We start from the raw sequence: 54,369 nt of genomic DNA, 5'->3' as shown, positions 1-54,369 counted from the left end.
TGTTCTTTGTTCCCACCAGTTCTCAAGACTTAAGAGTGGTGACAAGAACATTGGCTCCAAGGGAAGGTGTCAGGATTGGGTCACTTTTCTCCCTGGATGCTTCTTGGTCCCCATGCAGTTTTACCCACAGTGACCGTCTCTGTGTACAGTCTTCGAGGGACAGACTTTTTCAGACCACAAAAAGTCTTACCCCTTTTTCCAGAGCACCAAGTGCCTGCTCATCAAATATTTACATAACTAATAAAGGTCACTCACAGATTTTTCCTGAACTAAAAGCAGATCCACTCTCAAGTGACTTTCTCTGCTCAGTTAAACCAAGAGTTCTCAAATTTGTTTCATCTCAGGACACCTTTTTACTCTTAAAAGTTATTGAACTTTTATTTTGGAGGTCCTGTTTATCTATATTTACTATATTAGAAATTGAAATAGAGAAATTTAAAACATATATATTCATCAATTCATTTAAAAACAATAACAAACCCTATATATGTTAATGCAAATAAAATATGTTTTATAAAAATAGCTATACTTTCCAAAATAAAAATGATTTAATGAGAAGAGTGAGGTTGTTTTACATTTTTGTAAATGCCTTTACTATCTGGCCTAATAGAAAAAATGGATTCTCATGTTTGCTTCTGCGTTCAATCTGTTTCGGTATTTTGTTTTGGTTGAAGTAGCTGGAAAATGGGGGAGCATTTTAGTGGCTTTTTAAGATAATTATAGATATTATTCTTTGATACCACACCAAAAGTTGACAAGTGGTAGTTTGTTAAAATTTAGTTGCAATCATATCAAATTCGTTGACCTATTCTGCACTTTGACGGATCTTTTTTCCATACGTAACTCTGTTGCATCATGCATTGGTCAGGTGGAAAATACTGGCTCACCAAAATGTTGACACATCTCCTTAAACAATATTAAAAGAAACCATTTATTATTATCACTGTTGATCTCATCAGAAAACTCGTTTAAGTAATGGGAAGCTGTTAGGCTCACAGTGGCAAATACAAGTTTTCCAAAACTCTAATTTTCTCTTAAAAGCTCAAATTTCATCACTGGCAACCAACACTGTCAGTTGTTTTCCTTGAAGTGACAGGCTCGCTTAATTTATGTTTGAGAAAATGTGCCAAATACCCAAGTCAAAATAATCATAGTATGTCTGTCAGTTTTCTCAAGTAAAGATGGTGTTCCATGAAAAAGCTGCTAGTTCAGCACAAAACTCAAACAATCACACAAATGCTTTGCCCTGGGGCAACCATCCCACTTTGGTATGTAGCAGAAATGTTTGATTTCTATTTGTCACATGGAATAGGAAAAAGATATATAATTAGGATTGAGATTTAATACAATTAATGATTAAGTAAAAATGGTTTTATTTTTATCCGTCATTTATTTATCCATCCTTTTTTTGTGTTTGTTTTTTGTGTCTGTGAGTAAATGATAATAAAGAATACAATGACTACAATACAGTTTGGTGCCAATTCCTTGATTTGTGTGAAGTGGTCAGCATTTTTACTCACCTTTACTTTTATATCATCAGTGCAAATATAATTAGTGGAAAAAGACACATGACCTCTCAGTAATATTACAAAAAATTTTTACCTTCCAGATCTCCTGAAAGGATCTTGGGATCCCTCAAGATTTTCAGAGCACACTTTACTGACTGTTGAGTTAGACAGTAATCCTCCTCCTTCCTCCTAATTAAAAAGCTTTAGTAGGTACAATTGACATAAATAAGCTGCAGACATGCTGTTGGCTTCTTTACCTAGGAAGAATCTTGAATTCCACCTTATCAGACTCACAGCATATAGTAACACTTATCCCAGCTTTACCATGCATTTCTTGCCTCAGAGTTGGAATCGGCTATTTCTCCAAGAAGCCTTGCTTCCATTTAGTGAGGGATGGTATTTAGAATACAAAATCTGTGTACTAGGAATAAAGGAAGAACATGATGTGAAGATGAAGACAACCATTCACAAGCCAAGGAAAGAGGCCTGGAACAAACAGATTCCTCCTTCACAGCTCTCAGAGGAACCAACCCTCCTACCATCTTGATTTCAGACTTCCAGCCTCTAGAACCATGAAACAATAAATTTCTGTTGTTTAAGTAAAAAAAAAAAAAAAATCTGTGTACTAGGCATGCACATTGCCACTGGTGTAAGATTGCTTCTAGGTCTTTGAGTGGTTAGAGCTAGGAGATAGATCAATAGACAGTTAGATAGGCAATGTAAGGGAGGAAAAAATAATATTCCCTCTACCCTCTGAGTTCTTGGCTGAGACCCCTCTAATAAAAGGCAGAGTAATAAGAAAAACAAACAGAAGTATATTCACATGTATATGAGTTGTGATCAAAAGACATGGTGAATGGTGCTGCCAAGTGCCATCCAACGGAAAGGCAGGGATTTTCAAAATGGGAAGCGGCACACTGATCCTTAGTAACAGTTTCAATTTGTTCAGTGCAGTCAGTTGGTTGTGAGCTATAGATGAAAGAAGGTGTGTTTTACAGTGTGCTGTAAATCATCCTCTATTATGACGATGCTCCATGTCACATATCGCTTCTGGTATTCAGCAATTTCTGTCAAATAAAAACATTACGATGTGTCCTCATCCACCTTATTCAACAGATCTGCACCGTGCGACTTCTGGCTCTTCCCCAAAGTCAGAATGATTCAGGACATCCAGGCAGCCACGACAGCACAACTAAAGACACTCACAAAAGAAGACTTCCAGAACTGCTTCAGAAAATGGTAAGAATGATGCAGTTAGTGTGTTTGAAGCAAGGTGGAGTTTTTTGAGGGGGATTAATGGCAATGTGTCTTTTACTGTAATAATTAAAAAATATATATAAACATTCACCGTATTGTTTGATCACACCTTATATCTCATGCATACATGGGAAATACCCAGGAAAAAATGAGTAACTCTCAGAGATGGCTTAGAACTCCAGCTTAAATACCACTTCAGCTAAAGACAAAAGAAAGAAAGGAGTGGGGGATAGCAATTATGGGAAGTTACCAGGAAAAGCATGGTAAAGAAGGGTATAATTTGTTATGCAGCTTTTAGTTGGTGCCTTCTCCATTGATAAGGGTCTAAAGTTGTCTCCAGGATTAATCTTTGTTTTTGGTAGAGAGGAAATGAGATACAACTTTGTAAATTTACATCCTGCTTTTGGGCAAAAATAGAGAGATTTTATTGTGTTTACTTCTTCTCAATTGCTTTTAGCTCAATGTAATGCTTATACCAAAGTGGCATATTTTGGGGTAGCATATTCTACTACCCTTTGATAGACAGGTAGATTTAAAAATCAAGCTTTTCCCCCCAATATTTAAAAAAAGATTTTAATTAAAATACAGCTAACATACAATATTATATTAATTTTATGTGTACATCACAGTTATTCAATAGTACCCACCTGGCACTATACAGAGATATTACCATATTATTGATTATATTCCCTATACTAAAGAAGTGATCACCATGATAAGTCCAGCAACCACCTGACACTACCGTGCTATCACAATATTATTGATTATGTTTTCTATGTTGTATATTACATCCCCATGACTTATTTGTTTTATAAATAAAACTCAAGTTCATATTACTATTTCCAATTCAAATTTAACAAGTCCAGATGTTTATTTACTTCTTTTACTTTATGCTTTTGTCTCCTTTTTCTTATGCTGAAAATCTTGGTACTGAATAATGGTAACAAAATTATTTATTTTCTTGATCCTATAATATATATGAATTAGTTTGTGAATATTTTTATATGATTACAACTGTGAAGTAAAATTAATAGCTGAGAGGGAGGGGAGCAAGGGCATTGGAGGTGTGGGCATAGAAGAGAATGTCTGAAGTTCTTTTCAAGGATGTGTAAGAGAATTTGTATAGTAGGATTGTCTGGCAGTGTTAATTCCCTATTTGAGATTTGTGGTCAGAAATTTAATGTGACAATAATCAGCATGCTGGTGTGACTTTCTGCAATCATGGAAGCTGCTCACTGGCAGTTGTGATTATATATATATATATATATATATATATATATATATATATATACACATGTTGGGGTCTAGCCAAGTTGGGGTTTCCCAGGCAAATGCAAAGAAAGACAGGGTCAAGAGGGTTAAGGGTATTTTCAGGGGAATAGTGCTGGATCACAGACTTTAAGATGAATAAGGAGGGAAGTGAGAACATGATGTCAGTGATGGAAGTTAAAAATCAGTCAGGCCGGTGGATTAAAGCTCATCATGGAGTAAAAATAGCTCGAGTAGGGGATCTAAAGTTAGTAAGTTTGAAGGACAAGATTAAGAGGGAATGGTCAAAAGGTGGGATGACTTGAAAACATGATTTTGAGGTGGAAAAAGCTACATAAAATGACATGTGAGAGGGACTGAGAATTCAGCAGAAGTAGGACAATGAAACAAGAAATGAGCAGACATGTTTTTCCCAAGAATCCCCAGAGATATATGGGATGGCATTTGAGTCATCTGAATTGAAATACAATGGTGGGGAGTAAACCCTGCAGGCTGGGGGACTAGAAGACATTCAGGTGACTGACTTCAGGGTTATGTTTTAGGATCATGGCTAAGCAGTTCTGAACTCTGGTGCAGTACCACCTGCGTGTTGGACTCAGGCATGGCTCTAGAAGTAAGCCAGGAGTAATCTTCGGTTAGGACTACCACATTCAACCAACTGTTGCTAATAAACTAAAGTGCATGGAATATTTGGGTTCTTGAACAAGACTTCAAAGTCAGAAAACTTACTGAAATTACTTGAGATGGTCCTTGAAGCTGTAGTTCAAGAACGGAGCTTTTAGGCAGAAGGGAGCTTTGTGTATGCAACATTGTGTGAGCTTCCTAGAGTGATCAAGGCCAAGGAATCCCAGAAATAACAAGTGAGAGAGGATCCTGGAAATTAGTGTGTAAATCTATGGCCACAGAGTTTCCTGAAAGGGGAAAGGAGGTGCTGAGCAGGCGTTCTTTGATTAACCAAGTGTACTCATTGTGCTGCAGTGGCTGGGAGAGGATGCCCTACAGACTGGTCTTTCCTGTAGGGCAGGTAACTAGACCAGCAGTGGAGCCCCTGGAGGAAGCCATATGCTGCCAGAAACTGTGGGTATTGGATTAAGACAAGAGTTCAGGACTTTTATTTGTGATTCGGCTACACCTCACAGACGCTCAATAGTGGCAGATCTCTGGGGAAAGGGTAGTGAAGGACAGTGATAGGACACTGACACAAGTCGTATGTAGTTTCTTTCTTTTTTTTTATTAGTTTCAGGTGTACAAAACAATGTAATAGTTAGACATTTTACCCCTCACAAAGTGATAATCTCCCTCCTCCCATATGTAGTTTCAAAGCTTCAGATGCCCTGGTGGCTGTGACAGATCGCTGGGATAGCTGTTCTCTATTGTGGAGGTACTGGGACTCAGACATCAAAATTTCTGACTGTGCAATAATTGGGAGAGAAAAGTCCTCGGCATTTGTGTTACTATTAAGGAGGGGTTTGCAAAGAGCTCTAAGACCAGGACAGGAGAGCTTGAAGGAAAAAACGCTGAATTAGAGCCAGTGACTGCTGCTCCTGTTCACAGTGATCTATAGCATATAGAAGAGGCAAGACTTAGAGATGAGCCTAAGAATCCAGCGATGTCAAGATACCAGAATAGGAGGTGTTTTCTTGCTTTTAAAATATTCTTAGGTAATTGCTTATTTTTAAACTTCGCTTATTCTTATTTTATTTTTTTTAAATTGCGGAATATTGGGGAACAGTGTGTTTCTCCAGGGCCCATCAGCTCCAAGTCGTTGTCCTTCAGTCTAGTTGTGGAGGGCACAGCTCAGCTCCAAGTCCAGTCGTCGTTTTCAATCATTAGTTGCAGGAGGTGCAGCCCACCATCCCATGCGGGAATTGAACCAGCAACCTTGTGGTTGAGAGCTGGCACTCCAACCAACTGAGCCATCTGGCTGCCCAAAACTCACTTATTTTTGAACACGTATTACATACACATGGTGTAAAATTTCAGAAAGTTAAAAAAAAAGGTGAACAGAGAAAATTAGCATACTTCTCTCCTTAGTTTCCCACTCAGGCCTCCATTATTGTCAATTTCTTTAGTATCTTCAAGAGATATTTCAAACATTTTTATAAACATGTAAGTTTATATATTATTTTTTTCCACACAAATGGTAGCAGCATACTTTACATAATCTTCTGTGCATCTTTTTTTCACTTGATATATCTTGAATATATCATTTTATATCACCACATATAGTTTTTTTTAAAAAAATTTGCATAGTATTTCATGGTCAGAAGTACCATCATTTCTTTAACTAATCCTTTTTTAAAGGAAACTTAGATTTTCTAATATTTTGCTTATAAATAAAGCTATAATAAATATATTTATAGTTAAACAATTTTGCAAATGTATTAATATGCTTATAGGATAAATCCCTAAGAGTAGAATTGCTAAGTCAAATATTATCAAGTTGCCCTCTAGATCGGTTGCACCAATGTACACTTCCAAGGGCTAATTTTAATCTTGAAGAACAGATTGTCCCTGGATGATCAGAGTCAGCCAGGCAGCTGAATTTTGGGTTCCATACAAATAACCCGCTGTTCGGTATGGTGTTGGGACCTTTATACTAGTGGCTACCCTTGTAGGTGATATCAGGTGGGCACTGGATATCTCTGCATGCTCTTCATTAGTTTTTTCTTTTGCTGGTTTCATCTCCTCTGTACACCCTTTAAGCTTCTTTCCTTCTTGCTTTGTATGTTTCCCTGAGTGATTTGGTTCTTTCTATGGCTTCATGCTTCACAAATGCTTTCCAGATCTATACCTTCAGATACAAACCCGTATACTCTTTGTTCCCATTTGTATACTATTGCATACATTCTAGGAAAGTCCAGGATGGAGACAGGAGACAATTTTGATGTATTTGAGGGAAAGTGGAAGGAAGGTTCTATTCTCCGTGCGAATGGAGTAGTTGTATAAGCGTCAAGAGAAGCCAAGGACTGGTCAAGATTGAACAGCAACAGTAGTTGTCAGAGTTTGATGTCTCGGTTTTGTATTAGAGGGTAAAAAATCATAACCCCTAAGGCCATAGCTGAAAAAGGAAAATAAAAGTAGCAACTTGACCACTGCCATAGCTTTGTGATGGGCCTTCCAGGTTCCACTTTCTTCCTTTATAATACATCCATCAGCCCACTGAATGAGAATTATCTTTCTAAAATACAACTCATATCCTCAGCTTGAGTGTCTGGCCTTTGTGGCTTCCACAATAAAATCTAAGTGATTTAGCATTAGGTCATTAGACATCCGGAAGCCTGCCTTGCCTCCAAGCTGCATGTTTTTTCCATTCTTTCCTCTCACTCATTCCCAGCTGCCCTCCTTGAGTGCAGCACCTACCCTGAATTTCTTACTGTTTGACACCTCCTTTTCCTTCCTGGTTTACTTATGGAACAGAGTAACCTCTTTTATGAATTACTTTCTACTTTTTCTCAGAAAGAATCCTTGAGACAGAAACCACTCTCTGTACTGCCAGAAAGCGAGTGCACATTTGTATTTTGCACGCATCCCCTACACTATATTGCAGACAACGAACTAGGTCGTTTACCCCGCTTGACACGCACTCCCAGGAGTGCAGGGTCCAAGCGTCCTATCCATCCTTATAGTTCCAACAACTCAAAAATGTCTGGCATGTATTAGGCACTAGATACAAATTAGGTGACTCAATAATTGAGACTCACAGTCTATAGAAACATATATAATTTGGGACAAATCCTTTATTTTCACCTGGGATCAGTATTCTTTATTTGTACACATAGTCCCTTCCTTTCTTAAAATGTTATAATCCTAGGATGATAGATATGTCTCAACTCTTAAAATTAAAAATTAGGAAGTATTACTTTTATTCTTTAAGTGACTAGAATCATAGTTCATTGGTATGAAATCTGACGGTTGGCCTGATTTCTTTCCTTATACTGGCCGGCCTTTTCAGGTTTGCTGTATCACTGAACATGAGATATCTAAACCTGCCATTCCTTAATCAAAGAGCTTCATGCAACTGCATTATTTACTCAAGGCAGTACCAGAACTCGTCAATGTATGTGAACGTCTGCCTCATTTTTTTCTGGTATTTTCCCCCTTGATTTTTTTTATTAAAGTATGATAGACAAATGTATATAATTTAGGTTGCACAGTGTGATTTTGGGGGAAATTTTTTATTGTAGTAAACAAGAAATTTACCGTCTTAACCATTTTTTAAGTGTTCCCTTAAATTTTATTGGCAAATAATTCAAGGACCTCATTCCATTTCTCCCCCCAAACTTTCAATAATATATTGAACATCTATCTGTATCAATATATATTTCCTCTATAGCCAGTGGAAATCTGCATATTGTCTGAAAGGTTCATCACTTAGAATGAACAACTATACCATACTTCAGATCATTTTGTTCATGAGAATGCAGGGGCAACGCACTGCCAAACCTTTATAAAGCTTGAGCCCCATAGGAGGAGGTCTCTACTCAAAGCCAAGATAAATGCTTTGATGAGGAATGAAAGATTAATTTTAAAATGTGTAAGAATAGTTTAAACTTTCATTGGGTTTTAGAAATAGTCTTTTAGCTTCTTTCTTTAAATTTTACTCCTAGTTTCTGGATGTACACCGAGACTGGTAGGAAGAGTAAGTGTAGTAATTCAGTCATGAGTTTTGAGTTTCTGTTTTCTCTCTTACCTGGTATAACCCAAATTTCAGGAAACATACTTTTCTTTTATTTTTTTATAACTTTTTTAAAAATTTATTTAAGTGTGTTTTTCCAGGACCCATCAGCTCCAAGTCAAGTAGTTGTTTCAATCTAGTAGTGGAGGGCGCAGCTCACAGTGGTCTTTGTGGGGATTGAACTGGCAACTGTGTTGTTAAGAGCACCGTGCTCTAACTAACTGAGCTAACCGGCAGCCTCGAGGAAACGTTATTTTCTTAATCAGTTTTATTTCTCATGAGAAGCCACATTCTGCAGAGTGAAACCAGCTTTAAAAGATAAGAGTCAATGATCAAATTTGAGAATGCATTCCAACGTAAAAATGTTCTTGCTCTCTTTCTGAAGTATTGTCATGCTGTTCAAGTTTAAGCAAGGCAGGTTGCTTCATATTTCATAGCTGGGGGATATTAGAGTAAACCAGGTCAGCTGTTTTTGTATAAAATGATTTTTAAAAATCCTGGTGACCTTTTTTCTGCCCTCAAATAACTTTAAGAACAGTTGGACATAAAACCTTCAAACTTTACATATTCATAGCTCTCTGAGGAATATAATCATTGTTAGTTTGAGAAAAAGTTTTAGTATTTTTTTGAGTTGGAAAGCTCTAATATTACATGTTTGCACATGCTTGGTATGTAACTCTTAGTCGGTTGATGAAAATTGATATGAGACTTTTATAGCATATGTGTAGATGCTGTTTTTTTTTTTTACTTTATTTACCATGTCATAGAACTTACAACAGCATATGGAATTTATACTGTAATCTTTGTACTGAAATTAAAACTTTACATCTGCTCAACCATATAAAAATGGAGATCTCACTACATTGCAGAAATCATATAGAAAATCTTACGATGGTGACCCCAAAGAGAACTGATCTCAGCTATGTTCACGTCCCATCACAGGAGGCCTGAGTATTCTGGCATTCCATGGGAAAGGTTTTATTTTTTATTTTTTTTAGGCTCCATAAAAGATTTTCACACATACCCTGGATAGAGCCCTAAGCAAAGACTGTAGATTGCTAGTGTGGTCAGGCTTCAGACAACTGGGATTTTAAAATAACTTTCTTCAGAGTTCCATTTAGAACGCTGAAGGTAGTTCATTCCTCAGTGCCTCGTGCATAACCCCCGAATGTCTGGCTACCATCCAACATGCACGCTCTTTGTATCATCTTCTCCTCTGGTTTAAGTTGCATATTGTTTTTCATTCCCTTTCCCCCATTCATCTTCCAGTTGTTGTACTCTGATCTCTGGACTCTCTTCCATCATGAGCAAACTCCACTGTATCCTAAGCCTCTTTCCAGAATGTTCTTCCACTTACTCAAAGAGACGCGGCTCATTCTTACTACATCTCTTACAGTTGCCAGCAGCATTATTTTCCAGATAGTCTCTATCCCTGTAAAAAACTTCTTAATACCAAAGTAATAAAAGATAATAAAAATAAAAACTTTCCCTAACTCCCAACCAGATTAAGATTGTTATATTTTTGAATATATATTTTTGAATATATCCTTCAGAACATGGTGTGATTATACTATATGTATTTCCCCCCACATAACAATATACTGTAAGTGTCTTTTAAAAAAAATTGTACTGTGAATTATTTCAGATATATATAGAGAAAAATACAAGGAACTCTTGCATATCCATCACTGGTTTTATGAATTTTAATAGGCCATATACTGGATATCTTCTGCTTATGACTCCAGATTCATTCCTTCCCCTTCTGTAGTCTGCAGAATGGCCCAGAAGGCTGGCTAGTATGCACTGATCCACCGCCATGCTCTCTGGTTTGGCCCATCAGAGGAACCAGCAGGAGGAGATTGAAGGGTGGAGGTGAGGGAGGTCAAGGCATTTATTCCTTCCACTCTCTAGCTCCATTCCTGCCAGGTTACTGCTTGTTGGCTGAATCCTTTTACTGAAGACCCTGGTTCCTATATGATAGCTGTCTCCACACAGCTGCTCTCTCTCTGGATTCTGATAACCAATTCATGCCTAGGGTTGAAAAGCTTTCTGCTGTGATTAGCCACTGGATACTGTTCTATCCCTTGTCCCTTTCCTCAAATGCTATCTACAGCTGCTAGGGGCCCAATTATGTTCCCCACCCCAAATTCATATGTTGACATCCTAATCCCTAACACCTCAAAGTGTGACCTGATTTGGAAACAGGATCTTTACAGAGGGAATCAAGTTAAAATGAGGTCATTAAGGTGGGCCCCAATCCAATAACTACTGACCTTCTAAAAGGGACCCATTTGGACACAGAGACAGACACATAGGGGGAAGACGAAGAAAGGCACAGGGAGAAGACGCACATCGACAAGCTAAGGAGAGAGGCCTGGGACACATCCTACCCTCACACTCCTCAGAAGAAATTAACCCTGCCAACACCTTGATTTTGGGCTTCCAGCCCCCAGAACTGTATGACAATAAAATTCTGTTGTTTAAGCCACCCAGTCTGTGGTACTTTTTAATGGCAATCAAGGCAAACTAATACAGCTTTATAAGTAGTTCCTTCATTTAACAATATTTAATCATGCAGTTTGAGTGTGATATCTGTTTGTTGTTGGAACCAAAATTGATTTAGATCTATCAGACTTTCTATGCCTTGTCTCAGACTTTTTTTTCTGTTAAGAAATTGCACACTGCAGATTTACGAACCACTTTCTTGTCAATTCTTGTTTGCACAACACACTCTGAACATATTTGGAAGTGCGATCTACTGTATTCCTCTAACAGACCATGTTTAGGCTATTTCTCCCCACAGGGAAGTAGGACTCCTCTGGAGCTGTCTGTCCCTCCAGGATGTTATGGCTCATTGGTCCCTTTGACCAAATCATCCATGGAATCACCTGGTAACAGTGCTACTTCTGTATACATGAATGTTTTAATCACCTCCCAAATTAGACCAGTGAGCATTGTTGTCTTACTGACAACCAACACATCTGTTTTGTGAAAATCTCTTTTAGTGTAAAAAGGCAACATGTTTGTTTTAGCATCTCATCTCGTGCCTTTTTATTTCCAAATTGCTATTTCTTTATTTGTTCCCAGTAATTCATAAAATCCATTTTTTAAGTAAAGAATAGCATTAAGGAAGAGGAAACTTTTTGTGTTCCTGATTTTCCCCCCATACATTTTGTTTTATTTATAGACTAAACACTAATTATGTTCCTGACTTTTAAAAAGGGAACAAAGACATAAAAAACTTTTTACTGGAAATAGTTTATTAAAAAATAATAAAAGCCTTCTTTGCCAAGTTAAATCATAACAATGTGAAAAGTAGTGAAATCAAGTTTCATACTCATTTGCCTATCTTGGATAATTAGCAAAGCAGGTATTTCAAACAGAATTAAATGAAGAAGAATGAACAATTTAGGAAAAAAGAAATTTAACAGCCTGGTGGAAAATATAACTAGAAATTGAAAATTCAATCCATATTCCATTTTGAGCTACTGAATGTGATTTGACTCTATGGAAGAGCAGCCTGGTATATCCTGCCTACCACCCGTCATCTTAAAACATGGCACTCAAAGCAATGCTTACCATTTAGGCTAGTATTTCACTGTGGCTTTCAAGATAATATGCTGTCCATTTTTAAATAACATTTAACAAGTTCATCTCCCTTTGACTGAGCACTTACAGCAAAATTATTAGTGCTTATGGCTTACTGCAGACAGTATTTATGCTGCTTTCCAGAAGCCACTTTTATCTGTTGAGAAAAAAAGAAAAATCCCACTGTAGGATTTCCAACCTTTTAGGCTAACATCTGACTCTATTAGCTCCTAAAGAGAAGAACCATAAATAATCTTCCCATTTTACATTCTATGCTTTTAGTTAGAGCATTAATCATAGACGTTTTTTTTCTTTGCCTCGTGAGAAAAACCAGTCTTATAGCTTGAAATTTGGTTTCCAAAATATGGTTTTCAGGGTAGGCAGGAGTAGGGGTTGGATATAGAAAGAAGAGAATCTTTGTTGGGCTTTATGGATAAAAACTTGGGGAAGAAATGGGCTTTTTTTCTGTCCAGGGCCAGATAATACCTCAGTGATCTCCCTGGTAATAAATTTGGGGGGAGAGGAGTCATATTAACTCTTTCATGTCAGAAGGATGCTGTTTATCCATCAGAGTAGCAATGCACTTGAGCCATCCTGTGGACCTGAGCAGCTGATGTGACTTCCCAAGAGCTTAGTGTTTAAAGCCAGTGTGTGTGTGGGGTAACGTTAGAATAAGATTAAGGCTGATTAACCGCGTTTCATTTTACATGGGCTTTCTCTGAAATTCACATGCATATAATTGAATTATTATCATTACTTTTCTTGTCATTGAAGTGACAGGTATTCTTGGTATATTTAATTCAGTAAATAGACATTTTCTTTTTCTTACGAGGTGATCATGGCAGAGCAGTTTATAACACAGTTTTTGATCTCTCTCTCTCTCTCTCTCTCTCTCTCTCTCTCTCTCTCTCTCTCTCTCTCTCTCTCCCCAAAAGGCACTACATCATCTTTAGGAATTAGCATGGCAGGGCTTGATGGTGCCAGTTCTGGTTCAACCATTAATTCTCTATGTCATTTGCTTCTTGAACGAGGTTTATGTAGGTCAGTAACTCATTTCTGAGACTTAAAAACTGCTTGTTTGATTTCACTTTTGCCTACTGACAAAATTTGCCTTTTAATTTTGTTAATGCTTCCATACGATTTCTGATTTGACTTAGGTTAGCTTAGACTTTCGAGGAACAATTTCAATTGACTTAGGTTAATAGCAGTAATAGCTTACTAAATGGCAATGTTATTAATTCTTAAATATATAGCTGGTGTTAAAGTCTCCAATTTTTATAATAGCTGTAGGTGGGAATAAAATGACAAAACTACCACATACAAAGTTTCCTACACTTCTCAAAATTGTTTTGAAATAACCAAACAATATATCAGATTTTCTTTTTACTTTCGTGACTCTTGAAGAACTTTAACACGCTGTTTAAACTTCAGTATCTTTTTAAATCTCCATTTAACTGCTATTTTCACCATTTAGCTGCTCTTCTCTCATCATTTAAATATTATTGTCCCCAAGAAACTCAATTTAATTGATAAGTTCGAAAAAACATTCTTTTGCGTTGAGGAATAATTTATTTTTTTCTTTTCTGATAATGTAAACTAGTGATTCCCAATTTTTCTCCTTGCCTTGATTTCTTGGGTACTTAGAACAAAATGTTGTTCTCAATTCTTAGAAACATATTTTCTTCTTTCTTTTTCCTTGATCCTGATTTCCTTTCTTTATGGTTTAAAACTTTATTATAGATATCTTAGGTATTCAAATTATTTTGAGAACATATTGGGTTATGTATAAAACCTTTTCTATAAATAATTATGCATTTTTTCAAAATCAGTCAATCAACAAGTATTTATTGAGCAAATGCAATGTTGAAAAAACTGTATTTAATGATCTGGGGAATAACTCACTTCTCTAATGCTTTGGTAGAAAGTTCCCTGACATGTGGACATAACAGGGAAGAGACTGGGAAATATTGAAAAGTTAATGTTGCCTGTCAGATTAATGGGATAAGGACTCAAGATGAAAATTAAGTTAAGGTATAGGAAATAAAGGAAGTTATATTTCTTAATTGCCTGAGAACGTACGTTAAGATTTGTGCCTGCTATATATATAGAATCCAATAATGTCAGTGCCAGAAGAGGGGACTATAAAGGTCAAATTGTCCCATATCCTCATTCTGTACTGATTCCCCGTATTGGGGTTCAAGATACACTACCCCAAAATATTGAATATTTTAAGCTGAAGGAATTTGAGAAATGGCCGATGCAGGAAGAATTTTTTGACCTCCCTTGTCTTCCCTGAAGCAGGTTATGAGACCCATGTCTGAGAGTTGACCTCTCTACATCCAGAGAAAAGAAATATCCTTATCTCTGAAGACAGAAGGACCATGAGAAGAATTAAAAAAAAAATAGTTTCAGGTGTATAAAACAATGTAATCGTTAGACATTTACACCCCTCAGAAAGTAATAAGCTCCCTCCCCCAACCTATTACCCCTTTGACATCCTATATAGCTGTTACAATTCCATTGACTATACAATTATATAGTCATAAGAGGAATTTGAACAAACAGCCTTGCTAGGCTTTTCCCAGTTAACGACCCTTAGCTCACATCCTATTGTCCTATCATGTTTTCCCACAACTTTCCATTCTTCTTCAAACCTAATATAGAAATGCTCATGCTTAACCACTTCTCTGGATCTTCATTTACTTATGAAGGCTCCCATGTCACATAAAACTCACATTAAATAGATTTGTATGCTTTGCTCTTATTAATCTGTCTTTTGTTGGTCCAATTTACAGGGTCCCAGCCAGAGAACCTATTATGGGGAAAGGAGAGATTTTTCTTTCCCTACGCTACCTCTCAGACATTTTAAACTCTGTTTTAAGTCATTTTACTAAAACAAGTTCTTGGGGATAAATGATCACCCTTGTCCTATCTGCTGACTTGTCCTCCTGGTGGTTTATTTCCTGGAGTGGTTTCTGATTTTTTATTATAAAGTCATCTTTATCAGGGGTTGTTTTGTTTTCTATGAAGTCTCTTGGATGCTAGATTGTTTTTACTGGAATAAGCATATAGTTTGAAATCAATCAGGATTTGGTTCTGACTTCAGGATTTCCACTTCTGATTCTGTATATTTGGACTAACTCTTTGACCTTCTTAAACCTCAAGTATTTTATCTTAGGTGTCTCATCAGCAAAATGGGGATTACTCTGAATTGTTTCTGTGAGAATTAAATAAGGTACCTGGCATCAGTATACTCAACAAATGGTACTTATTACTTGGATAAATACTCATAAGTGGTGAGTGTCAATATTGAGCAAAATTTAAAATGTCATATTCTCAAAGGATCATCCTTGACCCATAATCTAAATTAGGTTCCCCTCTTAACGTTCTTTCATAAGGCTCTGTATTTTCCCTTTATAGTAGTTGCTGCTGTTGGTAACCATGCATTTATTGTTTCCTTGACTGTTTGACAAAGCAGTTGCAAACTCAGTGCTGAGTGAGGGAGATTGTGTGAGAAGGGAGAACACCATGTCTCTGACCAGGGCAGCTCCTGCTTGGATCTGCCAGTTGTTCTTTTGAAGAAGCAAGGGACTCAGTGCTATCGGATTTTCCAATTTTTCATATAACCCCGAACTCTGACTTTTTATGAGAAATGTCCTGGTTTTAAAATGGAAGGAAATAATTCAGTTTAAAAAGACAATGTGGGCCAAACAAAAATTCATTTGTAGGTCATAATAGATCTGAAAGCTGCCAGTTTAGATCTCTGGTTTATATCTGTCACCATAACTAGACTGTTATGTTCACTACTATGTGTGCAGTGTCTGGTACAGCAGAGGCACATAGTAGGCACTGAATATTTGTTGAAAGAAAGAGAAAGAAGGAAGGAAGAAAGAAGAAAAAAAGAAGGAAAGAATAAAGGACTGCAACTGGTTTTCTTTTTTCTCTCTGCAAAGAATAATATTGGAAAAATTGTTAATATTGACAATATTAGATGGTTTGAGTAAGTAGATGGATTTCATATTTAAGAGTTCTAAGTGAGTTAATATAAACTAAGAAAAAAAAGCGTTCACTGATTCTCTGTATAATTTTCAGGGAAAAAACAGAATTATAAATTTTGTTGCTTCTATAACCAAATGTTAATAAAATAAAAATGTTTTGATTACCTCGGAAGCAAAATTTGCAATGTGTAAGTATTGTATTGAACAGACTGTTGGTTGCCTATTGTCAAATCATTTTTTGTTTGCTGGGAAATAGAATTTAATCTCTGACCTCAAGTTTTATTGTGTAATGAGCTCACCAAATACATTTGAACTGTGGATTTCCATGGTAGTATGATTTGTGTACTGACTTGAACTCTGGAAGTCATTGCAGCTGTCATTTAGTGAAAAAGAGGAAAAAGAGGCTTTGGGGAGCTTAGATTTCTAGAGCCAATGGGAGGGGGAAAACTTCAAATGCTAGATTATTTAGAGACTGTTTAAATTGAAGTGACTATCTTTGACATATTTGTAAATTTAAGGATTCCTAGAGATTTGTCTTTGGGGACACAAAATATGCATCACTAACTACAGTGGTCTGGCTGGTCAGATTACTGAATTGCAAAGTTGAAGAGCAACAAATGTTCCTAATAGATACTTATTATGTATACTGTACTGCTTCAGGCACTATGGACCCAGAAAATAAGTATTGGAAGAGGGGGCCATCGCTGTACTCAAGGAGTTTACTGCCTGGTCGGGGAGACAAAACCAATAATTGGGGAAAGGTAAAAGACTCTACGATTAAGGGCTAAGACATGTGTTACACTATAAGTGTAACAAGAAATCAGCTGGAGAAAGTCACAGGAGGCTTCCTAGATCAGTTAAGACTTCAGCTTGAGCTTCAGGAAAGTATCATTATGTTGTAGAGAAGAAAAGAATATACATCACTAGCATGGTCCTCTCTGCTTTTGAGAGTATGTTAATTTCTGTCTTCTGCTTTTCTAAAACAGAAATTGTTTCTTTGTCTACTATCAATTTACATATATATATATATATATATATAAATATACATTTTAAAAATTTTATTGGGGAATATTGGGGAACAGTGTGTTTCTCCAGGGCCCATCGGCTCCAAATCATTGTCCTTCAATCTAGTTGTGGAGGGCGCAGCTCAGCTCTAAGTCCAGTTGCTGTTTTCAATCTTTAGTTGCAGGGGTGCAGTCCACCATCCCGTGTGGGAATTGAACCGGCAACCTTGTTGAGAGCTTGCGCTGTAACAAACTGAGCCATCCAGCCATCCCTCTGGCAGCTCAGCAGCAGCCTGTTGTCTTCAGTCTAGTTGTGGAGGGTGCAGCTCACTGGTTCATGGGGGAATTGAACCAGCAACCCTGTTGTTCAGAGCGCTCCTCAATTTACAAATTTAAACTATTTTTCTATAATTCCCTTATTTAACCAGTCAACAAGTCTTATGGTTTCTTCACTCAGATTGGGTTTCTTACTGATAATCCCCTAGCTGAGGACTTTTAAACTTCATGCGTAGGTTTTGCCTCAACCTCCCCAAATTTACCCTTTACCATTTTCCAACACTCAACTTGCACTCCAACCAGGTGAGTTTACTGTCTGTCTCCTTCAGCTGTGTGGCTAGGTCCACCTCTTCTTTCATGCCCCTGACTCTTCCTGGCATGCCCCGCTGCTCTCCCTTTGAGCCACCCAAATTTTAGCCATTCTCCGAGGCCCAGCTCATGTCTCACCACCTCCAGGAAGTCTTTCTTCTCCTCTCCTGTCCTCTCACTACTACATGGTCCTCTTTTCTAACATTCATTTATTTTTTTCAGTAAGTATTTATTTCATGCCTATTATTTGTGTAGTGCTGAGTGAAATACAAAAGAATTATGTCAGGGTCCTTTTACAGGGTTTTTATTTGTTTACATATGGGATTTAAAAAGGAAAAGAGGATGTTGAAGGAGATGAGATGAGGGCTGATATGATCTGAAGTTAGAAGGTGTGAGAAGGGTGGTTAGAAAAGCTGTCAGGCAGTGGGGTTGATAATCAGAATGTGGATCATTTGCTCCAGGAGAAACCACAGGAAGACAGGAAAGGAACAAGCCCTCCCATGTATCATGTCTTTTAAAGTGATACTTTTTCCTCCTATTTACAAAAGTAATGGACTCATTGTAGAAAATTTGGAAAATACAGAAAAATAAAAATCACTTACATTCCTACCACCTGAAGATAAACACTGTTGTTCGTTAAAGAACTTATCCTAGCTGGGTAGAACTCTTTAAATGGTAATTAATAAATGGGATGAGTAAAACAGACATTGATAGAGTCAAAACAAAGGTCCTATGCAGCACTCTTGGAACCTGGGTGGACCAATCAGAACCTCTACTGGTCCCCCAACCCTGAAGGATTCTAAACAAGCCTGCTCTATTTATCTTAGTTTTGAGAAATTTAAAAAGCCAAAAGACATAGACAACAAACAGAAATCTGATCTCTAATCACCTAGGCTGATGCGTAGTTCTGCAATCTAATCAAGATAAGGATTGACAAAAGGTCCTGGATTCCTTGGCCTGAGCCCTGTTTGAAGACTCAAGACCATACGCACAGGAGTGGGTGAAATGGTCAGAGGGTGGAGCAGAAACTTTTATGGGATTCTTTGACATGGGAGCCCAAGGCACTGTGATTCCAAAATCTGTTGGTAAGTGCTAAGGGGACTATGCTTCGATTGGGAGGATATGGGAATACAGTGGTTGATAGGATCAAGGTGAAAATTAGATGAAAATTGGATGAAAATTAGAATGATTAAACAGAGTTCATGTGAAGTATTTGTGTCTCCTTTACTTGAATGTATTAAGGGGATGGATATTGTGTCTGAGTGAAAAACAGCTCTCCTACCTAGTATTGTAAAATAGAAGGCATGTAAATCTGCCCTTCAGCCAATATTGATTTGACATGCTCAATGGAAATCAATAAGATTACTCAAGCCCACATAGGTTGTTAATTGGAAACAATATAGAATATCTGGTAGACAGAAGTTTATTCTTTAATGAATGCCCTGTTAGAAACTTGAGTACCGGTGTGGACAAATTCTCTACACAATAGCTCTGTGTGGGGTGCAGACTGAGGCTTATGGTTGAGGGGACGGAGCCCCAGAGAGCAGTTTCCAGGCTCGGCCTCACGTGCAAAGGTGCTGGCTCGGGTAGTAGATGGCCATCAGCTGCAACCAGTTAGCCATTAGCCACTAATGAAACTGCTGGGCTAAGCTAGCAAGGCAGTTAGCCGAGAAGCGGACGGCGGATTGCAGATCGTATGGCTCCTGTTTCGGTATCTCCAACCCAGCCGCCAGCGAGAATACAGTGGTATGAAACCCCTATCCATGGCTCCATTGGTGTTCCTTTTGGGCCTCAGCATATTCTGTGTCCACCTGCTGAGAGCGGGATCAGAGATCCTGCATTACAATGGTGTGGGGACAGAGCCCCAAAAAGCAGTTTCCAGGCTCTCGGCCTCACATAGAAAGGTGCTGGCTCAGGTAGTAAATGGCCGTCGACTGTGATCAAATGGCCAGCAGCTGTGGCTAGTTGGCCGTCAGCTGTACCCAGTGAGCCATTGGGCACTAATATAACTGCTGTGGCTACTCTAGCAGAAAAATGGGGGAGCTAGCAAGAAGATGGTGGCTGAGCCTGCAAACGGCACAGTGAGGGTTGAGAATTGTGTTGCTCCTGGTTCCTGTGTCTCCAACCCAGCCGCCAGTGAGCGTATAGTGGTATGACTCCCCTACCTATGGCTCCGTGGGTGTTCCTTTTTGGCCTCACCATGTCCTGCGTTCTTATGTGGGGAGTGGGACCAGAGACCCTGCCTGACACCCTGCATGACACATGGTGAAGTCTGCAGGATCCCCTGCACGACAAATGGTAAAAGCCAGTGAATACCTCTGAGCAGCGAGCAGCACCTATTGGAATTTGGGCCCATAAACTTCCCAGTTGAGAGGTTACTAGCTGCTATCAGCCATTAATTGAAACTGCCCCTACAACTGAAGGACATAAAATAATCTTGAAACCTGAAATACCCCAAATGTCTTGGGTGATGTGGAAGAGACAATGTAATGAGGAGAGGGCAGTGCTCAGAAGTATTTCCTAATAAAGTGGAAGGGTGTGTGCAAGAACATGTTACCATGGGAATGCTAGCTACTCATTGTTTTGCTGCAAGAAAACTTTGACCAGAAACCAAGGAGAGGTCAGTAGAGAAAAGAATTTAAACTTGCCCCAAAAGAGTTCTGGCCTTTGCCACACGCTTCTGGGAGGTATTCTCTAAACCCTTGTGTCTTGTGGGAGACCCTGCTCGCTCCGCCATTTGTTGTGTGGGGCGGCCTGCGGGGCCTCTAGTCCCGCTCCCCACAAAAGAGCGCAGGATGCGGCTAGGCCAAAAAGGAGCACCCACGGAGCCACAGGTAGGAGAGTCACACCACTATCGTCTCACTGGTGGCACTATAGTCTCATTGGAGGTTGGAGTCAAACAACCTGCAACCTGCTGTCCGCTTCTCTGCCTGCCAACCGACCCATTCTCTCGACTCCCAACTCACCAACCAGCGCAGCCACGGCAGTTATATCAGGGGCTAATTGGCTACCTGGTTACAGCTGACGGTCCATTAGCCACAGATGACGTCCACCTACTACCCGAGCCAGCACCTCTCCACGTGAGGCCGAGAGCCTGGAAACTGCTCTCTGGGACTCTGTCCCCACACCTTGGAATGTCATACCTGATAACAGTGTCTTTGTTTGCCTGGGGGCTTTGAACCTTACCAGCAAGATGATTTAGGGTGGGTACTTTGGGTTATGCTGAATCAAACTGACCTCTTGAGGGTCGTGAGACAGACCAGCTACAGATCGGCCATGTGCATAGTCAGCTATGCTCACAAATGAAGCCCAGTGAAAACTCTGGGTACCGGGTGAGCGTGGGGACAGAGCCAGGAGTGCAGTTTCCAGGCTCTCGGCCTCACGTGGAAAGGTGCTGGCTCAGGTAGTAAATGGCCATCAGCTGTGGCTAGTTGGCCGTCAGCTATAACCATTGGCCATTAATACAACTGCTGTGGCTGCGCTAGCAGCAAATGGGGCCTAGCAAGAAGATGGTGGCTGAGCCTGCAAGAGCGGATTGCAGTTAGCAAGGGAGGTTGGTTGGCAGAGTGAAGTGGACGGCAGCTTGCGGATAGTGTGGCTCCTGTTTCCTGTGTCTCCAACGCAGCCGCCAGCGAGAATATAGTGGTATGACTCCCCTATCTACGGCTCCGGGCGTGTTCCTTTTTGGCCTCACGATATCCTCCGGCGTTCCTATGTTGGGAGCGGGACCAGAGACCCCGCATGACAGCCCGCATGACAGTGAGCTTCCTGGTTGGCAATACGTCATTACTAGGAGGAGTTAATGCTGTCTGAGATGCCACAGAATGAGGACATCTGGACTCTGCCCTAAGCATTTCCTTGGCTGGTTTTAATCTGTGTCCTTTAGCTGTAGCAAACCACAACTGTGAGTAAAACAGCTTTCAGTAAGTTCTTTGAGTCCTTGTGGGGACAGAGTCCCAGAGAGCAGTTTCCAGGCTCTCGGCCTCATGTGGAAAGGTGCTGGCTCGGTTATTAGATGGCATCAGCTATAATCAGATGGCCATCCTCTGTGGCTGGGTGGCCATCAGCTGTTACCGGTTAACCATTAGCCACTAATATAGCTGCCGTGGCTGTGCTAGGGGGTTGGTTGGTGGGTTGATTGGCAGAGAAGTGGACTGCGGATTGTGGCTAGCAAGTGCAGTTAGCAAGCGGATGGTGGATTGCGGATCGTGTGGATCCTACTTGCTGTGTCTCACCTGGCCACCAGCGAGACGGGTGCAGGAAGACCCCTTGTTGGGGTATTGGCGGATGTTTGCTTTTGTGTCTCAACCAGCCGCCATTGAGAATATAGGGGTATGAACCCTCTATCCATGGCTCTGTTGGTGTTCCTTTTTGGCCTCACCATATTCTGTGTAAATGACAGTCCCTCTAGTAAATGATCAAACTTAAGTGTGGTCTTGGGGACACTCAAATTTGCAACTGATGTCCGAAGTGAGGGCATTCTTGAGGACTATTCCTTCTAACTTGGCACTGTCTATCTTTCATGTTAGAGCAGGAGTGTCCAAACTTTTTTCAACGTTTTTCACCAAGGGCCATATGCGGTAAAATACACAAACAGCCGGGCCACTCACTCGAGGTGAAGTACGTATTGCCTCACCTGGTTTATTTAAGTAAACTAAATATATTTTTGGAATTTGCTGTGGGGCAATTAACAATGGATCATGGGCCGCTGTTGGCCCGCGGGCCACAGTTGGGACACCCCTGTGTTAGAGGCTTTCCTTGGAGAGCTGTTGATACTTGGGTGTCAGCTCCCATTTAAGCATGGGGGGCTAAAAAGCTATGTGTGGTACCTTTTCACTGCACTTCATAGTAGGCTGGCTGTTTAGTGAGGAACAGCCATGTAGGTCTTTGCTCTTGGGCAGGTCAAATTCTGTAGAAAGGCTGTCAGATCCCTCTTGAGGGAGGTGCCTGGTTGTCAGTGTTCTGCAAGGTGAGGAGAGAAAGGAAAGGTGACAGTCTCAGTATTTAGCTTGCATATAGTAATTAATCTCTCTGTTTGCTCTTGCTTTCAATCATTCCTTGGTGTCCCCAGTCCCAAACCCGCTTCATTACCCCTCCAGAAATGAAATCTTTTGTGGGGATGAGGCAGTAGCTTGTCTGTTTGTAGCTGGGAAGGGAAATGAAGATTGCTTCTCAAACAGACTTCCAACCGTCCCTTTTCTTTTATTCTCTTTCCCTATCCTACCCTTGCCCCTATTGCAGTTCCACTTTAGCAGTATCTGAAGTTACCAATTTCTGAGCCTTTTGAGGCTTCTCTGCTTTAAATCAAGTTGCTTCTTGGCTTTCTTCATTGTGAAATTATGATTTAGGTTTTTTGTTTTTTGTTTGTTTTGTTTTTTTTTTTTTGGTGCTAGGTCATTTGTGACTGAACTATCTGCTTTCCAGCTTTCACAGTTTTGGTGTTTTGATTCTTTCCTATTCTCTCTGTTGTTATGGGTTTATTTATTTATTTAAACCCTTTGGGTGGACTGGGTTGCTTCTGTTGGGTTCAGCAAAATCCGAGTCTAGGATTTCACTTGATTTTTGCCTAAGATGTTTTGCATTCAGACAAGAAGCAAACCCTCAAACCTGGAGGGGTATGGGAGATCATACATGGGGTCAGCCCTTTCCTTCTCACACCGTGAAGTCGAGGCCTCGAAGGGGAAGAGAAGAGCTTAATGTTCTGTGGCTAGTTAGTGAGGGGCAGGGCCGGGAATGGAGCCCACAGCTGGTGATTCCTCAGGTACCAGTTCTCGCTGCTGTGTCCACCGTGTTCCTGAAGACAAGAAGGAAGATCCATCACGGAGCTCAGACAAAGGTTTTCAAACCAGGATCCATAGAAATGTTTTTGGGTTTTGTATATATTTGGCTAAAATTTCATTTTAACGTAGCTTTAAAGCATTAATATTTACATTTTTCCAATTTATAACAATAAAACACTACTTTTATTGGATTAAAAATCCCTTTACTGCTATTTTAGTGTGATTTTAGGAGAATTAGAAGCAAAGGCAAAGGTTCAATCTTCCATTGTTACCCAGAAGTCAGGACTAGGTTTTCTGTATTTTTCCTGCCCTCCACTAGGATCTAGGGTGGCAATGAGGACACGGAGGATAGATAATAATGTCGTTGACTTATGTCTCGGGAGGTAAAAGAGAGGTGGTCTATTAAAATGATTCCTTAGTTTTTAGTTAAAGTGAGTAACAGGATTTAAAATTTTATTCTTAATCTGAGTTTATGCTGCTTGATCACCCCTAAGAAAAAAAAAAAGGAAAATGGGAAGAAAACAAAGTGTGTGTGTGAGGGGTAAGAAATAGCAGATTACCAGTGAAGAATGAAAAGCTACAAGCAGAAAACAGTGAGGAGAAAACAGAAGTGAGAAAATATTCTTCCTCTAGCTTTCTTCTCTCTTCCTCCTCTTTCTTCTATTTCTTTTTGTACATGAGGAGCATAATCTAATTAAGAATCTGTTCTCAAATACTTAATAATAAAAAAAGAAAAAAAATCACCTTTTAAGCTTTATAATCTTTAAGGAGAATTAAGGTCTTGTAGTCATTCTAGATTATTGTTTAAAAAGACTGAAGAGATAGTGTTCTTTCTCTTCAGTACATTGTTATGTCTTAAGAAACACAAAAACTACATAGAGTGTGTGGACCTTGTTTGGATTCTGGTTTGAGCAAACTGACTATTAAATGTCATTTTTGAGCCAAATGAGAATATTTGATTTTGGACTGGGTATTAGATGACATTCATTTTGTTAGTAGCGCTAATAACACTGTGGTTATATGCAGAAATGTCCTCATTTTTTATAAGTGCATAGAGACATGATATATGAAATTTGCTTGAAAATATTAAAATATTGCTACAGCAAAAATAAAGGAAAAGAATACAAAAAGAAGTAGATGAAACAAATATGGCAAAATGGCCACACTTGAATTTGAGGAGGAGTTCATTATATAACTCTGTTTGCAATCTTTTATAATAAAAATTTAAGTGCTATCTAGAGTTCTGCAAGTTAACTATGGCTGCTATTACTGAAAAGATTTGACTGTGCGTGCAATAACTGAAAACTCAAAAGCATAAAGAAGAGGGAATGGAAATTTTTAGGCAAAACAGCAAATGAAGTCATGGATGCTAACTCCACTTGAAAAAGGGAACTGTGGAACACATTGAAAATTTGTAGAAACAAAATGAGAATAATAATGATAAAAATAAAGCTAACACTCATACTAAATGAGGCTTAACAATCTTGCTGTTATATAGCAAGTCCTATGTTTATCTCACTTATACCATCCCAACAAGCTTATGAGTTAGGTAGTATTAGTAGCACCTTTTTACATATGTGGAAACTGAGGTACCAGACTCTTCAGTAACTTGCCCAAGGTCCTACGCTGGGAAATAGTAAGCCGGGGTTCTCATCCTGCCCAGAGACCATACTCTTTACCTTTAAAAACCTGGTTAATAGAAAAATAAATTATTCTTGAATGCACAAAACCATTTTTACCAAGGAGCTTTTGTTTAATGTCTTATAGATAAAATTTATGGTGTATTTAAAAAGTAAAAATGCACCTGTAGCCCAACTCCTGTGCATGTAGTTTCTGGAAATATGTCAGATAATTTTTTTCAAATTCATCTCTAGCAGTGGTGATTTGATTTCTCTCAGGTGGAAAATAAGTCCTTTTTCACCCAGTAGTGAGTGCCAGGTAAACTCAGTGTCCTTGTTTTACTCAAAGGGGACTACATTTTAACAATAATACACACACACAGACACACACATTTCCCCATGGCAACAGAAAGGTTGCACAAATTTGCTGCTACAGAGTAAGAAACAGTGGATGAGACTACTGGAAAGTGACAACTATTTGGGAAAATAGAAACAATTTATAAATGAGCTTTTCTGTTCATCATTCTGAAATGTTCGGTCCACTGCACCTGTATGGGCCCATAGTGACCGAAGCTCTTCTCACATAAAAAAGGAACAAATGCCCTTTTGTAAAAAAGTGAAAATATTAGTGATTTTTAAAAATACCTGAATCAGGGGTAGCCAGATGACTCTGTCGGTTAGAACGTGAGCTCTTAACAACAGGGTTGCCAGTTTGATTCCCACATGGGCCAGTGAGCTGCGCCCTCCACAACTAGATTGAAGGCGATGAGTTGCTGCTGAGCTGCTGGAGGGGTGGCTGGATGGCTCAGTTGGTTAGAGTGTGAGCTCTCAACAACAAGGTTGCAGGTTCAATTCCCGCATGGGATGGTGGGCTGCACCCCCTGCAACTAAAGATTGAAAACGGCAACTGGACTTGGAGCTGAGCTGCGTCCTCCACAACTAGATTGAAGGACAATGACTTGGAGCTGATGGGCTCTGGAGAAACACACTGTTCCCCAATATTCCCCAATAAAAACAAAAAAACCAAAACACCGAATCATAGGTATGGGTGCCTTAAAAATGACTCAGGTGTGCTTTCCATTCTCCATGCCTGGGTTTACAACTCTGTGACTTTTGCATGAGCACTAAGAGGAAGAACCTGTTGATGTAAAATAAAAGATGTCCTCACACATAGTTAACGGCATAGGCTTCACTAGCAGGCATTTGAATTGTGAATATTGCAGTTGTAGAAAGAGAAGAATGAAAATGAAAACAAGGAATGAGGAAGATGGAGGAAGATTATAGGTTATGCCTACGCAGTTTATGAAAAAGGAAAGTGGTGGAGTCTAGCTCAGGACAGGGGTATAGCTGCAGGTAGTAATTGAAATTTATATAGACTCGGGCTAAACTGTGACCACCACTCACATTATCCCCATAATCTCCCAAGCCAGACATGCCATTAAATGTGATCTGATCCCTCTCACAACAGGGGCTATTAGTTAGAGAGAGAGCTGTAAGATAGTTACTGAAATGCCTGATGGAAACAAAGGACAAAAAGAACCCCTGCATGAACAGGAAGAAAGATTAGAATCGGTTTGCTTCAGGGCCTCTGGATGCACCATGTGGCAATGTCAAGGGTGTTTTTCCTCACAGGCCCTCCAGCTCAGGATTTACATGATGTAGAGGAGAGCATTTGATGAGAATATGTGTCAGCAAGTATATTTACCATGATATTGTACATTTTCTTTCTTTGCAGAGACATAGATATGTCCTGTACAGCTACTAGTGTAATAATAATCAATAAAAATGATTATTTACTGAGTGATTACTGTGAGCTGACACATGGCTTGGGGAAGATGTGACTCCCTAAAGAAATGGATGCTGCTTAGAACAAAATGACAGAGACTCATTATAGTATTGCCGTCTTTATTCAATAGAAAAAGAACTTGAGGCTCAGAGGGGTTAAGTAACTTGCCCAAGGTCACACAGCTGGTATGTGAAGAAGCCCTGGTCTGTGATTTATAAGCCCAGACACTTGACACCTCATACTTTGTGGATTATAAGTGGATAGATCCAGGAGCCACATTTCCGGAAACTGTGTCCTTTGAACACATTTGTATAGGATATTACAATTTAAACACATTAACACATTACAATTAACACATTTAAATACGAACATGAAAAAGGCACCCTGAGCCTTTGTTCCCATTGCTCCTATCAGGGTGTTTCTGGGTTCCCAAGCTCTGACCCTTCTTTTTCCCACAAATGAGGCATCTAACCCTCTTCCCCACCTCCACTGTGGGCAGAACCCTTTAATTCTGGCCTTAGCCAGTGAATTTGAGGAAACTTGGCCCAACATACCAGGACTAAGCACCAGTCACATTCAACCCCTGTGTCCCTGTTTTTTGTTTTCGTGACTTGGTCTTGCTTCCCATCTGGTTCTGGTGCTTGGATTTTTCGCACCTGTGTCCAAGTTCCCGCCTTCGTCACTGGCTTCGATGCTAGGCCTCAGGGATGAGGACACTCTTGCACTTGCCAGTTCCTTCCTAGAGCTCACGATCCCACACTGAGCCCCTGGGCGGGGTCAGGCAGCTATTCCTGCCGCCCGACTTATGCCCTCTGCCTTTAGGGCCTCTCAGGGTACCTGGTGTTAGATTTCTGCTCCACGTTTGGCCTGTCCATGGGTCTCCCCATTATCCCATGCTGGACTTTTCTAATGCCGGCTACTTGCCTAGACCACTACATTTTCTCTATTGACGTATGCTTGGGCTATTAAGTTCTGCATGCTGGGGGGACCTCCTCTAGACTCCAGAATGAGCAAATCTAATTTTCAGTCCTGCGGGCCTCCTTTTACTCCCCCTGGCAGCAGCTAACCAGGCTCCTCACAGCTGGGCCCCAAGTTGTAAAGTTTTCTCCACCTAGAATATTCTTTCTCTATCTCCTTCATTTCTCTAGAAGTAAATCTAACTGACAAGCTAAGGTCCAGCTCAAAAGTCACATCTCCTGGAAGTCTTAACTGATCCCACAGCTGACAATAATACTTCCTTTCTTTGTCATCTCACAGCATTTTATCTCTTTGATGGTACCTGTAACAAGCTCATGTATATTTATCTGGATTTAATTCAATTGTAAGCTTCCTGAGGTAGCCCTCCAGAAACATCTGTCAATGGGCTGGTACTGTGGCTGGCTATAGCAGTAGTCTAATATATGTTTTTCTTTCTTTTTATTTTTTGACCCACCCCCCTAATATATGTTTTTCAAATGAATATAAAACTCGTACAACTTCTTTTCTCTTTCTTAGTTCAAAACAGTGGAAGAAACATAAGTCATGAGACTCAGATTCTAGTCTCAGTTTGGCTACCTACTCAGTCCACGAACTTGAGGCAAACTACTGCCAATTTGTAATAAAAATACTTCTAATAGTATGTACATACAAGAATATAGATGTCCTATCTCATGCTTTGCAACAGGACAAAGTTTCTACAAGTTGCCCTTACTAAGAGTGGGAATAAAATGACGTCCAGAACAGGAGTGGTGTGACATTGGATACAGCAGCATAATGGACTGAAAGCTAATTTCGTCTGTGATGTGAAAGAAGAGTTGGGTTGGGTGCCCAGACACCATTCTGTTTAGGGAAAGTTTTGTAATTAGAGTACATGGTTAATTAAATCAAAGTCATATACCTAGAAAAGGCAAAGTGGGTGGGGCATTGTGGATCTCCATTAATGCAAGCGGGCAGGGTCCTATTGCAGAGAGGGCCTCTTTTGAAAGCCCCGGAACTGCCTCGTGGGCCCTCCTCGACTGGCCTTTGGTGAGGTTGTGATATTGTGATTTATAATAAGTATATATTTGGTGTTTACCCCAGTTTCTGGCACAGAGCTCCTAAAACCCTTGGAATTTCCTAAGTGATAAGCTTGACAAAGGTATCTTTTGTTATGTTAATGGACTGACTTTTGGAAAGCACCTAAAGAATGAGGGGGGGGGGTTGGTTGGGGGAACTAACCATGTGATTAGAGATTTGGAACTTTCACCCTCAACCCCTGACCTCCAGGGAGGGCAGCGGGGCTGGAGGTTTAATCAATCACCAGTGGCCAATGAGTTAATCAATCAGGTCTCTGTAATGAGACCATCATAAAAACCCAAAAGAAGGGGTTCAAAGAGCTTCTGGACTGGTGAACACGTGGAGATTTGAGAAGAGTGGCACACTCAGAGGGCACGGAGCTCTGTGCCCCTTCCCTATACCTTGCTGTATACATCTCTTCCATTTGGTTGTTCCTGATTTATATCCTTTAATAATAAACCAGTGATCTAATAAGTAACAAATTTCTGTGAGTTCTGTTTGCTGCTCTAGCAAATTAATTGCCCGCCAGCAGGGAGGAGGTCATGGGAACCTCCCATCTATAGCTGGTTGGTCAGAAGCACAGGTGACAGCCTTGGTTGGCAATTGGTGTCTAAAGTAGGGGCTGGGGAGGTGAGCAGTCGTGTAGGGACTGAACCTTAACCTGTGGAATAGGACTCTGTCTCTGGGTAGACAGTGTCAGAATAGAGTTGAATTGTAGGACACCCAGCCGGAGTCTGAGAATTCCTTGTTGGTGTGAGGAGCCCCACCCCCCATCAGAATTGCTTATAGAACACCTGAGAGGTCCTCTCCACGTGCTGCTGTCAGGGCTGATAATTCAACTACTGTCAAAATATGTGCGTTCTAACCAGCTATATGTCCGTGATCAAGTTACCTTGCCTTTCTTGAAGATTTATATTCTCATTTTTTAAAAGGGCAGTAAACACATCTGTCCCCTTAAGATTGTTGTAGTGATCAAATAAGAAAATATTTGTGAATAAAATGCATTTTGCAGAAATGTATGGTACAATTGAAAAAAAAAGTAGATGTCAGTTCTTTTGAAATGAGTGCCAACTTGGCAGAAAATAGTAAAATAGCACTTCGTGTGTTTGGCATCATTGGGGGTGTCAGAAAAGTGAATTTTCTGGGTTGGCTGACCCCTTGAAATGTCAATGTAAGAAAATTATACTATACACAATTGACCGTATACTAACTGAAAATGTCCTAAATGATCATGAAATCACTTTATTCCCCTCATCCCACCCCTTGGAGCCAATTACCAATTAAGTTATACTCAAATTTGCAACTTTGCTTCATTGTGAGGTTTTATTATATGTGGTCTTATGTGTTCTTTACTTGAATACGCTGAAAAATCACTAAAAATTTCTGGGGTCTTGGTTATCATAAGTACAGTTGGGATATGATACAGGATGTTCTGTCCTTATAGTACGCGGCTCCAGACTGTTAAGCTTTGTTGAATTATTGAATTTGCTTTTTATAGTTTTTCTGACTCTTCCTTTCTGCCAGGTTTTCTATGATCTTTTGCTGTTCTCAGAAAACTGAGAACCAGTAGTTTTTTTCACTCCCCTTCTATTTGCTCCTTTGAACCTGCTATGGGTTAGAAAACCACTAAATCGAACTTATTGGAATACTCGTATATATGTTTCCCAGGCCACGAGCCAAGGGGAAAAGAGAGTCATCACAAAAGGTTATAAAACAAAAAACAGAAAAGAAAGTAGAAGCATCCTAACAAGATAATATTTTGATGTCTCAATCCTCACCTGCATAATTGTGGGAACACCAACGTTATTGAAATCTCTTCCTTTGATCTTAAAAAAGCAAAGAATTTTCCGTTGCCATCCAAATTTCTTTATTCACGGGGCCATGGGCTCTCGCCCAGTGTGTGGCTGACGTAGTGCCCCACCCATTCCGAAGGTACCAGGATGGCTTTGGCTTTGGCTTTGGCTATCCTAGGAATTTACATCCCATTGTACCTATCAGGCTGACCCAAACCCCAAGGCAGTGTGGGAGATTATTACAGTCATGATCTCAATGAGCCATGTTTCTGTGTCCACAGCCCCTTTGCAATGTAAATTTGCTCCTTCCTTCATCAGGAGCAGAGTACCCCATCTCCTGTATGCAGGCTGCTTTGGGGTTTGCTTTGACTGACAGAATACGGTGGAAGTGACGCTGTGTGACCTCTGAGGCTAGGCCTACAGGGTCTTGCAGCCTTGCTTTTGCTCTCTTGAAACACTGCTGCCTTGTGAACAAGCATGAGCTGGCCTCTTTGAGGACCAGAGACCACATGGAGACAGAAGGGGCAGTGGTCCCAGCTGATGCCTCAGAGTTAGTGAGAACATCCCAAATCAGCCAGTGCCAGCTGGCTCCCGGCTAAACCATCAGCTGACTGCAGCAGCAAGTGTCACCCTAGCCGAGACCAGGAGAAAAACCACCCAGGTGATCCTAGCCCAAATCACAGAACTGTGAACCAATAAATGGTTTGTTGGAGGAAGTCACAAAGTTTTGGGATCCTTTGTTCTGGAGCAAAGGGTCACTGAAAGAAGAAGACAGAAAAGTGCTTCTTTCCTGTCAGTTTCCATAGTGTTTGTGTTACATCCCAAAAGACTGCCTGGAGTTATTTTTGGTTCACACAGAATAAGTGATACATATTTTGTTTTACTTGTTCTTCTGTTTTACTCCACTACCCCTGGGATGCTGGCTCTTATCAGGAGTGTTACATGCTGCCATCCAACCCTCATTCTCATCAGAGCCTATCCTGACCTTCCCAACCTGATCTATTCCTGGAGTCCTAATGGGGTTCCTACTACCCTGTAGCTCTGACTCTGACAGCTGCTAATAGATCTCAAATAGCCCTTAGGAACACGGAGGACCAGAGCAGCCACCCCAAAATGCTCTTTCAGACACTGGTAAATTAGTCAAATAGACCCAGTTTCTCTCTGTATGCTGGGACTCTGTTCCATTTACCTAAATTGAGAAAAAATTGACTGAGGATAAGGCCTGAGTGGTTCTCTTTTTAAGCAAGATGTTTTATTTTCTATTTTTCGGACTGTTCAGGGGCCTTTTTGGATTGCCAGGATACGTGGCTATATTTTAATCAGCTAAGGTTGCTTGATAAGTGATGAACTCCAGAAAAATTCTTTTCTGTGTAAGGATCTATTGAAACTAGAATTTCATGTATTCTTGCCACATCATGATGGAAAGTCTAGATGAATGAGATTTCATCACTAGCATAACTGTATAGAAAATGGCTACTTCAAATAAACTGCATGCCCTTGTTTCAGCGTGGGGGAAAAAAGGTAGAAATCTTCAAGTAAAAATTATATGAATTTTAATCTTATTTACTGTCATTCCTGTAAATTTGGCCTCAACATATTAGTCAGGGAATGACATCATTGCAGCTAATAATAAAACAAAATTTTTTTCTTTTATTATTGAGATGATAATAAAAGATTATGAAGAATGTTTTTTTTTAAATTTCTTTTCTTTTTTTTAATTAAAGTTTATTAGGGTGACAATTGTTAGTAAAGTTACATAGATTTCAGGTGTACAATTCTGTAATACATCATCTATAAATCCCATTGTGTGTTCACCACCCAGAGTCAGTTCTCCTTCCATCACCATATATTTGATCCCCTTTACTCTCATCTACCACCACCCTCCCCCCTTACCCTCTGGTAACCACTAAACTATTGTCTGTGTCTATGAGTTTTTGTTTCTCATTTGTTTGTCTTGTTCTTTTGTTGTTTTTGGTTTATATACCACATATCAGTGAAATCATGTGGTTCTCTGCTTTTTCAGTCTGACTTATTTCGCTTAGCATTATAATCTCAAGATCCATCCATGTTGTCACAAATGGTCCTATTTCACTATTTCATCTTTTCTTACCACTGAATAGTATTCCATTGTGTGTGTGTGTATATATATATATATATATACACACACACACACACACATATATATATGTATATACCACAACTTCTTTATCCATTAAGAACGTTTTGAAACTACAAATAATAAACAATTTAAAAAAGGAAATCAAAATCTCTTAATCTCACTTCTAGAGATAACCATTGTTAATATTTTTTAATATGTCCTTGTAGACTTTTTGAATGCACACACTCAACTTATGAGGAGCGCTCTCAAAAGACAGAATGCAAACTTTTTTGCCCTCTCCAACTTGCATTGTACTCCAATTATTAGGTTAAAAGGTTACCAAGGCAGGAACTATTTCATTTTAGACAATTATGTAATTTTTATGGTGGTTGACTCGTCATGCTTTGGGGACGAGGGTAAAATATGATCCGTATGACCAGCAAATTTAGCTGTCTGGGCTCCATCATTCTGTGATAACGCCTGCGTGCCAAGAAAACACTTGTCAATTCATTTAAGCTGAGGTAAGGGGTGAGGTGACAAACCTGTTGGTAGCCATCAAGTCAACCAAACAGCCTGTCAGTGATCAGTTGGCTATACTTTCCCTCTTCTAACTCTAGTCCAGGCAGATATTGGTTAGAATTCTCAAAAGGTAAATATTACTCTTAAGAATTACATTGATTCAGCCTGGCTCATGTATGTTTCAAGGCATTCACAATTTATTGGAATCCAAAATGAAATGAAGAAAGCAAGCAAGCTGCTTTAACAAACAGATGGCTTTCATTAAATGTAACCATTAATCTTGTCCTGATTATTTACTGGAATGTGTTAGATTGCAATGTTTCCTTAATCTACTGATGAACTATCACCACAAAGTGTCACTGAAGTAAAATAATTGTTGATGTGTTAATGAAAACCATCAGATAGACCAGAAACCTCCCCTCCACAGAATTAGGCAAGTGGAGACTTTATTTGAGAAGAAATAAGGGGTTGTTTTCATATCAGACTGACCTACCTCCTTGGAGCCATTTTTAGGATTGTGGAACAAAAGCTTAAAGCTGTGTAAAAGAGCTCTTGATATAGGAGCCCTTCGAGTTAATCACTTTATAATGAAAATCTGGTTTTGTGAAAGCAATTTTAAAGGGATAATTCCTCAACTTACAAATGATTCACAATATAGTTATCAATGCTGTATTGTATACTTAAATCTGCTGAGAGGGTAGATCTTATGTTGTGTTCTTATCACAAATACTACTAATACTAATAAAAGGGTGGGAGGAAACGTTTATAGGTAATAGATAGGTTTATGACATCACATAGATTGTGATGATGGTTTCATGGGTGTATACTTACCTCCAAACTCATCAAGTTACGTAAATTAAATATCTATAGCTTTTTGGATGTCAATCACACCTCAAAATGATTTAAAAATAATAAACTTTAAGAACACAGAAAAGATTCAACATAGAATCTTTTAAAGAATTAATGATCCAGTAAATTTAATATAGCACTTAGATTTAAAAATTTTGTCTGTAACATACTGGGAACATAACTAAAGTGTAAAGTAAAATAAACTAATATGATACACAAAGTTTAAGATGGAGGAAACAGGTGAGATTATGAAGTCTCATAATCTCATAGTCTCATAGTTTCATAATCATATGAAGTCGGTTTCATCTGTTGAGTTCAGAGCACGTTTTACATGCTACTTAACAAAGGGGAAGTTGCATTTCAGCTATGTTTCTTCTTCAGTTCCTATGTTTTTTATATATATACATGGAACTTGGACGAGGCTTAGTGAAATCCTTTTTACTAAAAAAATCAAGGAAACTGAACCCAGAGAAACAAGAGATTGCCTAAATCAGTCAACCAATGAATGACAAGTTATCACAATGATCAGACACTTAAGTTCTGGGGTTTGACTGCCGGTTTCAAGTCCTGGCTTCTCACCCTACTGGCTACATATCGTTGGGTAACTTATTTCATTTCTCCAGGTCTAGGTTTTCTTATCAGTGAAGTATTATAGAAGCTAAGACTATATACTGCCTACGGTGGCTATGAGAATTCAAAGAGATTCTCCACGTGGCACACTTAGCAAGGTGCCTTATTCATAGTAAGCACTCAGTAAGTGTTGGTGATAATGGCTGCAACATTCTTAATAATAAAAACAAGGACTAGAACTAAACTTTCCTGCCACCTATCCAGGGTCGTTTCCTCTACACATGTAAGCACAGATGATATTAAAATATTTATTATGACCAAAGCACCAACTGGTCAGAACAAATGTACACAACCAGGATGGCTGCATTGATATCCCATCAGGAAATGCTCCCCCATAAAATCTCTCTAACTCAATACAGTGGATGTGTCCATTTCTTGGAACCCACGTGCGGGATAAGGAGGCATTAATGACTGGTGGAGGGAGAACAGGAATCCTTGCAGAGGGGTTGTCACTGTGGCACCTGGCATAAACCACATGACCTTTCTGTAGCTCATAGCTCACTTTCCCAACACTTAATACTCAATCACCATGCAAAGTTGTTATGGGGATCAACAAGGATCAGAAATGTAAAAGCCCTTTGAAAAAGGGTAAACCATTACACAAATGCAGGAGATTTGTGAAATACCTAAACATTCAAGAAAACGGTTCCCGGGGGAAATCAGCTAAGATCTACGTACCTCTTCTAGTTTACTGTAACATTTTATACTAAACCCGTCTGTGAGATTTAAAACATCACATTATATTTCTTCATTTTTATATTGGCAAAGTCAATCAAAATGAAAGGTCTTTTGTACTCCTCTTCAGAAAGTAGAATTAATTTCTTCCCATTAACAAGAAACGATAAATTGGTAATTATTTCCCAGGGATTTTGCTTCTTTCTATAATGTAATACACTGTTTTATAATAGCTTAGGTTAATGAAAATATCACAAATTATGTCTATAAACTAGCAACTCTTTATATTCGTAAGTTTTTTCTTAAGCCTGCCCTGAACTTCTTTCACACGTGAATGATGAATGTCTAAACCCAATCAGGGTTGGTAAACACTGTTTTAAACCATATTTTGGAGTTGGTAATTTTTAAATGTCACAGCAGCATAGCAAACAGTTAACACTGGTGGTAAACATCTATTTTCAAATTATGACATTTGTGCCTCGTCAATAAAATGTTGGCCTTTTTCCTCTTCTGACTCAATTTCCTTTCTGTTTCTTATTCTTTTTATAGAATGTTTCAATATGTCTCACTTCTGAGCCAACATTTTTGAGATTAGGATAGCACTTGGGAAACTATACTTACCCACGGCTTGTGGGTTGTAGGGAAACAAAATTTGCTACCCAAAAATGTGGCAAATTTTCTCTTTGGCATGAGGATTATTTCATTTTTTTTTTTATATAAAGATTTTATTGGGGAAGGGGAACAGGACTTTATTGGGGAACAGTGTGTACTTCCAGGACTTTTTTTTCCAAGTCAAGTTGTTGTCTTTTCAATCTTAGTTGTGGAGGGTGCCGGTCAGCTTCAAGTTGTTGTCCTTTCAGTTTTAGTTGTGGAGGGCGCAGCTCAGCTCCAGGTCCAGTTGCCGTTGCTAGTTGCAGGGGGCACAGCCCACCATCCCTTGCGGGAGTCGAACCGGCAACCTTGTGGTTGAGAGCCCCGCGCTCCAACCTACTGAGCCACCCAGGAGGCAGCTCAGCTCAAGGTGCCGTGTTCAATCTTAGTTGCAGGGGGCAGAGCCCACCATCTCTTGTGGGACTCAAGGAGTTGAACCAGAAACCTTGTGGTTGAGAGCCCACTGGCCCAGGTGGGAATCAAACCGGCAGCCTTCGGAGTTAAGAACATGGAGCTCCAACCGCCTGAGCCACCGGGCCGGCCCTGATTATTTCATTTTTAAGAAACAAAAGATTCAGGAAGAAAGTTGGAGATACCCCTTAATGTCTAAAAGAATTTGGAGGGCCTGTTCCAGGAAGGGAGCTATCACCACAGATAACTACAGGATAATATGAACGAGATGTGGTCAGTGAGTCTCAGCAGGGCCTAGAGATCAGAGTTCACTCTGGGTCGCTCGGCCCAGCAAACATTTGTTTACCAAACATTTGCTTTTCCATCTCCAGGTAAACTGTCTTCCTTCTCTTTGAAGTCCCAAACCTCTACCCCCTTCTCCTTACCTCCTGATGGCACATAAGCCTCAACTGCCCGATTTGTCTGTGAGCCCCATAATTTTATGGAACCCCCACACGTACATAAGTAAATTTGGATAAATTCCCCTATTAATCTATCTCATGTCAATTTAATTTTTAGAACAGCTAGATGAACCTAGAAAGACAGGAAAATATCTTCCTCCTCTACAGTACACATGCTTCCATAAACCACGCAGACACACATGCACACAGAGCTAATTATATAAAGAATCAGCTCAAGCCTTGATTCGCACATGTACTCACGAATACCCAAAGTGCCACTGGGAAATAACGAGACCGCTTTCATAAACTGCTCACAGCAGTCCGTTTCTTGACTTCATAGTGACATCTCATGTGCTCCTCTGCATGTTTTATTTAGATTCCCAGAGGTGCAAAAACTGTTTCTGCAAATATGTGTAATTATAGAGTGGATTAAGACCCTCGACCCTGCAGAGATGATGATATCTCACATATATAAAATGAACACAAGCAATAAAATAAGAATAATTTAATTTTCACAATGAACCCCCAGTTTTGATATTCTCTCTCTCTCTTTAGTGCCATTGCTTTGCTGGTTCCTGAGTTGCACACTTGGCCGTCCCCTGGTGTCATCGAATGCCACGCATGCATCCATAACCACACATTTTACCCCTCCCCAGGCACGAGGCTTGGAACTTTCTGGTGGTCTTTCTTTATTAGCCTCTAGGAGGTATCATCTCTGCTGCACTTTCTCCCGTCCCCCTTTCTTTTTCTCCTCTACACTCAAGGTATTTAGCGCAAATACGTCTTCATACCGTGGTTCCCATCTCCCTGCTATTGAGGAATAAGGCTCATCGGATCTGGGAAGGCTACCCCAAAATCTGGCCCCTTGACATATTGAATATTTTGGGTTGAAGGAAGATGGGAGGTACAGGAAAGGCTCTCCGACTTCCCCTGTTCCCTGAAGCAGGTGATGATCCTCATGTGAGAAGCGCTGTCCCGATACCTGGAGGAAAGAAACATTCTTACCTCCACAGGTGGAGTGATGCTGAGAGGAAGACGAATGATCAGGCCTTGCTAAGTTCCCCCCAGTTCACTACCCTTAGCTCATATCCTTTCGTTCCATCACGTTTTTTTCACAACTTTCCACTCTTCATCAAACCCGGTAGAAAAATGCTCGGGTTTAACTGCCCCTTTAATGGGCATTTTTCCTTTAAATGACTGAAGTATTTCCATTCTGAGATCAACTAGAGAGTTCACGTTGCAGTTCTAGACGTGTTTGATGTTGGGTTTTGCTTTTGGGTACTTCGCCTCATGAGCTTATATATGTAGGGCCACCTCAATCAGAAAACGATCATTAATGTGGATAAGGCATAACTCCCCAGGTTGAGAGGAAGAAGTGTAGGAATTCCATTTGGCTTCTTTTATTGTACTATGGGTGGCATGAAAAGATTTTCTATAAAAAAGAAACCTGGGAACTAGAATAAGATATCCTGTTTTTGTTATCTTTGGTCCGAAAAAAAATTATCTATTATCTATCTATCTATCTATCTATCTATCTTTCTCAATGTAGATCAGATTTGCATTGTATGTTTTGGAGTGTCTTATGTGGGCCAAATAAGTGGTCTGTGAGGAACTAAGTGGACATAGTCTCTGTGTCATTTGCTTTGTTATACCTCTGGGGTGGGGAGTTAGAAAATGAAGTTGGATGAAAAAATAAAAGCAGACTTTAGGGTTTATAGATGCTTGGTTGGGTGTAGACGTACAGACCCCTCAATGGGAGGCAGAGTGCTCAATCTTGTTAAGAAGTAAAGAACATTTCTTCTCTAATTGCAGTGAACAATTTGGCAGCGTATTTGGAAATGCCAATGACCTTTGACTTACTCCATCTAGATAAATCCTTTGTCCAGTTGGAATTATCCCTTTCCCACCAGGTGCTGGGGGCCCAGCAGAACTGCTCTGTACACTGGGAAGTTCTTAGCAGAAGGCATCTCTCTCTCTCTCTCTCTCTCTCTCTCTCTCTCTCTCTCTGTCTGTCTCTGTCTCTCCCTTTCTCTCCCCCTACTATACTCAGGGTCAGTAACACATAGTGTGTTGTTTTGCAGTGAAGACAGTCTCAGCTGGAAAAAACTATGTAAAAGAATATTCTAAAAACAATGCCCAATTGGAAAAATGCCTCTTTTGAAGATGCATGTGGAATTATGTCATCTTTATAGAGGAACAATAGTTAATATAGCTCAGTTTTATTCTACATCACGCCATTGAGAGGCTAACCTTGAAAAATTATTTGTCCCTTTCTTTTTGTATTGAGAAAACTATCCCTGACAACAGCTTCAAGTAATTCTTATTAGTTATGTTTATTTTGTTGGGTTAAACTTGAGGAAAATACCTTGTAATTAGAGCTAAGTGAACAAACACATTCTTTTCCTGCAGAAAATAGAATCCCACAAAAATCAAAGAAAGACAGTTTAGAAAAGATGACCTATTACTTGAAATTTCTCTTAGGTTTACCATTTTTTTCTTTTCTTTTCTTCCTATATTTTTTTTTTTGGGGGGGGTAGTTTGTTTTAGTGCTAAATGACAGATTTTTATCATATCTAACCATCAAGTGCTTATTTTCTTGGCTGCAATTTCATCACCTAAAATGGCCTTTGTATATATATATACATTGCTCTTCTTTAATAGAAATCTGATGAACTTCAGAATTTATTTGAAATATGTTTTCAATATAAACCACTCTTCATTTTTTACAAAAGTAGAGTAGCACGGCAGCCTCCATTTGTTTTCAAAATTTTTTTCTATTCTCTCCTCTCATTCCTCATTGCAGCCGTGTTCACAGGCTGAATGGACATGTTGATAAACATGAGAACAGGTTCAACTTCCCTAATAATCAACAAAATGCATATTAAAATGAGATAGTATCGTTTCTTCTATCATTGTGACAGAAATGAAGGATATTAATCATATCCATTGTTGGTGAGGGAGCGGGACAAAGAAAACGCAGACAGAACACTACCTCCCTTCCCAGCGTGCAAGGTCCAAGCCTCTCTGAGGTTCCTGTTCTGTTCCTGCCCCTGGGGTCTGTAAATCACCGTTTATTCTTGCAATAAATCCCTTCTTTCTTTTATTTATTTTTTTCTTGTTTTTACTTTTTTTTTTTTTGCAAGTGAAAAATATTAACTAACATAATGAATACTTTTGCCTTCATTTCAACCTGTTTTCTCTTGATGGTATTTGTTACCTTTACAAATGATCACATGTATCTCCTCGTCTTCACTGTGTTGAGGATACCAAACCATTTCTTAACTTCTTTTCTGGATCTTGCGTAAGATCATTTTCAGTTGTAGGCTTTTTCTGTGAGCTTTCTGGGCATTTTTCCTTTTTCCTTTGTCTTACAGTGATTTCACAGATCTCAAGTTTTCTTTCCCCTCCTTTTTCTGAACCTGAAACAAGAGGGAGATCTATTTACATTTGATGATTGCCAGCAGACCTTTAATCGTTGTTAATTGTCGTACTCATTAAATGCTTTCCCTTCTTAAATCTAGAGCTGGGGGCAGATTGACACATTCAACTCTCTACCCATGTTCCCAAAGAGATTCATCAAGTGGGGCTCTTGAGGTACTCAGGTACGAAGCCTTCCTAACCCCTCTTCACTTGTCCTTTGATTCTTTGAGCCACTGGAACAGGGGGACAACTATAGTCTCCAGGGTGGACCACTATCTTCAGGGTGGATTATACCCTCTGAGATAGATTGCAATCTGCACGGACTGCCTCCCAGATTCTTCCCTTCTCTGACTCAACCTACAGAATTTTGCTTGTGGGGTTATGACTCCCAGAATGCAATGCACCACTGCTCTCAACTCCTCTGTCTTGCCCTGAGTTTTCTGGCAGAGGGACAGGGTGCATACGGGAGTTTTACTCTGGCGGCCTCACAGCTCATTATTCAGTTTTTTGGTAGCCACAGACCCTCAGTCTCTGAGACAGGAAGTAGACTCCGGGGGAGGTATAACATGTCTTATTGCTTTTTTCAGTCTGGCTCTGGTTAGATTTTTCTCAACCCAGCTCCATTGGCAATGACAGTAGGTGGAAATTTTTAACAGGTTTTGGCATTAGATAGTCTCTCAGTGTGAGTTTTCACTAGAGAGGAGGGAAACTGATGATGAATCCAGTTATCTTTTGCACAGGACCTAACAATGTCTTCCTATTGCCCGCCATATGAAGTTTACCCTGCTTCCCTTAGGTTTCAATAGTCTGCACAATCTGGTCCAATCCTGTAATCCATACCATCTGCTCCAAGGAGCTGGCCTTCTTAGCCTATGTGTTCATGTCTCCTTTTTTCCTGGCAGGGTCCCTTTCTCATTTCAGCTAAATCCTTCCATGTAATGCTCAGATCAAGTTCCACCTCCTTCGTGAAGTCTTTGATAATCCCAGCCTACTTTGGAGTTCTCCTTCCATCCATCCATCTATCCATCCATCCATGCATCCATCCATCCATCCATCCACTGAACAAATATTTGTTAATGCACATGTTATTCCAATGCTTAAGTGAGAATCCCACAGTAAATAAGGCAGACTTGTTCCCTGCATTCATGGGGTCGAGAGTTTTGTACATGCAAAAATCATACAATAGATTCTTTTAGTCCTCCTTCTAATCCTTATTTATTAATCAGGGCATTTTATTTATTTATTTTTTTGCATTCCAACAAAACCCAGTTCTAGAATACAGGCCTAAACATGGATTTCTTGGAGAGGTCCTGAGGTATGTCACAGACCTGAAGAGAGCGCTGAAACCCTGGCTTCCAGGTGGCAGGAAGATAGACTCTCGAGGGATCTCAGCAGCAGCAATGTTTAGACTTTATAGGGCACTGCCTTATAAAGCTGCTCCTTCCTGCACCTATGACAAGTTTCAAGTTCGAAGAGAAAACTGGAATGTTTACACTTGGGTCAGTGATTTAGATCACTCACCCAGTTGGAGATGGGTGAGGAAGCTGGGGCCACTGGGAGCCTTTGCTTGTGAGTGGGGACATTTCCCAGAGCCGGGGAAATCATTGTGATCTGCGGCCATCCTCCCGTGGATGCTGTGCCATCCAGAAACCTCCTTCAGAGTTGAAGAACTTACTCCCCACTGCTGGGAATGCTGCAGACAGGGTGGGTAGCCACCAGCTGTCATCCCCCCAGGAAATGCCTCTCCTCCAGGAGCCACCTTACTGTGGGTGAGGCTCCCCATCTGGGCACCAGTGGTGAGTGGCAATGTATGGGGCCGCCTAAAGGCCCAGTGTGGACAATTTGAAGGGACATCTCAGCTTCAGAGTGTCTCACAGAGGGCCTGTGCCACAGTCTAACTTTTCTGTCTGCCCAGGCCTGAGTCCCTCTCTACCCCCACAGGGGTGGACCCCGCAAGCACTCCCTAAGATCTTCCTGTACCCTAATCTCTATGTCAGAGTCTGCTTCCTAAGGAAACCGACCTGCCACAAACCCAATGGAATTCATAACACCTATGACAGTCACACACTTCCACACCTTATTATATATTATCTGGCATAGTTTAATTGTTCACATTTTACTTGTGACTTCCAAACCAGACTCCAGACTTCTTATGAGTAGAAGCCTGAACTTCTCTAATATCCAGTCCACCTCAGTTGCAGCATGAGGCACATAAGTATCACTCAGAATTGTGTCTTCACTGACGGATTGTCCCCAGTTAAGGGACAAAGTCATGCTAAGTTTAACATGTCAAAATGGACCAGAGACTCAACACTTCAAAACGACCTCTTTTAAAAGAGTTTCAAGTTGTAGTTGAGAGGTGTTGTTTTTTGTTTGTTTCCATTTGTTTAGTGGCCAATGCATTGGTTTTGAGAGCGGGGCATTCTGATTGGGGAGAACAAACCCCTCTGCGATAACATCTCTTTCTACCTGAAGTCTACATTTTTCTTTTCTTCTGTCTCTGGGGGATGCAGCCACAGAACCTTATAAAACCATGCTTAAGCATGTGATTTTAAGAGCTGTTTCCATTCTTTATGAGTGTACGTGTGTGTGTGTGTGGTGGGGGAGTGGGGAGCAGGGATAGTAATGTGCACCCCAGACTGTTACATCACATGGCTCAATGACCGTATCTGGGAGCTGGGTCCACAATGGCCACGTGCCAAGAAGAAAAGAAAGTTGGTGAGGGGCTCCCAAGCTTTGAGCTTTAAAATATTTTTTTGTCAATTATACTTTAATAAAAAAATTTTTTTTTCAAGAAGAAGGGATTTAGGAGTGAGCCATCTCCATAAGCACTTTTATAATTATCCCAATTCTAAGACCGATAAAGTGAGATTCCTTTTACCTAGGGAATGTTCAATTTTAAGAACTGAAAGAACCACCCAAAATATGATTTTCTAGTCCTTTTCCCAGTCTCTCAAACACTCCTACCCCGCCCCCATTGGGAGCTGACACTTGTAAAGGGAAGTTCGTATCCTACCCATCAGTTTCTGTCTAATTGTGATAATGTGATATTTCATCGAGTATCCCATGATGCAGGCACATTTTCTACACTCAGTACACAGGTGTAATTGCCTCTTATTTTAGAAAAATTGTGCTGTGAGCACAGCAAGGAGAATAACTCCTATGTTTTTCCTCTTATGAGGAATGTGCTTTTATGATATATTTTTTAATTGATTAAGAGGTGAGAGTAATAAATGAACATCTGATCCAAGTTTCAGCAAAGGACTCTTTATTGAAGTGCAGATTCTAAAAGTTATTTTAGGCAACTTCCCAGAGGCAATTTTTAAAACCATAAGGCTGGATGAGGAGACTGTGATTCTAATGAATTCTGCCACTCCTTAGAAATAAATTAAGAGTTTCCTTCCAAGTGGAGTGGCTAGTGGGCTGAGAGGTCATATTTTAAATAGTTGAATCCAAACATAGCTGGATTTGCATTTTTTTTAAAAAGCCTATAGTTTGCTTTTCACATTTTCTCTCTTCCCCAGTGACTCTGGCATTGTATGGTCCAAGTTACTTTCTTGCAAAAGTACCTTGGGCTCATTTTATGAGGTGTGGAACGGAGAGCCAGCCTGATGCTTTGACTGGCTGAACTTTCCATCCTGCCTTAAACAACCTGGGAAAAATCAGTGTGATTTATAACAGTAGTTACTGCTACCCTTTTACTTAGCCAGAAATATTCTCACGCTATCAAAAATCTTGAAAACCCCAAAACAGGCACATTTGGAACCACTATCATTCCTACATCTTGACTAGTCATCTGAATGATTCATTAATTAAGTTTATGCAACTAAGCCTTCCTTATAAGTGAGGGAGAGTGAAAACAGGTGAAGAGATGACTTTTTCTTCCAGCCATATCTAATATAATCTTAAAGACAGGGAGTGTCTACTGAACAGATATATGGTATGAGATGGCCTGGTTATTTTTCATGAATTATTCCCATGTGTCAGGAATGAAAGCCTAAGATCACACAGCAGGTGCTGGCGTCTGCAACATTCATTTTCATGCTAGTGTTTTAGGTGGTATCAATCCATTCAGTAGCAATGAAAATCACACACACACACACACACACACACACACACACACACTCACACTCACACCATGCTCCTTCAGAAAGAAGCCCTGAAAGATCAGGATGCTGAGCATGTGTTTGCAAAGAGTCACTTAGAGATGGTCATCAGTACTTACTAATATTTTTTAAATTGTAGGACGCCTTTTCCTTATGGTAGCTCAGAGAATTTCCTGTATGTCTTCTATGTGTTTGAGAATGAGAAACTCCCATTTTGCATAGAGGTTAAAGCCACATGTGTACAGGTGTCCCCAAGCTTTTTATGTCAGTGACACATATGAGAACAATGTTAACCCTCTGGAATTATTTGCCATAGTAGCAATTCCCTGCTTTTCTCAAACAACAAAGACAGCTTGTTGGAGTGAAAATAAGTTAGATGAGAGTAAGATTAGTTGGGCTAATGTTGACTCTTTTTTCATGTTTTATTTTTCAATTTTTTAAACAGTTCATTTCTCCCCCACCCAATTTTTATGGTGTTAAAATTCACATAATATAATTGCCTTATTTTAACCATTTTAAGTGTATAATTTAGTGGCATTAAATACATTCACAGTGTTGTGCAACCACCAGCACTATCCATTTCCATAACTCTTTTTATCTTGTAAAACTGAAACAATATACCCATCAAACAATATATGATTGTTAAATATTTTCTTCCATTCTGTGGATTGCCTTTTTACTTGTTGATATTCTCTTTTGATGCACAAATTTAAAATTTTTTTATGAAGTTCAATTTGTCCATTTTTTCTTCTTTTGCCTGTGTTTTAGTGTCATATCTAAGAAATCATTGCTAAACCTAATATTGTGAAGATTCTGCCCTATGTTTTCTTCCAAGAGTTTTATAGTTTTAGATCTTTGATGCATTTGAGTTATTTTTTGTATGTGGTGTTAGGTAAGGATCCAACTTTATTCTTTTGCATGTGGCTATCTAGTTGTCCCAGCACTATTTATTGGAAAGACTGTCCTTTGCCCATTGAATGATCTTGGCACCCCAAAATCATTTGACTAGCTATATGAGGGCTTATTTCTGGGCTATCTATTCCAATGGTCTATATGTCTGTCTTTATGCCAGCACCACACTGTTTTTGTAGTTTTACAGTAAGTTTTGAAATTAGGAGGTGTAAGTCTCCCAGCATTGCTCTTTTTCAAGATTGTCTTGGCTATTTGGGATCCCTTGAGATTCCATATACATTTTATGACAGGTTTTCCTCATTCTGTAAAAAACATCATTGGGATTTTTTATGGGGATTGCATTGAATCTGTAGATTGCTTTGGGTCTTATTGCCATTTTAACAAAATTAAGTCTTCTATTCAGTGAACACAGGAAGTCTTCTAATCAATGAACATGGGATGTATTTCCATTTATTTATATCTTCTTTAATTTCTTTTAGCAATGTTTTATGGTTTCCATTGTACAAGTCTTTCATCTTCTTGGTTAAGTTAATTTATAAGTATTTTATGCTTTTTGATGTTATTGTAAATGGAATTGTTTTGTAACTTCCTTTTAAGATTGTTCATAATGTATAGAAATGCAATTAATTTTTGTGTGTTGACTTTGTATCCTACTACTTTGCTGAATTCATTTATTAGCTCTAACAATTTTTTGTGTGTGGAATATTTAGAGTTATCTATGTATGAGTTTATATCATCTGCAAACAGAGATAATTGTGCTTTTTCTTTTTCCTTTTGGATGTTTTTTATGTCTTTTTCTTGTCTAATTGCTCTGGATAGCATTTCTAGTACTAGGTAGAGTAGAAGTGACGAAAGTAGGAATCTTTTTCTTGTTTCTGATCTTAGAGGAAAAGCTTTCAGTCTAGCATTACGTTTGCTGGGGGTTTTTCATGTATGGTTTTTATTATGTTGAGGCAATTTCCTCCTGTTTCTAGTTTGTTGAGTGCCATGTTTCCCCCAAAAAAGACCGAGCCAGACCATCAGCTCTAATGTGTCTTTTGGAGCAAAAATTAATATAAGACCCAGTATTATATTATATTATATTATATTATATTATCTTATTTTAAAATAAGACCAGGTCTTATATTAATTTTTGATCCAAAAGACACATTAGATCTGATGGGTCAGCTAGGTCTTATTTTCGGGGAAACAGTATTTTTATCATGAAAGTGTTTTGAGTTTTGTCAAATCCTTTTACTGCTTCAATTGAGATGCTCATTTTTTTCCCCCTTCATGTAGTTAATGTGATGTATTATATCGATTGATTATTGTATGTCCAACCATTCTTATGTCTCAGGAATAAATCTCACTTGGTCATTGTATATGGTCCTTTAAATATTCTGCCAAATTCAGTTTGCTAGTTTTTTTTTTTTTTTTTTTTTTGAGCATTTTTGCATCAATGTTCATAAGGGACATTCGTCTGTAGTTTTCTTTTCTTGTAGTATCTTTGTCTGGCTGGTATTGGGGTAATGTTGATCTTATAGAAGAGTTAGGAAGTGTTCCCTCCTCTTCAATTTTTTTGGAAAAGTTTGAGAAGGATTGGTATTAGTTCTTTGAATGTTTGGTAGAATTCACCAGTGGAGCCATCAGATCCAGGGATTTTACTTTTGGGGAGAGTTTCAATTACTAGTTATAGGTGTATTTAGATTTTCTATTTCTTTATGATTTAGTCATGGTAGGTTTTGTGTTTCTAGGAATTTATCCATTTCATCTAAGTTATTCAATTTTTTCACGTACAATTGTTCACAGTACTGTATTATAATCCTTTCTGTTCTTAGAATCAGTATTAAAGCCCCCATTTTCATTTTTGATTTTAGTAATTTGAGTCTTCTTTCTTTTTTTCATAGTCCTTCTAATTAAAGGTTTGTCAATTTTGTTAATCTTCTCAAAGAATCAACTTTTGGTTTCATTAATTATCTTTTTTGTTTTTTCAGTCTCTATTTTGTTTATCTCTGCTCAAATCTTTATCATTTCCTTCTTTCTGCTAGCCTTTGGTTTACTTTATTCTTCTTTTTCTGGTTCCTTAAGTTGTAAAGTTAGGCTGTTGATTTGAATTCTGTCTTGTTTTTTTTGAAATCTGTTCTTTTTTTTTTTTTTTTTTTAATTGGGGAAGGGGAACAGGACTTTATTGGGGAACAGTGTGTACTTCTAGGACTTTTTTCCAAGTCAAGTTGTTGTCCTTTCAGTCTTAGTTGTGGAGGGCGTAGCTCAGCTCCAGGTCCAGTTGCTGTTGCTAGTTGCAGGGGGCACAGCCCACCATCCCTTGCGGGAGTCGAACTGGCAACCTTGTGGTTGAGAGCCCATTGGTCCACGTGGAAATCGAACTGGCTGCCTTTGGAGTTAGGAGCATAGAGCTCTAACTGCCTGAGCCACCTGGCGGGCCCTCTTTCTTGTTTTTTAATGTTAGCACTTACAGCTATAAATTTTCTCTTTAGTATTGCTTTTGCTGTGTCTCATAAGTTTTGGTATGTTGTGTTTTCGTTTTCATTCATTTCTAAGTATTTTCTAATTTCCTTTGTGATTTCTTATTTTATCCATTGGTTGTTTAAAATTGAATTACTTAATTTACATCATGTCTTCCCCTGGAAATTGTAAGCCTTCAATAGACTCCAGAGTTCTAAAACACAATTCACCCTTGAACAACACAGGTTTGAACTGTGTGTGGGTTTATATATATACCTGTACATAGTTACTTCAGACAGATGATGGATGGCAGTGCAGTTGTTGCCTAGGTGGAGAGATAGAGTCCTGGTGCTTCCTAATGCACCAGATTGCTCTCATTTATTTTTTTAAAAAAGAGATATTTGGAAAATGTGCTAGAGACTAACTCCTTGTCATGTACCTCACAATTAATGCCAATATCCCGGATGTCAGGATTTTTCCAGTTGAGGACTTTTGCTTCCAACTAGGTCAGTGCAATTGGATCAATCAATTATGATGATGTGGAATTTTTACCATTTAACAGGGAGTCATTCACTAGTAAGGGACAACCTGTTCTTTATTTCAAAAGGTCAAAACAGTTCTAGTCATGGCAAAAACTAGTTCTTGATTTAATAATATTTGTTTCTCAGCCTTAATTTTCTTGAATGCCTTTTCTGCTCCCTTTCTAAGAAGTCATTTATTCTCCCAGAAGTGGCCCTTCTACTCCTCCCGATCCCAATTCTAACCACCTCCTTGAGCCACAGTTTTCTGTGAACTCCTGTATACATACAATAATAAAAATTTGTCTTTTTTCATGAACATTGAGCATCTTGCAGTGGATACAAAGATGTTTTGCATAGAGACTTTGTCTCCTCAAGAGTAAACATTCATCCATTCACCACTTGGCTACTGTGTATCTACTATATGTTGGGAATCATGCTGGGGATATGAATAAATTTCCAGTTTAAAAAAAAATCTCTCTTGTTTTTTGCTAATCTGTCTTTTATCAGTTTAATTTGCAGGCCTCCAATCACAAATAAAGAGGATCAAGTTTTTTTCTTCTTGACATAACTTTCTTGCTGGGTCAAGAAGAGGCAGTACATATAGTGATAAAAATATGAACAGACAGAGTTGAGTATTTTTAAATTCCTGCATTGCCATCTAGAGTAAATTGTTCAACCTGTTTGAATCTCCTTTTACTTCCTCTGTAAAAAGGGGATAGTAACTTTACTTAATTCTCAGGGTTGCTGTGAGGGTTAAATCAGAAATTGTACATAAAGTGCTTAGCATAGTGTCTGGTACATAGCGAGTGTTCATTAAATGTTAGTTTTGGCCACTCTTATTCATCATGTTTGTAGCCTTCACAGAAGACTTTTGATATTTTATGACTTTGATGACTCTTGAATTAGTTTGGATTGAATTTGGCATATTTGGGCCTGTAAGGGAGGAAAAATAATTTTCCCTCTACCCTTCTGAGTTCTTGGCAGAAACCCCTGGAATAAAAGACAGAATAACAAGGGAAAAAGAAACAGAAATTTATTAACATGTATATATACCTCATGTATGGGAGATACCCAGGGAAAAATGGTAGCTCCCAGAGACGGCTTAGAATTCAGATTAAATACCATCTTAATAGGGAAAGGGATGAGGAGACATAGGTCTCTTAGGGGAGAGTAAATAATTTCTAGGAAAGATGAATGGGCCTTAGAAGAATAGATTGGAGGTATGATAGTTTGTGACAAAGTTTTTCTAGTCTCCTCTCCTGTGATTAGAGTCCCTGTTCCCTGGTTGATGAAACTGCCTGGCAGGTGATCTATGACAACCGAGTTCCTTTTGGAGGATTTGTAGTTAGGCACATAAAAGAAGTTCAGGGGAAAATCTTTTCCTGCATTTGCTGTTTTTCAAGTGCCTATAGCTCAAAATAATCCGTATACCAAAGTGGCATATTTTGGGTGTCATGTTCTGAACTCCTGCAGTCATATTTTGGGGTGGCATATTCTGCTACAGGCCTTTATGTAGCCAGTCAAAAATAATTTTAAAAAGCAACTACAAGAAACTTTAAATTCTTTCCCTCCCCTGAATTCCTGCGGCCCTTTAAGCATTCATAATTTAAAAAATGGTTTTGTTTTATCTCCTGTACTAGATCCCAAGTTTCTTGAGCATAGGGATTATCTATCTGTGTGTATTTCGTACAGAGTATAAAGTGGGTAATCAATAAATATTTGCTTAATAAGTGAATGATTCTCTTGCTGCATTTTGCCCTGAATTTACTAACCTCAACAGATAATTTATTTTGTGTTGGAGAGATCTGGCCTGGTTTCTTAATAACTGTTCCTACCATCAGAGAGGTTTCACTATCTTTAGTGAGGTAAAAATCTGCCCTTGAAAAGAAATCATTAGCAGAGCCAAAAATGGAATTCAAACGTTCAGGCCAACGGTTGTAAACATTTACTCTCCCTTTTTACAAATGTGAATTGCTGAGGGCATTGGATCAGACAGTGAAAACACTCCAACTGCAGACCATTTCAGGCAGCAACATTAGGGGAAATATGTTGGGATCATATCAGAAATTAGTGATGGAAAAGGTACAAAAGGTCACCTAGCCTCTACCCCTTCTGGTGCAATCAGGTGGTGGTGGGGTTGTTCTTTTTATGTTTCAGAATAGGGATAGAATGAGAAATAGGAGGACTTATGGGGTGAATTTACATGAGAATAGGGGATTGGAGAGCTGAGGAATGTCAGAGAAATTTGTATGTACTCTAAAGGCCCCTGGGAGTGTGAGAAATCTTATGTTAAGCAGAAACAGAGGGAGCATAGAGAGTAGATCAAATAATTGTAAGTCTATGATATCCTTTTTTTTTTTTTCTGATCTAGAAAATGACAGATTCCCCCTAAACTGCTGGCAGTACTGGAAATTTTTGATTTAATCTATCTTCTTTTTCTCCCAGAGTACTAGTTGAAAAGTATTTCTCAATAATGATAACATGCTATAGACTCAGGTAGCTTATTAAGGGAGCAATCTGCATGTCAGAGACATTGATAACCTGGTCCACCCCTTCTGAGGCACCAGTATCTGGGCCATCACTGTCAGTTAAGTTTTTTCTCTGAATATGGTTGTGATGTTATCTGGAGCATTCATTAGCTTTGAATTTTACAGAGCTGACAGGCATTAACTAAGAATGCCAAAACCCACATGTGGAAGGGGACCTAGATCCAATTTACTCTGCATTGAATGTAAGCACCATTTTATATATCACAACTATGAATACCTACAGTGTGGTTCTATTAATTTATCATCCTTAGCTGCTGGGGACTTGGTGAAACCTTTAGCTGTGTGTGCCTAAGGGGAGGGTCTCCGCTGTGTGCCTTTTCTCCTCTTTTGTCAGCCAGGTTCTGTGTTTTGTAGGCTGACCTTTTCAGAATGTCCTGTGCCACTCTTATTTCGCACCAGTTTGCACCGGAATGGTGACTTCATTCTATAAGGGACCTTTTTTGTTTCTACGACTAATTGAACTTCTACTACAAAAATGCTCAGTGTAGAGTTCAAATAAGAGAGTCCTTGTTAACTGAGTAAAGGTGTGAGGGTTTCGAGGAGAGTCTTCCCAAAGGGTGCCACTTTGGCATGTGGACTATTTTGAACAGAAGGCAATCAAGACCCAGCAGACTCAAGAAAAAGTTCTGTTTCTTTCTACCTAAAAGAATAAATAGGGGGTCTGACCCAGAAAGACTATTATCAGCAATAACTTTTTATCTGAATGACTTATCTGGATGGCAGGGCAAACATCTAATTATTAAACATTTGCTCTTCTAATCATCCTGTGAATTACCCTCCTCCCCTGTGAGGCCCCAGGCCCCTTTCCCATTCTGTAGCTCAGATGCCACCTAAGCCTCAATTGCACTGACCTTGGGTCTCACATTCTTATGGGGCCCTTGTATGTACGTAATTAAATCTGTTTTTCTTGTTAATCGGTCTTATGTTAACTTGATTATTAGCCCAGCCAAAGAATCTAGAGGGGTTGACAGAAAAATTTTCCTCCCCTACAGCTTTTAGGCATGCTCCAATGTGCGTGGCTCAGTGTCTGTTGTCTATGTGTGTTATTCCAGGAAAGGCTTTTCTCTATCTTTTTACTTTCAGAAATAATACAAGCTCTAAGTTCTAGGCAGACGCAGTCTCCCACCCTCCTGGTACTATTTCTTGGTTGTTCATGTGCTCATGAGCTCTGACCCACGCTACAAAATGCTCTCCCAGCCTGTACTGTAATTAAATAATTTATGGTGTGGCCAGTTGACAACTTATTGTCTAACATGCTAAAATGCCGGGAGGGCAGGGACCAGCCTCTCCTGTTCACTGTCGTATATGTGGCAGCTACACCAGCTTCTTGTCCACAGAGGGCTTTCAATTAGTGGTTATTGAATGAATGCCTCGTCCACACTAGTGCATAGGAAGAAGGCTATAGCCTTACTTGTTTTGATGGAAAGAGAAACTTCTAGGCTGAGCTGGACTTGAAAAGATTTCCCATTAGGCAGATTCTGTGCTATGATAAATTGATGCAGCTTTAACTGCAGTCACTGAAGAATTTTCCTGTTCAATCGTTTCATGCTCATTATTTTTATAGTCTTTGTTATAATTTTTGAAGGGAAAGGGGCAAGTGAAAGGAATAATTTGGGAAATAATCCAGTTAATTCAGGACAAAAATTATGTGTGTTCAAATATAAGGCAACATTGGTCCCAGGAGTTTGGGAGCTGCCGGCTTAGGTGCAGACGTGGCCAAGTCACACACCACGCACAACTAGTCCCGAAAATGGCACAGAAACGGCATCAAGAAACCCCCAATCACAAAAATACGAATCTATTAAGGGGGTGGACCCCCAAGTTCCTAGGAACGTGCTCTTTGCCAAGAAGTACAAGAAGAGCCTGAAGAAGCAAGCCAACAATGCCAAGGCCGAGTGCACTGGTTGAGGCCATCAAGGCCCTCGGAAAGCCCAAGGAGGTCAAGCCCAAGGTCCCAAAGGTGCAGACACAGGCTCAGTCGATCTGCCTACATCGCGCATTGGCCGCTCCAAGCTTGGGAAACGTGCTCGAGCCCGCCTTGCCGAGCGTCTCCGGCTCTGCCGGGCAAAGTCCAAAGCCAAGGCCTAAACCAAAGCCCCACCCCTGGTTGCAGCTGCAGCTCCGCCTCGGCCTTCAGCTCAGGCTCTGGCTCCCAACGATGCCCAGGCCCCATGGATGCTCAGAATAGATACCTCTGTCTGCCGATATGAGGATGAAAGGACTGGTGTGACCCCTGGGCTGCTGTCTCCGTGGGGCTGGTGTCCTCCTGTGCTACCTGTACAAATAAACCTGAGGCAGGATGTGTCAAAAAAAGGACAAAATTGAATATAATGTTATTTCCATTATTTACAATGAGAAGCTTTGTTTCTGTGAACTTGAATACATAAATTTCAAGGGATATAGAGGAAATGGTCCAATGTCTACTCATAATATTTAATTATTAATTTAACTGCATATTTACAATATAATATTTAAAGTCATTAAAATACATTACTTTATAAAAATGGATGGAAAAATTTCAATTTACACTATTACAGACATCTTTGACACCTATTTCTTTCATCATTACCAGGGTCACAGTTTTTCAGAGCACTTTGTATTTCGGTCTAAATTGTTTGAGAGATAGTACTTTTTTTAAAAAAATTTTATCGGGGTGACAATTGTTAGTAAAGTTACATAGATTTCAGGTGTACAATTCTGTATCACATCATCTATAAATCCCATTGTGTGTCCACCACCCAGAGTCAGTTCTCCTTCCATCACCATATATTTGATCCCCCTTACCCTCATCTCCCACCCCCCACCGCCCTTACCCTCTGGTAACCACTAAACTATTGTCGGTGTCTATGAGTTGTTTGTTTTTTGTTTTTTTTTACTTAGACGTTTATCATTTACATCCCTCACACTGTGGACCCCCCGCCCCCCATCCACTATCTCTCTGACATCGCACGGAGCCATCCCATTTCCACTCGAGAGATAGTACTTTTTGAATCCACGAATGATGGGGGTCACTGGAAATTCTACACTAAGTCACCAGTGGCCATTCATATGATGTTACAGTCAATGGATTTTTTATTTCTCCTGTTGACTTTCTGATGTATCTATGCTGGCTACAGCCTAACTAGTTTCTATATTATTTTGGTAATTTTTGAAAGGCTCCAATACAATGACATCCAACACTTATAATTTTCGTACCTCCAAGCACAATTAATGGATAACAATACGCCCTTAAAAAAATCAGTTTCAT

General features: G+C 39.5%; 1 pseudogene; it reads left to right on the top strand.

Moving 5' to 3' along the window:
- The first annotated feature begins 10,528 nt into the window (after positions 1-10,528).
- On the top strand, positions 10,529-53,447 carry LOC117019113 (60S ribosomal protein L29-like; annotated as a pseudogene).
- Positions 53,448-54,369: the final 922 nt, after the last annotated feature.

Source organism: Rhinolophus ferrumequinum (assembly GCF_004115265.2).
Source record: "Rhinolophus ferrumequinum isolate MPI-CBG mRhiFer1 chromosome 5 unlocalized genomic scaffold, mRhiFer1_v1.p scaffold_110_arrow_ctg1, whole genome shotgun sequence".
Classification (NCBI taxonomy): domain Eukaryota; kingdom Metazoa; phylum Chordata; class Mammalia; order Chiroptera; family Rhinolophidae; genus Rhinolophus; species Rhinolophus ferrumequinum.
Note: the sequence above shows the minus strand (reverse complement) of the source record. Positions and strands in the feature narration are given on the sequence as shown.